This window comes from Lactuca virosa, chromosome 3 (assembly GCF_052849685.1).
Source record: "Lactuca virosa cultivar CGN04683 chromosome 3, Lactuca_virosa_CGN04683_v6, whole genome shotgun sequence".
Taxonomy (NCBI): domain Eukaryota; kingdom Viridiplantae; phylum Streptophyta; class Magnoliopsida; order Asterales; family Asteraceae; genus Lactuca; species Lactuca virosa.
The window spans coordinates 210,008,023-210,080,111 of NC_136428.1; the positions used below are offsets into that span (position 1 = coordinate 210,008,023).

Here is a 72,089-nt window from a genome sequence, read left to right on the forward strand (position 1 = left end):
ATCAACTCCCGGAGTTTGTGAGAAACCCTTTGCAACCAGTCGTGCCTTATAAGTGTGTACATTACCATCCATGTCGGTCTTCTTCTTGAAGATCCATTTGCACCCTACAGTTTTACAACCTGGTACATTCTCAACCAAGTTCCAAACTTGATTGTCATACATGGACTGTATCTCGCCGTCCATTGCCTCTTTCCACTTGGCTGACTCAGGGCCTGCCATGGCTTCCGCGTAACTGTTAGGTTCATCCAGACCTATCAGTGTCTCATCACTGATAAGTGTATCACCTTCCGCAGTAATATGGAATCCATAGTAATGCTCAGGTGCATTCCTAACCCTTGTGGAACGCCTCAGAGGTACAGACTTGTCAATTGGCTCAACAGGAGTTTCCTCCTCAAGTTGAGTGCTAGGGTTTGAAGTTCCTTCACCACTTGACTCTTGAATTTCTTCAAGGTCAACTTGCCTCCGACTGTCTCCTTGGCTTATGAACTCTCTCTCTCGAAAGAAAGCCCTCCTAGCTACAAAGACCACATTCTCACTAGGTCTGTAGAAGAGGTAACCAAAGGATTTCTGTGGGTAGCCGATGAAAATACACCTCTCACTTCGAGGTTCGAGCTTATCATGAGTCTCGCGTCTCACGAAAGCCTCGCAACCCCAAATCTTAATGTGGTCTAGTTTGGGTACTTTGCCAGTCCACATCTCATGAGGAGTTTTGGCAACTTTCTTTGTGGGAACTAGATTAAGGATATGGGCGGCAGTCTCTAAGGCATACCCCCAAAATGAGATTGGTAGCGAAGCTCGACTCATCATGGAACGAACCATATCCAACAAGGTTCGATTACGCCTCTCAGCTACACCATTCAACTGCGGTGTCCTGGGAGGTGTCAATTGTGAGACAATCCCACATTCCCTAAGATAGTCGAGGAACTCTGAACTAAGATACTCACCACCTCGATCGGATCGAAGCATCTTAATGTTCCTGCCCAATTGATTCTCGACTTCCTGTTTAAACTCTTTAAACCTCTCAAAAGTCTCTGACTTATGCTTGATTAAGTAGACATATCCATATCTACTTTAATCATCAGTAAAAGTCAAATAATAACGATTAGCATCCCTTGTGGCATGTTTGAAGGGCCCACACACATCCGTGTGTATAAGATCCAACAAACCTTCACCCCTCTCACAAGAACCTGTGAAGGGTGACTTTGTCATTTTTCCAAGTAAGCATGATTCGCAACTATCATCTGACCTTAGGTCAAATGACTCCAATACTCCATCCTTTTGGAGTTGGCCTATGCGTTTCTTGCTTATATGTCCAAGACGACAATGTCATAATGATGCTTTATCCAAGTTATTATCATTAACAGAATCAATACACAATACATTATTTCCTAAGTTATCAACCACAGATACAGTTTCATACACACCATCACAAGGTAATGCTTTAAAATAAAGAACATTATTAAAGAAAGCATTAATCGAACCAACTTCATTATCAAATGAAAAGGTGAAACCTTGTTTATACAATGCATGAAAGGAAATAATATTTCTTGCCATTTCTGGCGAATAACAACATTTATTCAAATCTAAACTAAACCCACTACTTAGCGATAAAGTATAAACTCCAATCTTGGTGACAGGTAAAGCTTTCCTATTCCCCATGATTAAGTTTATTCTTCCATGCTCCACATTCTCACTTCTTCTTAGTCCCTGCAAATCAGAACAGATATGAATACCACAACCGGTATCAAGGACCCAAGAGTTAGAATGGGGTGAGTTATTAGATAAGATAGTGTAAATACCTGCATGGTTGGTTTTAACTTTCCCATCCTTCACATCTTGCTGGTACTTTCGGCAGTTCCGCTTCCAATGTGACTTTTCATGGCAATAGAAGCATTCAGCCTCTTTAGGGTCAGAAGAAGGAGTGACAAAACCTTTCTTGGTTCCACTTGAAGAAGAGCCATTAAGGGTCCTAGCCTTGGTACCCTTCGGAGAGCTCTTTCTCTTCTTCCCTCTACCTTTCCCGATTGCCAAAACCGGGGCGGAGTTTGGAGTAGGAGTGTTAACAACAGACTTACCCTTAAGACCTGTTTCTGCGGTCTTGAGGAGTCCCTGAAGTTTGCTGAGTGTGACCTCTTCCTTATTCATGTGATATGTCATGCGGAATTAATCATAGTACGATGGTAAGGAGTGCAAAATGATATCTATTGCAAGCTCCTCAGGGAAGTTCACATTAAGCTTCAGCAACCGATCCACATACCTTTGCATTTTCTGCATGTGGCTCGTGACGGATTCCCCGTCCTTCATCATGGTTGTTATGATAGAGCATATGATTTCATACCTCTCTTGTCGTGCACTTTGATGGTATCTTTCCATCAGATCTTGGTGCATTTCAAAAGGGTAGAAGTCCTCATAGGACTTTTGGAGTTCCGCTGTCATGGTGGCCAACATGATGCATGCCACTTTTGTAGCATCCCTTTCATGTGCCCGGAAGTCAGCGATCTCCTGGGGAGTTGCAGTGGTCTCATCAATCTCCTTAAGCTCCTGTTCAAGGACATATTCTTTGTCCTCGTAGCGGGTAATCATCCTGATGTTTCTGATCCATTCATTGAAGTTGGATCCATCAAAAGTGACTTTCCCACACAAGTTCATAAGGGTAAAGGAGCCATTAGGATTAGAGCCAGAAGCAGCATTGTTTGAAGACATCTGAAAGAAGAGAACAAGATTAGTTTAGATATTAAGAGAGTCCTTAATAAAACACCCAAATGTAATATTAAGGCTAGGATCCAATCACAATATATTATAACTTAGAAGAGGTATGCCGTAATCCAAGCTATAACATATTTGAAAGGTAGGTGAATGACGATTCACCAATTTCCACCATGAAAAACGAAATATAAACATTAGGTTTTTAATTGGTTCTTAGAAATTCCTAGATTCTTTTGAGATTCAATGAACTTTTCAAAGGCATGTTTCATTCTCGAGTGTGCCCTCCAAGTTTTGTGACTGGGATACCGAGGATCACAAAACGAGGTGTGAAGTAACCATGCAAATCACTTGGTACCCTCAAGGTTTATCACTCAATCGATGTGCCGGTAAACCACACACGCTCCACCGATGCTATGGTAAACCTTAAGTCACCCTTTACCTACCTTGTTAAGTCCAAGTTAGTGTGCCGGTTAACCACACACGCTCCACCAACGACTTAAACAAAGTGTAAAGTGTAATTTCATGGATTAGCACCTTATTCACATTTTCCAAAAGTAACTAAGATTGGGAATTTAATAAAAGCATTTAGTTACTTTATAATATTCGTCATACTTTTAATGAGAATTTATAAGTCCTTGTCTTACCCGTTTGGCTAACGACCCTCCACCGATCAAGGAAGCGGTGGGTGAGAGTAGACACCCATTAAGTTGCCATTTTATAGGCAACAACCTTATACCCCCCTTATAGACCGGCTTCGTGAATGAGGCGTACTAGCGGTAAGACGACTTGTTGTTATACATATATATATTATTAACTTATAATATTATAAAGTATAAGGGTTGAATTTTAACTTTTAAAATTATAAGGGTTGGAACTAAAGTTTTAATCAAGACTTTACATGTTCCAAAACTTGAGGGCAAGCTTTGTAAACTTCCAAAACTTTTCATTTCTTATAACTTATGAATTAATTGAGTAATAAAAATGAAGACTCTTCATTTTTATAACTCTTGTGTTCTTTTAATGGCTTTAATAAAAGTGAGACTTTTGGTTTTCCATAACTTGAGGACAAGTTATGGACTCCATTAAAACACATTATGATCATGAATTAAACTACCATGAAGGTTACAAACAATTCCTATGATTATCTAATCTTCATAAGATCAAGAACATGAATATGAACGCTTTCAAGAATCAAAAATTACACTTAAAAAAAACTTGTAATTTAACGATTTTTTTTTCAAGCTGTTTACACACAAAAAAAAAACAACAAACAAACCTAGGCTCCGATACCACTGATGGGTTTTGAGCATTCTAACACTTCCTAAGTGTACATGCAACCCTAATAACCTTGGATCTATGTTTGTCTAATTATCATGCAAAGTTGAATTCCAAGGTTATATTCCTATCTAGCATACATGGGGAACAAATTTTAACTTGCATGAAAGATAGAATAACTTACCTTGTTGTTGCTTATGATCCTTGAAACCTTGTGAGCCTAGCACCCCAAGTGTGATGCCTCAAATGCTTCACACAACACCAAATGCTTTTGGAATGACTTTAGAGAGAATACACACTTCTAAAATCGGCCTAGCCCTCTTGTTTCTTATGTGTAGCCTATTTTGGTGGAGAATGGGTTTCTTATATAAAGTTGACACATCTAGGGTTACACCATGTAAACCCTAATGTGTCATGACTCTTCATTTCCATGACCCATGGGTTTGTAACTCCCATGGAGCATCCATGGAGCATCCTATGGGTGGAACCCAACTTGATAATCCATGGAGCCTCTTAGCCCACTATATAAGATATGGAGGATTTACATAATCTACGCATATATTTAATTAGTTATCTTTTGATCACTTAATTAATTCTAAATTAATTCTTGATCAAACTAATTAAATAATTTTATTAATATATTAGAACTTATAATATATTAATAAACCATAAGTGTTATTTCTCTCATTTTAGTTTATCCAATTGCATGGTGCCATGCAACCCAAATGGACCATGCCGGGTCGGGTCAAGTACATACCAGAAATAGTTATCGACTTAGACACCTTATCCAACACATACTTGGTGTATGGCAAAGCTATTGTTTAAGAAAAACATAGTGTGCATGCTTGGAGCATGGGACAACTAGTGTTTTTAATTCAAGTATAAAGTTGATAAAACCGAAACAATGAATAATGAGTAATCAATATGGTGATAAATAAAAGTGTTTATTTATATTCATAGGATTTGATACCATATTTGATTCATTTATTCTTGTGTTTCACTTTGCATGTTTTGACTTCCAGAATAACTAAGTCGCTCTTCCTGAATGATTAAGTTATTCAAACCATCCACAGTCGGTCATATGTTGGAAATAGATATGAATCAAGACTGTCATGGGTTGGTTTGTAGAGCTCCAAGTTGGTGGACAAAGTGGTGCTACAACACTCATGAGTGCTCATAAGTTATGAGTATTGGATTCAACCCGCGCTTATTTGAATCACTTCATGGATTTTATCACGAGTGATCATGAGACGATAATATCTTATATTCTTCAAACCTAGAGATATGAGTTGTTACTATGAGTTGGTTATACATTGATTGCACGAAAACGCATTGGTAACTCGATGTTATAAAACGTGCCTTTGTGTATGATTCAACAAGTAGTAGAACAAGCCATATGAGTCGAAGTTTATCCATTCCTTTTACCTTCGGGATAAAAGTGATATCTGTGGGCCCCTCGATGATTTAAAGATGATACATGTGAGTGCTTGGCCAAGCCAGGACTGATTTGATTTGTTCAATCAGTCAATCATCATGAATCGGAAATCGGGAAACAACAAATGGACAGAGAGAATGATTGATAATCCATGTCTCAGTCCATATAATATCTAGAATGGAGGAATATATGATCCCTTATCTAATAGACAAGTCATTGACAAAGGTCAGAGTTCATCGACAAGGTCAGAGTTCGACAGAAGCTTTTGAGAGCTACGATTGCTGATCGGTTCCTGAAGTCATACGCAATAATAGTTTTACACTTATCCAAGTGGGAGACTGTTGGATTAATGTCTAAGTCCATAACTATAATTGGTAAGACTTGACCCGACCCGGCATGGTCCATTTGGGTTGCATGGCATCATGCATTTGGATAGACTATAATGAGAGAAATAACACTTAAGGTTGGTTAATATATTATAAGTTCTAATATATTAATAAGGTTATTTAATTAGTATTGATCAAGAGTTAATTTGGAATTAATTAAGTGATCAAAAGGAGACTAATTAAATATATGGGTTGATTGTGTAAATCATTCATTCTTATATATGTGGGCTTGTGATCCAAGATTCCTTATGTTGGACTAAGTCCATGGGGTGACCCATGGATACTCCATGGAGGTTAAAATCCATGGAGCATAAGGAATGGGTAAAGTTATGAGTTACATGGTGTAACCCTAATAGCCACCATATAAAAGAATCCCATGGCTCAAGAAATCGTGCACTAATGTGTGAATATGAGGGCTAGACGATTTCAAGGAGTGTTCCATTTCTCTCAAGTCATTCCATGTGCATTTGGTGTTGTGTGAACCATTTGAGGTGTCACACTTGTCGCACTAGGCACTCAAGCTTCATGGAGACAAGCTACATCAAACAAAGGTATGTATTCTATCCATTTGATTACCCAAGTATCAAGTATTGTATGCTAGATAGGGTAATACCTTGGAAAGTTCATAATTGCATGTATAATAGAGAAAACATAGATCCAAGGTATTTAGGGTTGCATGTACACTTAGGAGTGTTAGAATGCGCAAAACCCATCAATAAGTTGCTTTGCGATTTTGAATGGTGACTTGGAAACTGCGAGACAATACTTGGGACGAGTATGAGTAGGTGTGAATAGTAGTAGAGGCCTATACTACTGGAAGCACATGACTCACACTTGGATCAGGGAAAGTCACAAGGTTACCAAGAAGCTAGTAATCAATTCCGTTTTTGTTCGAGTATGTCATTACCTTCGTTTCGGTGATGACTAAGAAGATGATTTTCGTTAAGACCTTAATGGTCGTAAAGAATCGAGTCCCACTAAAATAGATATGCGAAGTGAGGTGATTGGTTCAGAGAACCATGTATCGTGTAGTGACGAAATTTTAGTCAGAGAATTTAAGAACGAGATGGTCAGACGGAGAGAAAAAAAATCCAAACAGTAGAAGATATGTTTTGTGCATATGTCTTGTAGTTGGTGCGCGTCAAGTGGAAATACCATCGAGGCCCAAATTATAATTAGGAAAATAAAAATGAGATAAGTGCGAAATATTCCCAGTCATTTTTATCGTTATGATTTCGGGGACGAAATCCTCAAAAGGAGGAGGTATTTGTAACATACACATTTTGAAATCGTGTTTTAAGAAAAATAATATTATGAAATATTATATAATTATGAGTATTGAGTTCTAACAGATAGTTTTTACTAGAAAAGAAGTAAAACTACGTTTAGAATCAATCGGAAAATAATGGAAGTCTTATGAGATTCCAATTAAAAGACAAATATTGAAATTTAACGAAAATATAAAATTTGAAATATGTAAAATTTTATTATTGAAAGTTGTAAAGAATCTCATTAGAAGCATTTAGGCGAAAACCTTATCGAAATCCGAGTTATAACGAAGAAGTTATGACTAATCAAAGATCCGCGACAAAACCGGCACGACGCCGAATGACGTAAAAAGTGAGTTTTTGATAAACTACTTTTTAGCCTGGGTGATCTAAACGAAAGTCGTAGTATTTGTTAAACCGAGAATTTTGATAAAAAGAACGCCCAAATCTGACTTCGTATGAGAAACTTATGATTTTTCTAAATTTCAGCTTAGCGGTAGACAGCTAAAAACTCGAATATTAGATCGAGTGATTTTTAGCCAACACAACCTAAACGAGAATCGAAGGTCTCGTCATTAGTAGTACAACGGTAAAAAGACAGACGAAAACAGATGTCGGATGAAGAAGTTATGAATTTTTAACGGATTTTCTTATCTCGGTCTGTTAAAAATAATTATATTAAAAATAAAGTCAAAATTAGCCGACGAAGTTTAAACGAAAGTTGTAGATCATATATTTTTCCTACGTGTGCATATAAAGAACGTCAAAAACGGAGCCCGTATGCGAAAGTTATGGATTTTAGAAGATTTGGGCTCATTTTCCGAGGAATCTCGCAAGGATAAGGCCGATTTCGGTGAATCAACAGCCACGTCTTGCGTTCTTCCCGGGTCCGAGCTCGGTCCAGTAGGCGTCCGACGCGTGTCGCGGTGACTCCTCACTTCCGAAGCCGTGGCGCATCCGAGGAGCGACGCGTGTGCAGCGTCGTCCGAGCCTCGCTCTCCCTGTCGCGTGTCCGACCTTCGCACCATCTGTCCTCCTTACCTCTCTCTTCGGATCCGAACCTCGGCCCTATAAAAGGGAGGCTGCGAGACCTCCCGGGTATTTTGAGAATTTTGGCACTTTTTCATCCTTACTCAATATTTTTAGTATTTCCACTTTCCCCGAAGCCCCGATATCACTTCTAACACCCGAAACACCCCCCGAAGTTCCCGAGAAGCCCGAAAAATTTATCTTTTCGGTTTTGAAGCCCAACCCTTCCAGAGCCCGATTTTCAATAAATCTCTCGGTTTTCAACGTAGGAAGTTATATTTAGAGCCGAAGTGCTGCCCAAATTACTATTTTAACCCCCGGTTATTTCACGGTGAGTTTAATATATAGGAACAATTGTGTGTTATGTGTTATATGTGCTATGTGCTTTTCAGTGTTATTATTCCGGGTTATTTTCCCGTGTTATTTTTATTTCCGCTATTTATGATAGCAAAGCTATAACTTTGACCATGTGATCAGTGAAAGGACTTAGATTCATGGTGGTACTGGTACGTAGCCTCTGGCCATGTAAAGCATGTCTCCGTAAGAGAATGACTTCTATTTTATGGCATTGGCAGATGGTTAGACAGGGCTATAAGCCTGAAATCTACCGAAATGTTTAAATCAGAAAGTGTATGTCTTCTGTGCCATTTGGGCCGAATCATTATTGATCGTATATCTTTGTATCAAATCATTGATTGATATGGAAAGTTTGTCACCTGATTCACATATGTCTTTGTTGTTTCTTGTTCCTCTTTGCTTCTGCCATATTGAAGTATATATATGGCATAACGTTATATTGTATCTATTATTGAACTCACTAAGCGTCATCGCTTACCCCTCTCAGTGTTTAACAATTCCAGGAGATAAGTAACCAGTATGGTTATATACTGTCGGAAGATGTAGAATAGTTTTTACTATTACTTTTGTATTTTTTTTTTATTTTTTTATTTTTATTTATTTTTTTGAATTAGAAGATCCTCGTAGCTAATATTTTCATTCCACCAATATTTTAATTGTCATCGTACAATGAGTGAGATGACAAACGGGCAACAAGCTGTGCCGCTAAGCCTTTTTGAATGGTAAAGCTAATCATTTTAAAACTACATCCGAAGATCAAGGGGAGATAACATTACTATGCATGATTCGTTGTACTCTTTTAAGAAGCTCTACCGCATCCGGTGCGAGGAAACCAAACGTATCAAATGCAAATGGTATGAACACGTGTTGATTTAAGTGAACTAAATTCCACGGGTTGGTATTTAGACTTAAACTGTCTAAAGTTCAATATATGAACAGAGTCATTTGTAAGTATATGGATACAAACCATAGGAAAGACTTAAGTGGGGTATTGGGTAGTGATAAACCCTAGTATTCTAAAATATTAAGTTACTTTAAAAATTTTCAGAGAATTAGTTTAAGTGAACTAGGAATTTTTGAGAATTTCTAGACTTAAACATAGATTGTTAAGGAACGATGATACGATGTGTATCTAGTATACTTTAGGTTGAATACCTAAATGGACAAGCACTAGAATATTAAGAGGAGATATGCCTTATATTCTAATATGTTCTAAATGATAAATGAATATAGCATGCCTTAGGTTGCTTATTTATATTGCTATTACTTGAGAAAGTTTAAGGTCTGTTGCCGACCATAGTATGGGAAAGGAAATTCTATGTATTCCAGATTTAAAATTTTCTATATTAGAATTGATATGAAACTTTTCGAAGTGATAAAGAGACTTATGATAGTTGACATCGATAAGTTTATAAATAAACGATCGCGAGATATCGTAAAATAATAAATATGAAGTGTTATCGTAAATAGTGTATTAATACCAATAGAGTGGTATTATACATTTAAAGTATGTTTGATATATAATAATATCTTTGGAAGAAAGATGTGCATTTGAAACATGTTTGGGCAAGATAAATGTGTTGGTACAAATCCATGAAGTTGTTCTACCGCTGTCCAGATCGAAGCAGTGATTGTTTATAGAGTCGGAAGAACCGAAGATGGTGATAAATACTTCGACAATATTGAAATTAATGTGGTACAAGATTTAGAAGAATTAAATGAAGATCAAAGGAAAGGCTAATGAAGTTTTCAGACTCAATAGGCCAAGACTTTGTGATATAGTGTGTAGTTCAAGTAGTAATCCTATACAGGATGTTCAGACTTAGTATTTAATAATACTGAGTGACTTCTATCACATCCTTATGGAAATTCCATTGTGAGTTAAGCCGACTTTAACATACATGATTAGGATGGTGAAATAGGTTATTTGGTTGTGAAAAGGCTGAGTGGCTTACTTGTTAGAGTAAGGTAGAGTACTTAGTTGAAGAAGATATACACTCATATTATTATATGAGAAGAGATGTTGTAGTTAGGAATGACAGAGAATCAAGTTGAAGCTAGTAGAACATGCTGAGATGCAGCTATAATGCAGATTTCCTAGGATGGATTCCTATGAAGTAGACTTAAAAGAAGACTTACTCATATACAGAAATGAACAAATGTGCATGGTGACTTGCATGAATTAGAAGATGAAGCAGATAGTTAAAGACCGTTTGTCTCCACGATACTAGAGTAAATTCTTGTATAGTGTGTCTTGCAAAGTAGACACTACCCGAGAAAGAATTTATATGAAGAATTGGAAGTAAAATTTCTATTGACTTATGAAAAAGTATTAGGATATACTAAATCGAGCATATGCATGAGAAGAATCTTAGAAGGCGAGTATAGGAAATCTAAGATATGTTTGATAGAAATGTGAAATCCCTAATTGAGTCTAGGAGAAATTGTCATAAGTACTTGTTTGAACACATTCATGTGTGATAAGTTGCTTTGTGATTTTGAATGGTGACTTGGAAACTGCGAGACAATACTTGGGACGAGTATGAGTAGGTGTGAATAGTAGTAGAGGCCTATACTACTGGAAGCACAAGACTCACACTTGGATCAGGGAAAGTCACAAGGTTACCAAGAAGCTAGTAATCAATTCCGTTTTTGTTCGAGTATGTCATTACCTTCGTTTCGGTGATGACTAAGAAGATGATTTTCGTTCAGACCTTAATGGTCGTAAAGAATCGAGTCCGACTAAAATAGATATGCGAAGTGAGGTGATTGGTTCAAAGAACCATGTCTCGTGTAGTGACGAAATTTTAGTAAGAGAATTTAAGAACGAGATGGTCAGACGGAGAGAAAAAAAATCCAAACAGTAGAAGATATGTTTTGTGCATATGTCTTGGAGTTGGTGCGCGTCAAGTAGAAACACCATCGAGGCCCAAATTATAATTAGGAAAATAAAAATGAGATAAGTGCGAAATATTCCCAGTCATTTTTATCGTTATGATTTCGGGGACGAAATCCTCAAAAGGAGGAGGTATTTGTAACATACACATTTTGAAATCGTGTTTTAAGAAAAATAATATTATGAAATATTATATAATTATGAGTATTGAGTTCTAACAGATAGTTTTTACTAGAAAAGAAGTAAAACTACGTTTAGAATCAATCGGAAAATAATGGAAGTCTTATGAGATTCCAATTAAAAGACAAATATCGAAATTTAACGAAAATATAAAATTTGAAATAAGTAAAATTTTATTATTGAAAGTTGTAAAGAATCTCATTAGAAGCATTTAGGCGAAAACCTTATCGAAATCCGAGTTATAACGAAGAAGTTATGACTAATCAAAGATCCGCGACAAAACTGGCACGGCGCCGAATGACGTAAAAAGTGAGTTTTTGATAAACTACTTTTTAGCCTGGGTGATCTAAACGAAAGTCGTAGTATTTGTTAAACCGAGAATTTTGATAAAAAGAACGCCCAAATCTGACTTCGTATGAGGAAGTTATGATTTTTCTAAATTTCAGCTTAGTGGTAGACAGCTAAAAACTCGAATTTTAGATCGAGTGATTTTTAGCCAACACAACCTAAACGAGAATCGAAGGTCTCGTCATTAGTAGTTCAACGGTAAAAAGACAGACGAAAACGGATGTAGGATGAAGTAGTTATGAATTTTTAACGGATTTTCATGCCCCGTCTGCTAAAAATAATAATATTAAAAATAAATTCAAAATTAGCCGACGAAGTCCAAACGAAAGTTGTAGAGCATAATTTTACCTACGCATGCATATAAAGAACGTCAAAAACGGAGTCAGTATGCGAAAGTTAGGGATTTTATAAGATTTGGGCTCATTTTCCGAGGAATCTCGCATGGATAAGGCCGATATCGGTGAATCAGCAGCCACGTGTCGCGTTCTTCCCGGGTCCGAACTCGGTCCAGTAGGCGTCCGACGCGTGTCGCAGTGACTCCTCGCTTCCGAAGCCGTGGCGCGTCCGAGGAGCGACGCGTGTGTAGCCTCGTCTGAGCCTCACTCTCCCTGCCGCGTGTCCGACCTTTGCACCATCTGTCCTCCAAAACCTCTCGCTTCGGATCCGAACCACGTCCCTATAAAAGGGAGGCTGCGAGACCTCCCGGGTATTTTGAGAATTTTGACACTTTTTCACCCTTAATCAATATTTTTAGTATTTCCACTTTCCCCGAAGCCTTGGTATCACTTCTAACACCCGAAACACGCCCCGAAGTTCCCGAGAAGCCCGGAAAATTTATATTTTCGGTTTTGAAGCCCAACCCTCGCAGAGCCCGGTTTTCAATAAATCTCCCAGTTTTCAACGAAGGAAGTTATATTTAGAGCCGAAGTGCTGCCCAAATTACTATTTTAACCCCCAGTTATTTCACGGTGAGTTTAATATATAGGAACAATTGTATGTTTTGTGTTATATGCGCTATGTGTGCTTTTCAGTGTTATTATTCCGGGTTATTTTCCCGTGTTATTTTTATTTCTGCTATTTATGATAGCAAAGCTATACCTTTGACCATGTGATCAGTGAAATGACTTAGATTCATGGTGGTACTGATACGTAGCCTCTGGCCATGTAGAGCATGTCTCCGTAAGAGAATGACTTTTATTCTATGGCATTGGCAGATGGTTAGACAGGGCTATAAGCCTGAAATCTACCGAAATGTTTAAATCAGAAAGTGTATGTCTTCTGTGCCATTTGGGCTGAAGTATTATTGATCGTATATCTTTGTATCAAATCATTGATTGATATGGAAAGTTTGTCACCTGATTCGCATATGCCTTTGTTGTTTCTTGTTCCTCTTTGCTTCTGCCATATTGAAGTATATATATGGCATAACGTTATATTGTATCTATTATTGAACTCACTAAGCGTCACCGCTTACGCCTCCCAGTGTTTAACAATTGCGGGAGATAAGTAACTAGTATGGTTATATACTGTCGGAAGATGTAGAATAGTTTTTACTATTACTTTTGTATTTCGGTTTATGTTTGTATAAAATTATAATATCGTGGGTAGTTATGTAAAATATTAAAACATAGTCGATTTGTATCCAATAGTTTGTAATCACTTTATCAATATAATATATTGTTTTTATGAATGTGGATGTAGCATGTTTCGGAGTAACAATTGTCAAGTATGAAAGTTTGGGACTTTCATAAATACGAAAGTTTAGAAAGGGGTTCTTTCACAGAACCATATCACGACCAATCCCCTTGACCGCGCCGTTGTCCCGTTATAAGATCACGATGGCTTCCTTGCCACCGCGCCACCGCCATACCTATATCGCGATGTGGTCCTACTGATGAACTACTTAATCCATTAACTGCTTAATCCGACAAGTCCAAGTCTCATACTTTCTAGAGGATCTTAATGCACTCCCATGTCTAATGCATGTCTCAGACCAATCTAGGTTAATGAGATCCTAATTTTAAGTATGGTACCTAAAGACCATGAAAGACCATATCCGTGTACCAAAAATACTTCTGGAATAAGGTGGAATGATAAAGTTGCAAATTTTATCACATCCAACAACACAACTTATGGGTTTTCTAGGTTATAATAAAACATAAAACAATGCAACATAGTACATAAAACAATTTATGGGCACATGCAACCGAGTGATATGGCTTTTTTCATTATAACAACATACTATCAAAACCAATCTAATATATCTATCTACAATCATAAATCAGATTAGTAAACTTACCTTTTAGTATAAACGATCATACTAACTCTTAGGTCTTCAAAAGCTCCATGGAAAGCAAACATCTAATAGTGTGAATGTCTCTAATGGTTCACACCCAATAAAGCTAGAACACTAGAAATCAAGAGGAGAGAGGAGGGATGATGAGAAATTCAGATTTCTCATTCTAAGAGGCTTATCCACAAAAATTTGATGCGAATGGGGATTATTTATAGCTAGTCGATGTCCAGGATAAGCCCTAATTTGAATAACTAAGTATTCGAATTTAATTTATTCAAGGAAGTTATCCTTATTAGTTATCATGAGGCTTCCCGAATATAATCTAGAGCTCCTTAAAAACCGTCCCTTTCTAGGAAGAATCTACAATTGCCTTCCTTGCTCAATTGTAAACAAAATTACAATTCAGCCAATGCACCTTTAATTAATGCCAATTAATATCGAATTAATTTCATATTTATTCTGATTAATATATAATTAATTCTTATTATTTCTAATTAATTTTTTTAATCATATAATAAATTAAAAGAAAATTTTATCTCTCTCCTAAATTCATGCCTAGTTATTTCTAGTTATTGTGGGTAACCGAAAAAGGACTCTACATTTATTCCATAAAGTTATGCCTATTTAGTTATGACCTTGGACACATATTTCAACAGTCTCTCACTTGGAGAAGTCATTAACTACAATTGAAAATATAGACTTCGAATAACCAATAAAGTGTGCCTTCCACAACCACTGCCGAACTCTAAAATAATCAAATTTTGGCCCTTAGATACGTAATAAACTATTCCTTCGTTCTACAAGATATAATATGGACATGAGACATGGATACAAATCAATCTCGTAGTCAAAGACTCTATTTCCCGATTTCCAATTTATGATGACTAAATTCAGACTACAAAGTGAACACTTCAATTTTGTCTAGACTAGGCCTAGTGCGTTAATGTCAACATCAAACCCCCAAGGGGTCCAAATATATTGCTTTTACTATTAAGGAAAAAAGAACGAATAAACTTCAACTATATAGTTATAACCTTTACTCATCATGCCATGAATGGAACTACAATTTATAACATCCATTTATGGTTGCGTTTCTGTAATACCTATGTATAACAAATTTGCAAACTATAACTTATGCTTCTCCGCTTGAAGAATAAAAGATATTATCCTCTTATCATTACTCGTGATAGAATCCATGAAGTAATCTCTAAGCGAGTGTGTTGTTCCAATATTTAAAATCTCATTTAAATACTCATGAGTATTATCAACAATCTCCATGCCATGCCCAATCACGATGTTCAATCTAGTAACACTCCATAAAAATCTTAATTCAGTATCGAATCCCAAAAGTATGAACAATTATCGAATTTCAAGTAAATTAATTACTCATGAATCTAAACACTAAAAAATGAAACACAATAATAAACCAATTGTCTATTGTATCACACTCTTGAATATAAATAAATCCTCCTTATTTAATCATTGTAACAATTCCAAATTTGTTGATTATATGAATGTTTCAGGTTATCGACTTAATAACTAAACACTTCATTAATTCTCGTGCCTACGCCCTTAGCATGCATATCACGTTTTCCTTTGGATAGTACTATTATGAACGAATCATTAGGCAGATACTCACTTCACAACTAGGTTTCCATCCTCAACTTTATCTTGGATGCAATAGAATTTTCTCAGTCTATGCATTGACCCTCTCTGATCCTAAGGATCATTAGTCATCACGACTGCACCTTCACATCATATTTCAGATAGCAATTTGTTACTCAAAACAACTCCAAGGTCAATTATGAAGTTTTCTATTCTGTGTACACTCCTTAGATACTTCACTTGAACTAATATAGTCTTACCTACATTATTGAGTCTACCAACATCTCCTACATGAAACCTTTCATGCTACCGTTTTGTTATTCAAGGCGAATATCCATTTAGACTATGACTCATAGTCATCTCTAAAATTCATATCACTATAACTCTTCTAAATCATTGTAATGCCCGAAAATTCGGGCTAGACATTTAATAAATAGTAAATATTCTTAGCAAAATATGTGGTTGTCGTAATGACCATCTCGTGGATATAAGGAACGCTTAAATCCGATTACCTACGAAGAAGTTATGCTTCTTCGAATTTTGACGATCAACTCGAAACAACTATGTGTGTCATAAAAAACGAATCAGAGTAAAGTAATCTAATCGAAAGTTGTAGTAATCGTAAAAGCGAGATCGTGTGTATAAAGAACGTCTAAATCTGACTTCATATGAGGAAGTTATGATTTTCGAAGTTTCAGTATAATAGTGTGCAACACAGAAATCAAAATTAAAACCGCCAAAATCTATGGAACTTGATAAAAGTCTACAACTCACTAGAACGCCCTTGTTGACAACTTCTATGAAGTTTCTTCGGAGTTAACCCATGTAATTTCCTGGTTTTCGCTAAAAATTTATGTAAGTTAAGTGACACATATTATGCTTTAAGTGTTACTTATATTTATATTCATAATCATTATTATGAAACTGTAAATAAGATCTAATCAGTGATTCTAGTCAAAATATTGATTGACCTACTTACGGGAATGATGTCTAGGATAGATTTGGGTTGGTGTTTAAAGTGGGATTTCCAAACAATAACTCTATATACCAAACAGACCTACCTCTGATATGATCTTACCTGGTTGTTCCTTACTTGATAGATCTTGATGTAGACATTACGATTGCTGAGGAATCTAGACTATCGTTATTATAGCCGCAAGGAAACATAAGACCAAGATTTAGTGATATATGTACCTAGGTCTTTAGAAAGGAAAAGAAAAGGTGTTAGGCGAAGCACCACTAAAATCAAAAGTCATCCACTTTTAACAAGTGAGTGCATAGTTACTTTCAACTTACACATAGATACAAGTATTCTAAATGCTTAAATGTTATGTGTGATGTGTTTAATATGTATGTACAACATGATGTGGTTATTAATTGATTAATTTATATATTTATCATACTTAAAATGTGGTTACGCAGTGAAGAGCTGTCTGAAATTATAAATTAGAGGTTGGGATAAGAAAGTATTAGTTAGTGAAAGACTCTGTGATATAATAATGAAAAGTTGTGACCATATTACTATCATATTGTTGTACCTAGTCATCTAGGGAGGTATTGGTTAGTAAAGGGATGTGCGAAATAATTAGCTGTAACCATAGTACTAACATACGTCTGTGCGCAACATCTACGGGAGTATAAGAGACGACCATTAACTATTCTAGGTAGTCAAGTGGAACACTGCCAGACTCATTACTTGTACGTGTTAATAGACTACATGTTTATTCGCTGTGCTGCATCCCCTACATGGTAACCTTCCTGAAACTTATTGCTAACAGAACTCCCAAAGAAGTATTGTCTACTTACTGTTTACATAGATCCTTTAGGATAGGTCCCTCAAGATCATTATTTTTGGATTAGGAAGTGAGGATAACGAGAATGGGTGATTGGGTTATTTTATTGTTGTGAAATAGATAAAAGATTATGATATTATGGATTGAAAACCCTATGTTCTCACCAGGCTCTCAAGCTTGACCCACTCAGTTTCTTTGTATCACAGTTAATGGTACAAAGATTCTAGAATATAGATGTCTAAATCTGCCGAGAGATTTAAGGAGTTTTAGGCTATTAAATAAATTTTTAAGGCCTATAAAGATTAGTTTATCCTTATGTTTTTGTATCACTTATGACATCACAAGCTTTCAACTATTAATGATAGTTGTTTCTTCGAGAATCCATTTATCATTTAATATTAATAATGTTGTGGGATAAATTTCAAACTAATAAATGAATACTTTATTTTAAATATGCATAAATAAAATGTTTTTAATTGGCCATGAAATTGGGGATGTCACAGTTGGTATCATAACATTAAATTAAGCGAACTAGGAACTTTGAGGATTTCTAAACTTAAACTTAGAATGCTAAAAGATGATCGTGAGGTGTGTGTCTATTTTATTTTAGGTTGTATACCTGAATTGCCACAATTACTAGAATACTTTAGGGTATGTGCCTTAATTTCTATTATGTGCTAAATGATTTATAGCATGCTTTAGGTTGCCTACCTAGATTGCTTTTTGCAAAGGATTTAAGGTCTGAAAATGATCTCTAGCCTAGCTGGTAGTGATGCACCCAGGTTTGATAATCCACATGGGCTAAAGGTTGTGTGTTCGAATTAGACCAACTACATAATTCCTTCATCTAGCCCCTTGTGTGGTGAAGTTCTCCCTGGGACCCCTATGGGTTCGAGTCTTCCCCTCTGGGATGACCTTGAACTCGAGACGTCTCTTGGAATATGGAAGCATGTCTTCCATTAATATAACCGCCGGTTCCCAAAAAAAAAGATTTAAGGTCTATTGTTGACAATGATTTAGGAAACTATATGTGTTCAAGATTCTAAAAATATATTTAATGTATTATAACTGACATATAAAGTTTCGAAGTGAGGGGAGGATTATGTGTCTAAACTGATCACAATAGCAGGAATTCAAGCTATGATTTGGGAAATAAGAGTTGAGAAGATGGAGGAAACTAGACAAATGTTCCAAGGGAATATGAGAGAAGTCACTGCACCGATTGTTGAACCATTATTGAATGAAGGTCATTTCGAAGAGGGTAGCTATAGTAAGACTTTCGACCAAGCTGAACTGCAAAGGATTAGAAGGTACATCCTTAATGAGGTGATTTAAAAAACAAGGATGCAAGTACAAGGAATTCATGGCTTCTAAACCACCAAGTATTTATGGAAGCCACCAACACCAGTGGAAGTTATGGACTAGATATTTGTGATGTAATTTGATAATTATGACTACAGCGACCGACAGAAGACCATCTTAGCGGTCGGAAAACTAAAGACTATCATGTTGACCTGGTGGAAGTTGTTGGCTAATTCCATGCCAAAAAGAGAAGCAAGGAAGATTTAATTGGAGAACTTTCTTGCGTAGTTGAAAATGCAATACTGCTAAAAACTAGATCTCTTGGAAGTAACAAATAAATTCCAGAGTCTAAGAAAAAAGAAAGATGAATGTCAGCGAGTATGTTGCAGCTTTTACTCAGAAGATGAGGCTAGTTCCTAACTTGGTTCCTATCGAACTTGCCAAAGTAAAAAGGTTTGCTATTGGACTATCAACAAATTTTGGTTCGACGGTGAAGCTAGCAACCACCCTGAAAGCAACCATTTGGGTGGTTAGGAATGTGGAGTCCCAGATAAGGGACAAGGGTCTGGAGAGAGCTTGAACTGGAGAGAAAAGGAAGTTTGAAGGAGCTTCAAGGTAAGATAAGAAGAGTAGATTCTCGAATTTTAGCCCTAATGGCAAAAAGTCTCAGGGTAAGAATGAGGCGAAGTGGTGTCAAAAATGTAGTAGGAAGCATCTTGGGCAATGCAAAGAAGAAGTGACATGCTACAAGTATGGAAGGACTGGTCACAACTTTGATGAATATAGGTACAATGACAGGGTATGCTTTGAGTATAGAGTAGAAGGGCGTAACATGAAGGGATGGATAAAGAGAAAAAGAGTTGCAAGGATAGAAACACAACCAAAACCAAAAGCCTGATCATTCCAGATGATACTTGAGGTGGCAGAAGATGAAGTAGATGTCGTTCTAGTATACCAAGAGTAGGAAGCTCCTTATCCAGAGTTAAAGATATGAAGTAGTCATCCCATATAGATAGTATTATGTTATGTAACCCGATGAAAGAGGAATGGAATATGGTGAACTTGAATTGTATTGTAATCGTTTTTTAGAAGTTGTACAAATCCCTAATTATGTTATTCTATTCAATGTGTTAAGTTGCCCCCATGGACTTATCGAGTCCCCCATGGACTTGGCGAGTCCACTGTCCAGACAGCAATATTTTTCGATTTTTCAACAGTTTGCATCAAGTATTCAAGAAAACAAGCCTAGGCTCTGATACCACTGTTGGGTTTTGAGCATTCTAACACTCCTATGGTGTACATGCAACCCTATAAACCTTGGATCTATGTTTTATCTAAAATACATGCAAATAAGAATTTCCAAGGTTTACATCCTAACTAGGATGGCATGGGGAACTTGAATCATAAAATTACTAGTAGAATGACATACCTTTTAGTGGTGGTTGATTGTTTGGAGTTTGAGAGCCTAGCACCAATAGTGTGGATGCCTCAAATGGAAATCACAAATCACCACAAACTTTGGAAAACTCTTGAGAGAATAATGCACACTCTTGAAATCGACCACCACTCTTGTTCACACACAACTAGTGTCAAATCAAGTGCCAAAGACTCCTTTATATAGTGTGGAGGATTAGGGTTACATCCATGTAAACCCTAATACCCATGAATCTTCCTTTCCAAGGATCCATGGGTTAAAAACTCCATGGACCATCCATGGACTCCCATGCAAGCCTAGCCCATACTCAATAAGCATTAGCCCACACTAAATAAATACAAGAGCCCGTATTTAATTAGTCACCTTTTGATCACTAAATTAATTCTCAATTAATTTAAGATCAATACTAATTAAATAATATGATTTCATATTAATATATTATACCTTGTAATATATTAATAAATCATAAACATAATATTCTCAAAAAATTATCCATACAAATTGTTTGGGTAAACTGCAACCCAAATGGACCATGTCGGGTCGGGTCAAGTGCATCTCAAATATTGTCATGGACTTAGACACCTTATCCAACAGTCTCCCACTTGGATAAGTCTAATAACTTTATTTGCAAATATGACTTCAGGAACCAACCGACAATCTTAGCTCTGAAAACTCTGTTGAACTATGAAGCGCCATTTTAGATAAGTGATCATATAATCCTCTGTTCTCAAGATATCAGCCGGACAAATACATGGAACAATGTCGGACTTATTATCCAGCAGTTTGTTTCCCGATTTACGATTTGTTTGACATAGAACTAAATTGAACACATCAATTAGGTTTTGACCGGGCCTGGTACATAGGTAAAAACAAAATCATCGAGGGGCCCAGATTTCACTTATAATCCTCCAAAGACTAAAAGGAACAGATAAACTTCGATTCATATACTTGTTCTACTACTTGTTGAATTATACACAAAGGCACGTTTTATAACATCAAGTTACTGATGCGTTTTCGTGCAATCAATGTACAACCAACTCATAGGTAACAACTCATATCTCTAGGTTTGAAGACTTATATGATATTACCGTCTCACGATCACTCGAGATTAATTCCGTCAAGTGATACAAGTGAGCGTGGGTTTAATCCAATACTCAGAACTTATGATCACTCATGAATGTTGTAGCAACCATTGCTATGTCTAAACACCTTTAGTCATCTACAAGCCCAATTCATGACAGTCTTGATTCATACCTACTTCCAACATATGACTGACTGTGGAGAGTTGAAATAACTTAGTCATTCGGAAAGAATAACCTAGTTATTTTGGAAGTCAAAACATGCAAAGTGAAACACAAGAATAAATGAATCCAATATGGTCTCAGCACTTATGAATATAAATAAAACACCTTTTATTCATCACCATATTGATTACACATTATTATGTTTCAATTTATCAACTTAACACTTGAATTAAAAACAATAGTTGTCCCATGCTCCAAGCATGTACACTAGGTTTTCTAAACAATAATCATGCCATACTCCAAGTATGCAAACTATGTTTGTCTATGATCCTTACTTTGTGAAGTAGATCAATTGAACATGATTCCAATGATGCTCATTTCATAATCCCAAATCCTTACCGTAAATGTAAGTATATCAAGTTCTTGTCATTTACTGTAATTTGTTAGATTTTAAACTCATATGCATTGATCCTCTTGCAATGACTATGCACAAAAGTCACAAAGACCTGGCAACAGACATTACAAAGTATTCCAGTGGAGATCAATTCCATGGAAGCGAAGTCGCACGTTCAAAGTACATTCCTTTGAATATCCTTCTTGCATAAAAGTTTCTAACTTTCTCATAGATTCTTAAAATCCAACTCCCAATATGGAAAACATTTCCATATTCCCATTTTGACTATCACTTCTGAACAAGAGCTACCTTTTTTCAGAATATGTCAATATGGTCCTTTCCAAAATTTAACATCATACTTCCAATTGTCCATGAGAAACCAATCTTAGGTAAACCTCAGATTGTTCTCGACAATTGCTTAATCATTTCAGTCATATCCGGTTCTATTCCTTTTTCCCTCTTAATGCTCTAGGCATTTTCAAAAATTTAGAACGGATAAATATTATAGCACATGTGATCGATCCTATACCCGAAGCATATGGGACACGATTCATGATGTCTCACATAAAGACATGATACTAGATCAGTCTTTTGCTACAATATTTTATATTTGCCATGTTTTCTCAAAATCGACTATGAAGAGGGATGCCGTAATCATAATCGAATTTTGAGAATGCAATATATATATATATATATATATATATATATATATATATATATATATATATATATATATATATATATATATATATATAATTCCCTTATGTTGAACCATTCCAACATAAAACTCATATATATATCCTTGACTAAAGATGATTGAAATCTCAATCTAAACTTTTAGGATTGAAATGAAGTATAATGTCATCTCCCTTAATTATAGCAAAACAACCTTTCCCAAGCGAACCTTTTGTTTTCTATAATTAAAAATACTTATCACAATCGATTATGCTCCCACTAGCATAATAATTATTTAGCATAACAATTATGCTCCGACTAGCTTTGACATATACTCAGAAATCGACTTCTAGAAATCAATACTTTATTGACTTTCATCACCAAAGTCCAGACTTCTGATACGAGATGCTTTGACAAAAATTTATCTAAGCTTCTCAGACTCATACATCTTTCCTTAGATAGCTCACATGTGTCTAAACAATTATGAAGAGGGATGCCATAATCATAATGTTTAGACCTTTTTGCCATTTCTTACAAGTCCATGTTAGTGTGCCGGTTAACCACACACGCTCCACTAACGACTTTGAGAATGCAAATATCACAATTGCTATCTACTTAAAATCTACTTAGTGAAAGCGTTCCCTCACCATCATTTTCATGAATTGGAAAGAAACATTATGACACTTAAATTTTATGGTGTATGTGTTCCTATCCATGTGAATTTGTCAAAACCATAATCACAAGACAAGGTTAGTGACAAGCTCAAAATCATATGGATTGAACTTGTTCAATCTTGATTTCTTTCCTCTTGGTAGCCCAAGGGCCCACCATTTCTTCCAAGGTGTTATGCATACAATTGAGAACTCACAGAACTCACATAGATAGTCAACTTTATCGGAATAGGCACAGAAACAAGAATTATGTCAACACGATAGATTACAAACCTCAAGTCGTGTGCTAGCGATAAACTATAGGTTTTATCCTTGATTAGCTCTTGAAACTTTCAAGACTTTTAAGACTCCCACTGTCCTCTTGACATATAAGTTTCTCTTTGTCAAGAACCATTCCTTGACAAACAAACAAATATTCAAGAGTTAGTGCGGATTCTTATCAAGATAAACACTTCACACAATTGGTCTCAGTTGGTCTTTGTTTTATCTAAGACAACACAACTTACCAATTTCAAATGTTCAAGAGTAGAAAACATTTTACTCTACATTTGATAAGTGTTTTGAACCCTTCTTTATGTCACTCAAGGTTACCATCTTGGAGTATAACTCCAAGAATTGTTTTGGAATGGAGTATGATTCATCTTCTTGATTTTAATCATTCCAACAATTCATGAATCCTCTTCTTAGCCATACAAGATGTCCTTAGAGAATCAAATTGTGATATGGTTCCATGATCATTAAGATGATCATAAAACATGATACTAAAGTACTCTCCCATCTTTTCAGATTTGAGAAACTTTTATCTTTCTGCCTAATTTGATTCTTCCCATTCGCCCTGCCATACATTGAAACTTTTCCAATGTTTCAGAATTGTACTTAAACGTGTAGGTACAACCATATTTACTAAACTTTAGTAAATCATGACGAATAGTCTTATCGATCTTTGTGGTGGACTTTGACCTGCACACTCCCAGTGTGCCCGATCCTTTAGTCTTTCACCTGACTCACATATACATGTGGTCAGGGAATTAGTCTTAATTTTCAAAAAATAAAAATTCTCATTCATCATGCAATACAACCTGCATGATTCCAAGTTTCGGTCCAATTGAAACTTGGGTGATGAGAATCTTTCCTTATTTGGTAAATTTAGACACTACCACAGATGAATGAATCAAGTTCATTATTGCTAGAAACATACAAACATTAACTTTCCATAAATGCTATTGCAAGGAGATATAAAATAAAGTAAAACAAATTTTTTTATATATTTATAAAACGCGGAAAAACGTTTTCCTTACAATGCCACTTTAAATGGAAACTATGCTATTACATATTTCCTAGCAATCTATCATAACTCCTAAGTAGCAGCTCAAGAATCCGATCTTCGAACCATGCGATTGAAATCAATCTTCGCGATCAGATTCAACATACTCTTCTTTTAAGCTTCCTTCCCTTTGCTTGATCCTGCCATACATCAAAATGTATTTAGAATCTTCAAATAGCAGCTTAAGAGAGTTAGATAGTGGACTTACCTGAAGCAGAGTCAAACTTTTGACTTGACCTTCTCTTAGATCTTTCAGGTAGTTAGGGCAGCTTCGCAACCAATGCCCCTTCCTTTGGCAATAGAACCAAATGGACCCTTTGGGAATGGTACACTGCACTATCTCAGACTTAGCGTTTCTCTTTACTATTTGGTCAACCGAGTTGACTATGGCCGATCCCTTTCCATTGGGAAGAAAAATCTTTTCTTGATATCCAATGTTACCAATTGTCAATGTCCATGGTAGTTTGGGAAGTTGATCTACTAATCAAATTTGCTTTACCAGAGCTCCAAATAATTGCTGATTCAGCAGCACCAAGCAAATAGATAAGATCATTAGGGTCATGTCATAGTGTGTTACATAGTAGTCCCAAAGGAACTCACTGTGTGACTTAGAAAGTGATTGAACAACCAACGTTCTCAAGACTTTGACACCCAACTCTCCTAACTTCTCAATATGTGAGCACACATAAACCTTGCTTGCCAATAGGGCTTGAGTGACTTTGAACTATTCAAGAACTTGTGGGTTAGGGAGAATAATTGGAGGAGGTGGAGGAAGAGAAATATGATTTCCACGGAACATCATCTTCATTAGGAAAGCTTGTTTCAAGAGATTTGGGAAGATCATAATTGTCTGAATCAGACACCTTTTGGGAGATATTCAAGATAGTTGATTTAAAATCCTTAATATAACACCCAATATGAAATATTAAGGCTAGGACCCAACACAATATTTTATAACTTGGAAGAGGGATGCCGTAATCCAAGTTATAGAATATTTGAAGGTAGGCGAATGACGATTCACCAATTTCCACCATGAAAAACGAAATAATTTATTAGGTTTTAATTGGATTTGAAACTCCTAGATCTTTTGAGATTAATTGAACTTTTCAATGGCATGTTTCAATCTTGATTGTGCCCTCTCAAATTTTGTGACTGGGATGCTGAGGATCACAAAACAAGGTGTGAATAACCATGCAAATTCACTTGGTACCCTTAATATTATCACCTAATCAATGTGCCAGTTAACCACAAACGCTCCACCGATCTATTATAAGAATTAAGTCACCCTTTTCCATCTATACTAGTACAAGTTAGTGTGCCGGTTAACCACACACGCTCCACCAACGACTTGGTAAGGTACAAAGTGTAAATTTCATGGGTTAGCACCAAATTCACATTTTCCTAAAGTAACTAAGATTGAGATTTATAAAAGGTTTAGTTACTTTATATTCATCATTATACTTTTAATGAGAATTATAGTGCTTGTCCTACCCGTTCGGCTAACGACCCTCCACTAGTCAAGGAAGCGGTGGGTGGGAGTGGACACCCATTAAGCTGCAATTTTATAGGTAACAACCTTATACCCCTTATAAACCGACTTCGTGAATGAGGCCTACTAACGGTAAGACTGACTTGCGCTTATACATATATATATATATATATATATATATATATATATATATATATATATATATATATATATATTATTATTATTATTAACTTATAATACTATAAAGTATAAGGGTTAAATTTTAACTTTTAAAACTCTAAGGGTTGGAACTAAAGTGTGTGTGAGACTTTACAAATTCCAAAACTTGAGGGAAAGTTTTGAACAATTCATGAACTTTTGGATTTTCATAACTTATGAGTTTAATTAGGGTTTAAAAAAAACTTTTAATGAAGAGACTCTTGGACATCCATAACTTGAGGACAAGTTATGGAGTCAATAAAACTATTTATGATGAAAAAGACTCTTCAACTTGTGTAACGTATGGTTTTTAATGGGCTTTAAAAGAAAAAACTTTTGGTAATCCATAACTTGAGGACAAATTATGGATTCCATTAAAACACATCTAGATCAAGAATTAACTAACAAACAATTTGCAAATAATTCCTATGATCTAACAAAACTCATAAGTTCATGGACAAGTTAAGAATCATATGAACACATACAAAACTTCAAATTTTGATAATAGCCTTTGAAATTGGATTAGCATAATCATTACAATATCAAAAACAGGTTTTATAAGTCCAAAACAGTTTAGTGTAATGATTCTAATCCAATTCCAGCTTAAAAACTCGAAAAACTGCACTCTGTGCCTCCTACTCGTCGAGTGCATGAACCTACTCGACGAGTAGGATGAAGATATGTTTGGATCACCGAGTCCCCCCATGGACTCGGCGAGTCCACTGTCTAGACACCTTTTGATCACTAAATTAATTCTCAATTAATTTAAGATCAATACTAATTAAATAATATGATTTCATATTAATATATTATACATTATAATATATTAATAAATCATAAACATACTATTCTCAAAAGATTATCCGTACAAATTGTTTGGGTGAAGTGCAACCCAAATGGACCATGCCGGGTCGGGTCAAGTGCATCTCAAATATTGTTATGGACTTAAAAACCTTATCCAACATATACTGCCTGAAGCACATGACTCACACTTTGATAAGGTGGACTCACAAGGTTACTAAGGCATTAGTAGTTGACTTTTTCGTGTCTCTATCCGTCGTTACCGTTGTTTTAGTGATGACTAAGAAAATGAATGTTATTCCGACCTTAGTAGTCATATAAAATCGAGCCCGATTAAAATAAATCTGTGAAGTAAGTTACTCGGTTCAGAGAACTATGTTCGATGTAGTATCTGACGTTAGTCAAAAGATTGAAGGAAAATATAATCAAAGCGATCAAAATATTAAAGTTTTCGTTAAGGTTGAGCAACCAGTAGCTAGAAATGCTACCCGCTATGATGTGATTGTACCACATTACAACATGAAGGAAGGTGTCTTTCATGTTAGAGTCTGACTCACAAGGGACTGAGTCTAGTCATTACATCATGCGATGGAAGGTCATTAGAGCGTGACCATTTGGTTTGTATGATAGCCAATGTAAATACCTTTTCATGGGTTGATTCTATTGGAAAAGAAGAATGAGTCTCTGATAAAGGTCGAGTTTGTAACAAAAAAGTTAGGATAGAAGGTCCAAAAATGAATGAAGATCATGTGCAAGTTTGAGCACAACGAGCAGCTAAGAAGTCCAAGAGTTTGATATTCATTCGGGAAGACATATGACTTACGGTTATTGCTTAGGGTGGGAAAGGTCACTCACAAGATCATTAGCCAACCCTATTTTGCTGACGATTCCGGGCCATAATCATCCTATGGGAGACATAATTGTAACGCCCGCCAATTTAAGCTAGACATTTAATATATAGTAAATAATCTTAGATAAAGATGTAGTAGTATTAATGACCACCTCCTGAATATAAGGAACACTTAAATTCGAATACGTACGAAGAAGTTACGCTTCTTCGAAGTTTCACGATCAACCTGACATAGCTACGTGTGTTATAAAAAATGAATTGGAGATAGGTTACTTATTATCGTAATTAATCCAAATGAAAGTTTTAGTACTCGTAAAAGCGACAGCATGCATATAAAGAACACCTAAATCTGACTTCGTATGAGGAAGTTATAATTTTTTGAATTTTCAGTATAAAAGTGTGCGACACAGAAATCGAAATTAAAATTGGTTGATTTTTAGGCAAATCAATGTAAATGAGATTTTAAGATCTCATAAATATGAACCCGTCGATATAAAGACAGTCGAGAGCGAAGTTCGTATGAATGAGTTATGATTTCCGCACAAACTTTAGTAGTCTAATTTTTATTAAAATATGAATTTAAAATGGAGTGAGAACTAGTTGTTGGGATCTAAAGGAAATTTGTAGAGCTCGTCGGGTGGATTCAAATGATATAAAGAACATCGTAAACGGAGCTCGTATGCTAAAGTTATGACCATCCAAAGATTTTAGAAAATTAACTGTTGTGATGATGTGGCACCACGAGGAGGCGCCACATAGCATTGTCGGGGCCGAATCTTCCCCGAGACAAGGTGATGTGACAAAACTAGATGTGGACGAACGAGGTGACAACACATGGAAAATGGCAGGATGAACCACGTCAGCTAAGAGGTGTGGCGCGCCTATAGATATATGTGGCGCTCTTGCTTATATATATATATATATATATATATATATATATATATATATATATATATATATATATATATATATATATATATATATATCAGTAGTTTTGCACTCATTTCCTCACGCCTTCACAATCCTTTCCTTTGGATTTCTTCTGAATTCTTTGGTCCCAATTTCCTTCGATTTTAAGAGTGATTAGTGGGGCTCTGGATCATCGGATAATCCAACAAATAAAGGCTTTCGATTCAGAGTTCTTCCCAAACAATTTCCCGATTTTTGCTAAAAATTTATGTAAGTTAAGGGCCACATACTATGCTTTAAGTGTATCTTATATTTATATTCATAGTCGGTATTATGAATCTACAAATAAGATTTATCAATGATTCAAGTCAAAATACTGATTGATCTACTTACAAGAGTGATCTCTAGGCTAGATTTAGTGAGGTGTTTAAAGTGGTATTTCGAAATAGTATATTCTGTATACCAAATGAACACTACCTCTAATATGATCTTACCTGGTTGCTCCTTTCTTGATAGATCTTGATGTAGACATTAGGATTGCTGAGGAATTTAGACTATCGTTATTATAGCCGCAAGGACACATAATACTAAGACTTAGTGATAATTGTACCTAGGTTTTTTAAAAGGAAAAGACATGGTGTTAGGCGAAGCGCTGCAAAATCACCAGTCATCCACTTGTAACAAGTGGGTGCATAGTTACTTTCAACTTACACAAAAGTATTCTAAATCCTTAAATAAATTGTATGTTGTGTTTAATATATATGTGCTACATTATATGGTTATTACTTGATTGAGCTGTATATTTATCATACATAAAATGTGATTGGGTAGTGAAGGGTTGTGTAAAATAATAAATTAGACATTGTGATAGGAAATTATTAGTTACTGAAAGGTTCTGTGAGATAATAATGAAAAGTTATGACCATAGTACTATCGTACTATTATGCCTAGTCATATAGGGATGTATTGGTTAGTGAAAGGTTGTGAAACATAATTATTTGTGACCATAGTACTATTGTACTGCTATGCCAATCATCTAGGGGAGTATAGATGATAATCATCGACTATTCTAGGTAGTCAGGTGGAACACTGGCACACTCATTACTTGTAGGTGTTAATGAACTACGCGTTCATTTGATGTGCTCCATCCCCTACATGGTTTCCTTATTGACACTTATTGCTAACGGAACCCCCAAAGCAGTATTTTCTACTCACTGTTCATAAAGATCCTTTAGGATAGGTCCGTCGATGTCATTATTTTAGGATCAAAAAGTAAGGATAACGGGAATGGTTGATTAGGTTATTTGATTTCTTTGAAATATATAAAATATTATACTATTATGGGTTGAAAATCCTATGCGCTCACTAGGCTCCCAAGCCTGACCCACTCAATTTCTTTGTATTACAGGTAATGGTACGAAGGTTCAAGACTATGGATGGATGAATCTGCTGAGATATTTAAGGAGTTTTAGGATATTAAATAAATTGATGTAAGGTCTTTAAAGACTAGTTTATTCTTATGTTTCAGTATTAGTTATCACATCCCAAGCTTTTGAATATTAATGATAATCGTTTCTTTAGAAATGCTTTTGATATTGATATTATTTCACATTAATAATGTTTTGGGATGAATTCCGCACTAATAAAAGAATATTCTGTTTTAAATAAGCATAAAGAAAGAGTTTTTAATTGGCCGTGAAATTGGGGATGTAAAAACCATGTTCTATACTTTCTACAAGCAACCAATCCTTGGTATCTCGTAAATACCTTAAAATGTTCTTGACCTTTGCTTAGTGATTCAGTCACTTAAATTTTTTATACTCTCTCATTATACTCAAGGCATCTGAGACATTAGAACCAACACAAGTCATATCATATATGATCGATCATATATCCAAAGCATATGGAACTCGACTCATCCTATCATTTTTATGACTAGAACAAAGGTTTGAGATTCACTCAACTCTTAACTATGACGCATATGAACAATCCATTTCTTAGAATTTTCCATGTTGAAAAGTTTCAACACATTATCCATATATGTGTTTTGATTGCGTCCTACTAAACATTTTGATTTGTACTTTTATATCTAAATACTAGGTATCAATGTCGCGTCCCCATGTCCATCATGGAAAAACAATTCCCAAGCTTTTTGACGTTGCAACTTAGGGACAATTTTCCTTATGAGTAGTATTGTCTTCAACATTTAATGCCAGGAAGGCAACGACACTCCCACTATCTTGACATGTGCTCAAGACTTATCAGGACTTCTAGAAAGACAACACTATTCAAATCTTCTCATAGAAGTTCATATTCCTTGCCATGTCATGCTTGTCTATATCTGCAAATAGACTTCTCAAGCTTACATACCTTATTTGGATACTTTGTATGTTAAAATCCTTTCAGGATGTGTCATACGCCCTTCAAAAGTTTCATGTTAAGGAAAGTCATTTAAACATCCATTTTACCATATATTATAATCAAAGAAGACAACAATGGTAGTAATTATCCAAATAGACCTTTTCTCAGCTCTTGGTAAGAATGTTTCCTGATAATCAATTTCTTGAGTCTAATCGAAACTGATATGTGCATAATTAACTACATATTTAATGCATATTTCTAACACTTTTTGCTACAATTATGCTTAATATGGAACAAAATATACTTAATATGCAAATTGTGTTTTGTAGTTGCGAAGACTTGCTCGGGATAAAAAGGAAGCATACGAGGAGCTGGAAGCAGAAAACGGGAGCTAAAACAAAAGAAGAAACGAAAATGTCTAAAGACCATGTCCTGGTGCCTTAACCGTGACGTGGTGATTAGAAGAATTGTGACCCTTATACTGACGTGGAAGATACGAGATTAATTCGAAGACCACATCATGGTGGCGGTCAACTACTACGTGGTGGTCAGGTTTCCTCAGTTATAAAAACCTGGACATTAGGTCGAAATTGGAGGCATACATTCAGTTCTATGAGGTTAAATACGACTAATAAACCATAGGAAATCCAAAGGAAGTCGAAATTCAAGTGAAGCTCAAGGATTAAAGAAGATTTAGAAGATATTTAACATTGATCTAGTTGGTTTGCTTATTAAATGTATGTCTAGCTTATTTTACTTAGATCTCATGTGTTTTTCTGCTACAATGAGAGCCTAATTACCTTTTACTCCTGTTTGGTGAAAATGAGCTTGATACTTATGTGTTAATTTCGATATTGGATGATTATTATTTATTTTATATAAATAAACCCTAACATGTTTTAGTTCTAGTTTATATTGCTTATAAATCACATTTTGTGTGTTAAATGATCACATTATTTGCATGGATCTATCTCCTACTTGTTTATGATCATTAGATAATTAGAGTTAGGATTAATCATATCTTAGTTTAATTAATTAAAGCTAGTAACTTTAATTGTGTTAGAGAGCGTAATTACTAGTAATTTGTGCTTGGTTGCTTGAATTTATCATAGGAGAGTAACTCATATCATTCATAATCCAAATGTGTTATTATCAATTTGGTGTTTAACTTGTGCATGATCATTACTTTGTCATTCATAAATTGGTAGGCCTTGATATTTGATCATAATCGCTAGATAATTGTTAATCTGTACAATCTATCCATAAGAAATCAACCTTAGGAGAAAATGAAATCGGATCTAGGCAGAAGTATTCTTTTAGTTCTTGAAGTTTAGTTGTTTTCATTGCGTGCTTGTTTGCTAGTTGATAGAAAGTTTTTCTGATCTTGAAAAATCACTAAAAAACCCCCATTCATAGATTGTCTAATAATTTAATTAGGAGGACTTAATTTAATTAACTGAATTCCGTTCCCTGGGATCGACACTTGACTTACCTGAGCTATGATATAAGCTGACAAGGTACACTGCCTATAGGTGCATGGATAGTAAATGTTTTTTGGTTATAAATTTAAAACTAAGTAGGTAACTTGCATGCATCAAGTTTTTTGCTGCCGTTGCCAGGGAACGACTTATTTGATTTATATTTAAATTGTTTATAATTATCCGTTCCTTTTTGTGGGTAAAAACCACAAAAAGTTACTTTGGTTGCATTTTTTTAAAGTTGTTTTTCTTTCTGGGATGCAACCACATCGTGGTTATATCCACCACGTCGTGGTCTCGCTTCAGTTAAGTTTCAGTTTATTGATTTTTATTCTTTTTACACGTTTTTGTTTAGTTTTTGTTTTGTTTAAGTGATTTATGACCCGAGGATCTAAAACTCCAGTTTTTCCTCTACTAGAAGATCCAAAATCCGCTTTTCACAAGAAGAAAGATAAAAAGGGCGAATCGAGCAAAACTTTCAAATCAGAAAAATTCAAGCTTTACGAAAATACACCTGATAAGAAGGGGCTTGGATAGGAACCATAAATATCTACTAAATAGAGTTCAGACGAGGAAGAGGTAAAGAGAAAGGTTGACGAGATGGCAGACATTACGGGGATGACGATGGGAGACTACAGGAAGAGGATACGTGAAGAACATGGACCAAGTCTAGTCCCACCCGAGATACCAACTAAGAGAAGTTTTGAGCTCAAAGGACAAATTCTATCAATGCTCAAGGGCATACCGTTCTCCAGAAGAATATGAAGCTGCTTTCAAGCACACTGATGAGGTCAAAGACATTGCCAACTAATTTCATGTCCCTAATGTGCCAAGGGAATCCGGTTTACTAAGGTTGCTTCCGGTCACATTTACCGATGAAGCAAAGGTGTGGCTGAAATCTCTTGCACCCGGATCCATCACTAAATGGGATACTCTTCGTGATGATTTCATTGAGCAATTTAGTTTACCTTTGAAGATCTCAAAGCTCAAAAAAAAGATTGCTAACTTTCAACAAGAAGTGGAAGAGTCATTGTATGAAGCTTGGGAGAGATAGAAGGGCTTGCTAAGAAGTTTCCATCAACATGATTTAAATGTTCAACAAGAAGTTTCCATCTTCTATGATTGAGTGAATGTAACTACTAGACAACTTCTTGACTGACAAGGGCCTATGACGAAGAAGGAGTCGACGAATATAAAAGAATTAATTGACGAATTTCCAAAGCACTCACGAGAGTACCACAATCCACGAGATGATGCTACAAGAGGAAAAGGAGATGGAGGCAACGAGAACTTGGCTGCAACAATAGCTAAGATAGATTCTATGAATATGCGAATGACAAAGTTAGATCAATATGTTAATGCCATAAGAGTTGGTAGTGATAATTGTAGTGATCCACACTTGACCAAGGATTGTGATTTGGATAAAAATGGGAATAAGAAGGCGCTAGTGTTCTACTCAAGTGGTGACTAGTATGATGAAGATTTGAGAATGCCTAAGAAGTGGTTACCATATGAAGAGTACAAGAAACAAAAAGATGAAAAGTATAGACAAATCAGAAGAGGTTTCTATCAAAAAGAGCAACCACCACCCAAAAAGAAGATGTATTTCGAGTCGGTACTTCATAGATTCATGGAAGCATCTGAGAAGAGGAATGACACTACTGATGCCAATGTGAGAAATCATCAAGTATCCATCAAAAATATAGAGACTCGACTTGGGCAACTGACCATACTTGTCAATGAAAAGATACCACTCAAAAACCAAGACCCAAGTTCACAACCTCATGTCATGGTGATCTACACCAAAGAAGAGGTTCATTCTGAGCCAATAATGACCAATGAAGCAGCTACAAGACAACCTAAGTTGTGTGTGGAAAAAGAAAATCTTGGAGCCAAAAGATCAAAAAGTAAATTGCTCCCTGATGCTTCACCACGTCGTGGTGATATGACCACACCGTGGTCGCGGGCTGAAGAATATTTTTCTCCTCTTCATTCATTTCAGCCACCATTACCATTCCCATCCCGAGCAATCAAACATTATCTGGAGCCCGAACAAAGGAATTTCCCATGGATTTCGAGCCCATCTGTTTCAGATCTTTTTGGAACTATCCCACCTGTTTCATGTGCCCAACCAAAACTTCCTACCCCACCTATTCCTCCTGTTCCGAACCATTCATTTGAAGAAAATCCGGATCTCGATTCAGCTGATTTCGAACTTCATTTCCAACAAGAATTTGCACTTCTATCTATGAAGTACAAACGTCCCTTAAATCCTACTCAAAAACCTTTTCAAAATCGATTTCAAGCTCCTCATCAAAGCAATCCTCAACCCTTCCCTAAACCTTCAGAAAATCGACCGACATACCTGTTGGATTAGGTGTCTAAGCCCATAACTATATTTGGTAGGTACTTGATTTAATTATGAGCATGGTCCTTTTGGGTTCCCTTCACTCATGCAACTTGATGGGATTACTAGTGGAGAGAGAGATTAGGATTTATTATATGAATAATAAATCGATACTCAGAATGATTTTATTAATATATTATAAGATTAATATATTATTTGGAAATCATATTATTAATTAGTAATTAATCCGAAATTAAGTTGATATTAATTTTGGGATTAAAGCAACTAAATAATAATGGAGGGACTAGTTTTGCAAATCATTGATAGTTGCAAAACTTGACTGATGGACTCCATAGAGTGGAGTGGACGAAATCCTATAGGGAGGCCCTATAGATTTCGTCCAAGGGCTCTAAAGAGGGGGTCCATGGTCTGCTTAAGCCTTAAGTAAGGAATTAGGGTTTCACCTGAAAACCCTAGCAGCCACAACTATATATAGAACCCCTCCATAAGGAATTTCGGCCTAAGCTTTATGAAACCCTAGAGTAGCCGATTTTCACCTCTCTCTAAGTCATTCTTTGCATTGGGTGTTTGTGACTCCATTAGAGGTGCAACGCTTGGGGCACTATGCTTTCAAAGGTCAAGGATTATTCTTGTTATTACATTATAAAAAGTGAGGTAAACTTCTAACCCTTTTATACATATGAATTTCGAAATTGCGTATGCTAGATCTAGGGTTTTGCTTTGGATAATTGATTTGCATGTATAACTTGAGAAAAAACCTAGATCCAAAGCAATTAGCGTTGCATGTGCACCATAGGAATGTTGTAATGCTCAAAACCCATTAGTGGTATCAGAGCCTAGGGTGTTTTTCAGTTATATGATGCGATAATAATGTTTTCAAAGCTGGAAGAAATTTTCGATTTTGGTTTCTACCTGATGAACACGACGTGTTCATAGTTGAACACAACGTGTTGGACTTCACGACATGGCATGGCCTGTCACGACGTGGTATCGGGTCTGTTGGCAGATTTTTCGGATTTTAGCCTAAATTAGATTTGGATAATTACCATAATTTGTTTTTACTGATTAAATTCGAATTTTGTAATATGGTAATGGATATCCTCATCTAATTAAAGGATAATTGTCAAATTTTAAGATAATTACAAGATTATGTGATAAATTAATTATTTGTAAAATTGGATTTGTATTTTCTTACCAAATAAATTGGATTAAGTCAAATTTATGACAATGATAAAATTATATGATTAATTTAATTGTTTTAAATTTGATCTAGAAGTTTTGAAAAGTCTCAAAATTTTCCCTCAAGTTTTGGAATTTAAAATTTAATTAAAAAAGTTTAAGTTTTGAAATATTAAATTCTAAAACCCTAGTGTTTTTAATAGTTTGAAAATACACCCTAATGGATTTCATTAATTAATTGATTAAGTGTTTTAATTAAAATACAATTAATAAATCCATAGATAGGTTTGAATTTAACTAGATTAAAAGATTAAACCACTTAGTATTTTAAATGTATAAAATACACCCTTATACTATATAAGATTAAAAGTTTAATTATATATATATATATATATATATATATATATATATATATATATATATATATATATATATATATATATATATATATAAGTAAAAGGTCATTTTTACCGTTAGTAGCCTCATTCATGAAGCTGGTCTATAAGGGGTGTTTAGGGAAGCGACTTGTTAAATGACCGCCATTGGGTATCCACTCTTACCCACCACACTCTTGACCAGTGGAGGGTCGTTATCCGAACGAGTTTGTTAGGACACAAACTCTCATTAACAAGTATAATGAAATACAAAGTAACTGAATTTTTTATAAAGTCCCAATTTTAGTTACTTAGGAAAAATGTGAATTTGGTGCTAGTCCATGAAATTGCACATTGCACCTTGTTGGTCGTTAGTGGAGTGTGTGTGGTTAACTGGCACACTAATATGGGACTAATGAAAGATGGCAACGGGTAGCTCGTAAATTATCATAGATCGATGCAGCGTGTGTGGTTAACCGACACATTGATTAGGTGCTAAATGACATCGAGAGTACCAAGCTAATTTGCATGGTTATTCACACCTTGTTTGTGATCCTCGGTATCCCAGTCACAAACTTGAAGGGCATAATCGAGATTAAACATGCCATTGAAAAGTTGAATGAATCTCAAAAGATCTAGGAATTTCATCTAAAACCTAATTCGTTTAAAATTTTGTTTTCGTGGTGGAATTGGTAAATCATCATTTGCCTACCTTCAAATAATTTGCAATTGGATTACGGCATCCCTCTTCCGAATTGTGAATTATTATGTTGGGTCCTAGCCTTAATATTAAATTTCGGTGTTATCGTAAGGATTAAATCAACAAAACTTGAATTTCTCCCTTTTGTAGATGTCTAGTTCTGATAACTATGGTCTTCCTCATTCCTTTGGAAAAGGCTTTCCTCATGAAGATGATATTCCACGTGTCGATCAAGGTGAAAGATCAATCCCTTCTTCGTGCATTGGTGGAACCAGAAATCATGCTTCTCTTCCTCCACCTCCTCTAGTAATTCTCCCTGCCCCACGTTTTCGTCAATTTGAAAAGTTCAAGATTACTCAAGCCCTATTGGCATGCAAACATAAAGATGGAAACTCGGTATGTGCACATGTTCTAAACATGAAGTCGCACCTTGACAGACTTGGAATGTTAGGTGTCGTTTTCCCGAGGGAGTTGGTTGTTGACTTGGTTCTTCAGTCACTTCCCGAGTCATATGGTCAGTTTGTTAAAGACTACTATATGACATATCATGACGTGAACCTTATTGATCTGACATATTTTCTAATTGTTGCTGAATCAGCAATGATTTGGCGCACTGGTAAAGCAAAATTGATTGGAAGATCTACCTCCCAAATTTCCATGGACGTAGGCGATGACAATGATAGTCCAGAAATGATTTCTTCTCCTAAGGGAGAGAAATTGGCCATATTTGAAAAGTTTTATCGTAAGAGAAAGGCAAATTCTGAGATAGTCCCATGCGTCATTCCCAAAGAGTCCAGATATTTCTATTGCTAAGAGAAGGGGCATTGGAAGCGAAGATGCCATACCTACCTAAAAGATCGCAAGGACAGTAAAGTCAAATTGTATGACTCTACTTCAGGTACATCCACTATCTAACTCTCTTAAGTTCCTATTTATTGATTCCTAATACATGATATGATAAGATTGCATTTTGATTTTTGTAGGGTCGAATATAAGGAAGGAAGCTTAAAAGAAGAGTAATTTGAGTCTCATCGTGAAGAGATGGATTTTAATCACATGGTTTGATGATCGGATTTTTGAGCTGCTACTTAGAGTTATGATAGATTGCTTAGGAATATTTGGAAACATAGTTTTCATTTGTATTTGTGTTGTAAGGACAAGTTTTTCCGTAATTTTTTTAAATAAAGTAAATTTTGATTTAATATTATTTTACGTTTCCTTGCAATGGCATTTATGAAAATTGGTGTTTATATTTCTATTGTTAGCAATATTGAGAATGGATTTGATTCTTAGTTATATCGATTGTGGTAGTGTCATAATTTACCAAATGAGGAAAGATTCTCATTGCCCAAGTTTAATTGGACAAAAACTTGGAATCATGCAATAATGAATTGTGTGATGTATGAGAATCTAGATCTATGGGAAATTAAGGCTAATTCCTTTTTCACATGTATATGTGATTCAAGTGAAAGACTAAAAGATCTAGTACACATTGATGTGGATTGGTCAGATCCGCCACAAAGGATGATAAAGTCTATTCGTCATGACTTACTATTTGTTTAGTAAATACGGTTATACTTACAAGATTAAGTGTAATTCTAATAACTTGAAAAGTTTCAAAGTATAGCAGAACGAATAAGAAGAATCAATTAGGCGGAAAGATAAAAGTTTCTCCAATCTGAAAGGAAAGGAGAGTACTTTAGTATCATGTTTTATGATCATCCTAATGATTATAGAACCATGTCAAAATTGATCCTCTGAAGACACCTTAGTGCATTTGTATGGCCAAGAAGAGGTATCGAGAATTATTGAAATGGTTAAATAAAGAAGATGAGTCATACTTCGTTCCAAGATCAAGTTTTGGAGTCATACTCTAGAAAGTACCTTGAGTGACATGTTCTAAGTAGGTTTACAACACCTCATGAAATGTGGAGTAGAAATGTTTCTTACTCTTGCACATTTGAAATCGGTAGTTGTGATGTTTTGGCTAAAAAAAAGACTGACTAAGACTAATTACATGAAGTGTTATCTTGATAGGAACCTGCACCAACTCTTGAATATTTTTTGTCAAGGAATGTTTCTTGACAGAGAATCTTATATGCCAAGAGGTCAGTGGGAGTCTTAATTGTCTTGAATAGTTTCAGGAGCTAATCAAGAATAAACCTTTTAGTAATCACTAGCACACAACCTGAGGTTGATAACCTATCGTGTTGACATATTCTTGTTTCTATGCCCATTCCAATTAAGTTGACTATGTATGTGGGTTCTGTGAGTTCTCATTTGATTGCATAAGGTAAAGCACCTTGATAAGTGAAAGTACATTGATCAGTGAGGGTGAGTTGGTCAATAACTTGGAAGCAATGGTAGGCCCTTGTACTCCCAGATGGCAAGAAATTAAGAATAAGCAGGTTCAGTCCATATGAGTTTGAAATTGTCATAGACCCTGTCTTGTGATAGTGGTTCGAAATGACAAGTTCACATGGATAGGAGCACATACACCATAAAATCTAAGTGGAAAGAGGTTTCTATCTACATCATGAAAATGATTGTGAGGAAACGCTTTCACTAGTAGATTTTAAAGGATTAGAGTTGGCAGTTGTGATGATTGCGTTCTCAAATTCGAGTATGATTACGACATTCCTTTTCATAGTTCGAATTGTGAGAAATGACAAATAGTCTGAACATTCAGGACTTATCGCTATAAGCTCTGAAAAGGTTTAGACGCACACATAAGCTATCTATTGAAGGGTGTATGCGCTTGAGAAGTCCAGGAAAAGAGTTATCGAAACACCACGTATCAGAAATCTAAACTTTGGTAAGAAATTCAATAGGTATTGGTTTCTAGAAGTCCAGTTGATTTCTGAGTACATGTCAAAGCTAGTGGGAGCATAATTGTTATGCTGGTAAGAACATAATTGCTATGCTATTGGGAGCATGATTATTATGTAAGGTGTTGCAAGTTAGCAATGCTATTTATAGGAACCAAAGTTCTAAATTTGCAAAGTTGCAGAATTTGGAAATTGTTTCGCTATCGTAAGACTTAAGGGAGAGAGCACTAATATTTCATTTCGAATCTAATATCTTAGATTGAAATTTTAATGGAACTTAGTCATGAGAATATATGAATGTCATGTTGAAATGTTTCAACATGGGAAATTCTATATATGGAAATATTTTAGCAAGAGACTGGTCAAGTATCATGTCTTTATGTAAGACATTATGAATCGTATCCCATATGCTTCGAGTATTGGATCGATTACATGTGCTATAATATTCACATGTTCTGGTTTTTCCAAATGCCTAGCGCATTTAGAGGGAAAAAGGGACCGGAACCGAATATGACTAAAGTTGTTAAACGACTGTCAAGGAAAATCCAAGGTTTGTCAAGGATTGCTTGCTTGGGACAGTTGGAAGTATAGTAATGTGGGGACCATATTGATATAATTCTGAATAGATAGGATTCTGTTTAGAATGGATAGTCATATGACAATTACGGAAATGTTTCTATAATGGGAGTTGGATATGAAGAATCTATGTGTAAGTTAGAAACTTTAATGCAAGAAGGATGTTCAAAGGAATATACTTTGAATGTGAGACTTCATATCCAGGGAATTGTCTTGTAACAATCTCCAATGGAATGCTTTGTAATATCGTTGACCAAGTCTCTGTGACTTTGGAGCCTCGACATTACAAAAGGATCATCGAATAAAAGGTTAGACTTTAACACATTCTATTAGTGGAAATAATTTTGTATTCTTACACTTGTAAGGATTAGGAAATTGTGAAATGAGCATCATTGGAAATGAATACAATTGATCTATTTCACAAAAGAAGGACCATAGATAAACATAGTGTGCATGCTTGGAGCATGGGATGACTATTGTTTTAATTTAAGTATTTAGTTGATAGATAGAAACATTATACAATGAATAAGGTCTGATTAATATGGTAATTAAATAATAAGTGTTTTATTTATATTCAAAAATATTGAGACCATATTGAATAGGGATGAGCGTGGAACGGAACCGGTACCGACCCGTACCGTTCCTAATTTCCCGAAAACCCAATTTGGTCGAAACTCAATCCCGAGTACCGAACCGAATTAACATCACCGGTACTGGTACCGGTTTTTGGTACTAGTACCGGTACCAGTGGTATCGATTCCCGAATTTCATGTATTTGGAGTACCAAGTACCGTCCCATATTTTTACATTCGGTACGGTTCGGTACCGGTTCCGGTACGGTACCGGTACAGGATCGGGATTTGGGAAAAACTGCTCATCCCTAATATTGAATTCGCTTATTCTTGTGTTTCACTTCACATGTTTTACTTCCTGAATAATAAGATTATTCAAACATCCACAGTCAATCATACTGTTAGGAGTAAAATCCTTAATGATCGATTAGATTCAAGAACAGGTAAATCAAGAAGACAATGAAGATTCAAGAATGTCGAATGATTAAATGTCACGCCTCAGAAGAACTCGATAAGGAATTGCAACTGTAGAGGCGTGATTAGGGTTACAACGTGATAATCAAAGTTAACTAAAATATGATGCATGCATGCATCTTAAATACTCTAACCCTAGAATTAATAACGAGTGGACAGGCCCAACTTGATAATACAAAAGACTAAGTAAAAAGCCCAATGACGCAACATCTAATATCCAACAATCTCCCCCTTTGCGTCAATTGAGGCACGAAACCATTAGCCTTGGATTCGCTTCTGCACTTCATACACCTTCCGAATGATGGCAAAAATTGCCTGATGAAACTTAGTGTACCACAAGACCATATCTAAGAAGCACTTGAGGTCATCCTTGCTGTTACCTTTTAACTTGCCCACCAGGTCCAAAATATACTCAAGGAAGGATGTGGTATAAAGATGCTTATCAGAAAGAAAGAAGCACCCTTTGCGAAAGTTTGCTCCAGTTCGTTCCCTAGCAGAATAAACCACGAACCATTCTCCACTATAAAATTTTCCCAACTTCAACTTTTCAAAATCTTTAGGAGTTTCTTTGCGAACAACAGAAGGTTTCTTTCGCAGCACAACAACAACCTCAACATCCATCTCCCCAATCTCCTGAATATATGACTCTATCATTTGCTTGAGATGAGTCATGATAGGTTCATATTTTTCTTTGTCCTTCAACAACATGTTGTAAAGAAAAAACCAGTCATTGGGGTTAAGGCATGGTAAGTCTGCGAGAGTGAACTCGTAGCACTGGCTGGTTGAACCTCTTGCAACTTTGAACTTTACGTTCGAAAAGCTATCGGTCTCGATCGACCCTATAACTTTCACAGCGGTAATTTTACTCAATGACCAGTTTTCGTATTGTGGCTTCATATGCTTCAGATAAAATGAGAATAGCATATGATCAGCCCCGCTGTCTGTGAATGGAGCGTTCACCACTTTTACAAAAGAACGGAACCTGAAGGATTTTGGAGTTATTGGCAAATCCAGTTGCGAGTCTCGTGTGTTCTAAAGATCAAACGAAACTACTGGCTCTAACCAATACTGGCTTGGAAGATCAACAACATCACGCTGGATTCACTTCAAGGTCCATTTGGGGAACAAGATCTTTTTGCTCTGAAGAGTAGCCTGTGCTTATTTCTCAACCCTTTCCTTTTCTTCAGCCTCACGGATGATTCGCTGGTGCTCACCCAGTTCAGCTTCACGAACTTTTCGCCTTTTAAGTTCTTCTTCATCAGGTAGTTCTTCTTCTTCATTATCAAGAATGGGCTCCTCACTAAACAACTTTTCCTTGCCCTTGGGTTCTTTCTTGACAACGGGCTTGACAGGAGCTTTGGGTTCTTCTTTTCGTGATCCACCAGCCACACCTTCACCCTCTTGTTTCGGATGAAAGGATTGATCAAAAACACCTTGAAGGCGGTGAAGCATTGCAAAAACTGGCCTTAACTTTTCTGCCAGATGCTTACGCACTGTGATGGTGATCACAGAGTCCCTGGTCTCAATGATATCCGAGAGCATGCCGGGTAACATCAGTTATACAGCTTCGCATGACGACCCTCTCAGATAACAGATCATTGACCTGTTTCTCTGAAGCTTCCAGTTTGGCACGTAACACCTTTGCTTCTTCATAATTGAGTGCGAGAGAGTCCTTGATGTTACTCTCCTTTATCAGTTCGTCTTTAAGCTGTGAAATCTGAGAGGAGATAGTGGCTTGAAATGTTTCATGGTCAGTTTTCAGACCAGTGCGAATCTCTTGCAGTTTTGTCTTCTCAGTTTTGAAGAGAGAGCCTAGACTCTTCAACGCTTCATTGGCTGACGTGGTGCTGGCGTTGAAAGTGGTTTGAAAGGTCTCCATGAAAGCAGTAGTTTCATCAATTAGTTTATCGACTTTTTCGGTCGTGGACTTGCAAACCGCAGCAAAATCAGCAACAGCCTTGTTCATCTTGTCAGCATTGGCTGTATGCTCCTTCGAGATTCGTTCAAAGAGTGAATTTATCGTGGCTTTAGCATATGCATCAGAAGAGGAAGCCTTGACAGAGAGAATTAATTTGTCAATATTTTCATGAAGGGACTGAAGTTGCCCTTTCGTAACCTGCACCTCATCTCAACTCTCAGTCCGGATCTGAAAAGGACTGTAAGTAAACCCCCCAAGATCTTTGTCTTCATCGTCACCAAATACCATTTCTGGGTCACCTCGGTATCAGATACATTGACTGAAACCTGAAGTGTGAGCCCTCGTATCAGATACGTTGACTGAAACAAAAGGTGGGGTAGAGGTAGTTGGAGGTACTGTTGAATCAGTGAACAGTGGGATGGTGAGAGGAATACTGGTTTGTTGTTGTGATGACACTGGTGGAGGGTATGGGGCAATGGTAATTGCGATGGAGGTGTTTTTGGGTGAAGGAGGTGGAGAAGGAATAGAATCATTAAAAGTTTGAGTTACCTCAGGATTGGATGTCTCGTCTGTATTGTGAATGATTTCATCTTTTTTACGAGCTGTATCATCCTCCTCGTGGCGAATATCTGACGGAGTGTCAGACTCCGAACCTTCGCTTTCACTGGGTGTAGGAGCCTTTCGCTTGCGAGCCGGCTGCTTTTGCCTTTTGGGAGCAGCAGTAGAAGTTGTTGTTTGTGCTTTTCCTTTGGAAGGAGGTTTCGTAGTGACAGATGGTCCTTCCTTGTCAGTATATTTCTTCTCTCCCTTCTTCGAACCTTTTTGCCCCCCCTTTTTGGCTTTATCCGCCTCAGCAAGGGTAGCTTGCATTTCGTCTATTAATTCACGAGGCCCAGATGGAGTCAACTTCCTGTATCCTTCCAAGATCTTGCTAAAAGGAGGCACATCTCTAAACATAGCTTCTGGGATTGAGCCAATGAAGGAAAACTTGGAAGAATCTGAAACGATAATTCATGTAGTGTGAAAAGTAGAGATTGAGGCCATCAAGGTGTTTTGCATCACCAGGATCTGGTGCTTCTCAATGGAACGATTGACGATGAGAGTCTAGAAACGTGCATAAGAAATCTCACTGTGACGTGTGGTGGAGAGAGTTCTCTGAACAACTTGAGCCCATAGAACCGAGCCATAGTCGATGTTTGAACTAGTGTAGAGAACGTAGAGAGTGGCCATGAAAAGTTTGCTAGCACAGACTGATCCGGTGACCCTTTCAGAGAACCCCTTAAACTGTAGGATGAAGAGCCCATTCCACTGTGGAGGCAAATTGGCTTTTCTAAACTTCGAGATGGCAGTTAGGGTTTCTTTGTAACCCATTTGGTAGAACATCTCGAGAAGAGCGGCACTAGTTACCGACTCTGGGTTGATCATATCATCAGATTGAGGGAGTTGAAGGAGAGAACAAAATCGAGATTTTGTGATTGAGGTCTTGCGGTCGTGGATCTCGAACATGATTCTTTGTTCTTCCTTGATGTAGTTTGCTGATGAGTAAGCCTTAGACAGTAGTGAGAGAGGAACGTTCTCCATTCTTGAAAGAGTCATTGTGAGAGGAGAATACTTGAGGCACTCGATCATGGGTAGCATAAAGCTATCATACTTGACTGGATCAAGATCAATCGCTAGGTTTTGATGTTGTTTGATAGCCAGAAGAGAGGAATGTGCTGTTTGATCTTGAGCAGAGAAGTTTTCAGATCAATCCGCCATTGATGAAGCTTTGAGGAAGAAGATGAATAGTACTGCTTTGATCGCCGGAGAGTTTGAGAGTATTTTGAGAATGGTAATGAAGAATGAGTCGTCAAAACCTTTTTATACTGTTTGATTTGTGAGAGAAATCCGGAGAGAGAAAGCATTGGTTACTGAAACGTCACCTAAAAAAGCACGATTTGACAACTGTAAATGTCAGTTCCTTACGTCATGCGGCGATAAAGTAGTTGTCAATTCAAATTCACGTGCCCATTTGAATTCTTGTCAATAGAAAATGTCGCGTCAGCTTTGCCCTTTCGTAGTTGAGAGAGATTACATTCGTCTTGCTTGGAAATGAACATCATTGATTAAACTGCGAACCTGAAACAAACATAAGTACCACAAACCAGACTTTTTGAAAATCACAAGGATCTTTGTGCAAGAGTGTCAAAGATAAAGAAATAAAACACTGTTATGTGGGATATTGTGATGTCTCAATAAAGACATAAAACTGTGGATCCCAGGCAAATACCTCTTCCTTCAAAGTAAAGAGAGACTAAGAAGTGTCTGGGTGGTTTCTCGTTCAAATACGATCAACTGTTTGATAAGAAACATTGAAAGGCATCTTTTAATAAGGCTTAACGGGTGGCTATTTCTCCAACCAAACAACCAACTTGATATAAGTGCGAATGATGGATGAAGTACTCGTGTGACCAGTATAGTCAGTTGAACGAGTAGGATTGGAATTATTTAGGTGACAAGATTAAACTTTGAAATCTGGAAAAAAAATAAAACTGGATGTTATGGGTAGAAGTAACTTGGAATGAGAACACTTCATAAAGATCTTCCAAAAGAAAAAAGATTCCTTGGTACAGACCAGGAAAGTGTCTTTCGTTAATTCCATGGTGAAAATCTAGAACTTTTAATTGTTCGCCGTCAATTCATGTAAGGGTGTTGGATTTTGGGTTTCACTCAGTTCGTGGTGAACGAAGCTAAGATCATTAACACAAAAGTTGTGCAACCATAAACCTCAGTGGTATAGCTGAGTGTCTCAAGGGTTACATTTATGAGTGCGAAGTCAATGGAAAAGTGTGAAGGTGGTTCCAGAAAAGTGAATGTACCTCTGCTATACGAAAGTGACTAAGCAGATAACTCTTATCTCAAAGTGAGAAGAGTAAGGTAGCTCATGACGAATGTGAATTTAACAGCTTGGTTGAGAAGAAACGAATGGTAGATTAGATTCATTAAGGCTTCACATGGAGTCAATCGAGGCTTTGGACAACATACAACAGCATGCTTCTAGGGTAACTTAGCTAATACATAGATAATGAATGTTATACCTGCCCTATCACACAAATTTGTGCCTCCATGATCTTCTTAAGATATTTTTGGTATTTTTGAAATTTGTGAAAATAAAAGAAATAAAAATAAACATAAACAAAATATTTTTGTATTTTGAATTTTTTTTGAAAAAGAAATAAAAATAGAAAATATTAAAAGACAAAACAAGGATAAGAAGTAATATTCATAAAGTACAAAAGGATATTTGAAAATCTGAACCACCAATGAACTACAGACTGCGAACTACTGCGAGCGTTCGCACCGATTCACAGTGACAAAGTAGACAGTGAATGAACAGTGGACTACGAACTACTGCGAACGTTCGCACGAATTCACAAGATAATCATTATGTATGCGAAAGTGCTTTTGGAACAGATTCAGCTTCCATCATTCCAAGGCCTTGAAGAATTCTATTGAAGGTTGTTTCAGGTAAGGCCTTTGTGAATATGTCAGCCAATTGATCAGCGGATGTCAAGAAATGAATTTCAACGTTACCGTCTTCTACATGATCCTTGATGAAATGATACCTCAGTGCTATGTGTTTCGTCTTTGAGTGTTGCACTGGGTTGTGACAAATGCAAATAGCACTTTCAGAGTCACAATATAGTGGGATTTGTTTCGTGATTAAGCCGTAGTCACGAATCTAACTTGGAATCTAGATGACTTGAGATGTACATGAAGCAGCAGCTATATATTCAGCTTCAGCTGTTGACAAGGACACACACGTTTGCTTCTTGGATTGCCAACTGACAAGTTTGCCATCGAGAAATTGACATCCTCCAGTTGTGCTTTTTTCTATCTAATCCACATCCTCCAAGATCAGCATCCGAAAACACTTGAACGAAGAAGCCTGATTTCGCAGGGTACCATATGCCAAGAGACGAGGTTCGTTTCAAGTATCTAAAGATATTCTTGACAGCCACCATATGAGGTTCGCGTGGATTTGCTTGGAACCTAGCACAATAAAAAACAGAAAACATAATGTCCGGTCTACTAGTTGTTAGATACATTAATGATCCTATCATTTGACGATAAAGAGTCATATCAGCAGCTGGTTTTTCCAGAGATGGTGTCAGTTTCGTTCCGAATCCCATTGGAACCTTCGCTTTGGAGTCTTCCACCATGCCAAACTTAGCCAGTAAGGTCTTCATATATGCTTCCTGATTTATGAAAACTCCTTCTGGTCCCTGTCTTATATTCAATCCAAGGAAAAAGTTAATTGGACCCATGGAACTCATCTGAAATTTAGTTTCCATCAACTTTCGGAATTCAGCTGTTAATCTAGGATTCGTAGAGCCGAAGATGATATCATCAACATAAATTTGGACGATCATTAAGTGGTCACCCTCTTTCTTGCGAAAGAAGGTTGGGTCAACCGAACCTTGTTTAAATTTAGACATTTTAAGAAAACGAGTGAGAGTTTCATACCAGGCTCTCCGAGCTTGCTTCAGACCAAAGACTGCCTTATCCAAGATGTAGCAATGATTGGGATACCTGTCATTAATGAACCCATGTGGTTGTTCCACATATACAGTTTCTTATAATTCTCCGTTTAAGAATGCACACTTAACATCCATCTAAAACACCTCAAAGTTCTTGTGTGCTGCGTATGCAAGGAAAATGCGAACAGATTCAAACCTTGCCACATGTACGAAGGTTTCTTCGTAGTCAATGGCTTCTTCCTGACAATATCCCTTAACCACGAGTCTTTCCTTCTTTCTTATAATGTGCCCTTCTTTATCCATTTTGTTGCAAAACACCCATTTTAAACCTACAACCGATGCATCTGGTGGAGTTGGAATTAGCCTCCAAACTTTGTTTCGTTCAAACTCATTGAGTTCGTCTTGCATCGCTTGCACCCAATCATAATGATCAAGAGCAGTATTAACGGTTTTGGGTTCTACCTAGGAAACGATTGAGTTAAACATACAATATTCTACTTGAGCGAATAATGCAGTTTGTTTTGCTTTTTGTTGAGACCTCGTAAGGACTCCTGCAGAAGATTCACCGATTACTTGGGTTTTGGGGTGATCTCTGGTCCATTTGGCCACTGGAGGATAGTTTGGATCATGAGAGGGATCCAATTCAGCGTTTACTTCTTCAAATTCTGATTGAACGTCTGAATCGTCATTCGTATCCTTATTCTCCCCCTCAAATGATGAGTGGTCCTCTTCTTCTGGAATTGAAGTATCGCCTGATAATGGCGGTTCGAGAGACACTGTAGGAGGTGAGTCATTTTTATCAGAGGGTGGGTCAGCCGAAAGACACGAAGTGTAACCCTTCCCCTGTGATGGAATGTTTGAATCTTGTGGATTTGGTTGCCCCCCCTGAGGACGTGCATTGGGGTTAGAATTCTCCCGCTGGAAAGGAGTGCTCGTATCTTGAGGCATGTTCCTAGATGATGGCTTATTGTGCATGTCTTTCGCAACGTCATCAATTATCTTTTTTAATTCATCCACTTTGTTGTCAGCGGCTTTTGCTTCGGATGTGACAGCCTTTTCTGGTTCATCAAAAAGTACCATGAATTCTTCATACAGATTGGAGATTGGAACTGTGGATGGACTTGGCTTAGGAAAGATTTCCTCCGATTGATTCTCTTTCGACTGAATCCTCTTCAATTAGCTGTCATAGAACGTAACATAATAGGTTTCTTCCATCTTCTTTGAGCGTTTGTTGAGAACCCTATATGCCTTGGAGGTCACCGAATATCCCATAAATATTCCCTCGTCAGCTTTCATATCGAATTTGTTTCGCTGTTCCTTGGAATTGAAAATGAAACACCTGGAACCAAATACATGGAAAAACTTAACATTAGGTTTGCGATTATTTAAGATTTCATAAGGAGTAACAGAGAATCGCTTATTCAAAATAGATCTGTTTTGAGTGAAACAAGCAGTTGCAATTGCATCCGCCCATAATTATAGATGCAGACATGCGAACATGAGCATGGTTCGTGTAGCTTCGCACAAGGAGCGGTTTCGTCTTTCAACTACACCATTCTGTTGTGGAGTGTAAGGAGCATAAAAGTTGTGTGAGACTCCCTTCTCAGCAAGAAATTCTTCTAACGCTTGGTTTTTGAATTATAGCCCATTGTCACTGCGAACATTGCGAACCAGCTTTCGCAGTTGAAGCTTTATTTGCTTTATAAAATTCTTGAGTTTCGGAGTAGCTTCATATTTTACCACTGACACTTTCGATTGTAGAAGGTCTACAAAGGTCGATGTGTAGAAGTTCTAAAGGTTCGATGATTTTCGTGTTTACAAGAGTTGGATGACTTTTTCTGCTTTGCTTCCCTATTTCACAGGCTGCACACAAATGAACCTTATCAAACTTCAAGAGAGGAAGCCCTCGCACATGATCACCAAGAACAAACTTGTTGATGTCTTTGAAGTTGAGGTGCAAAAGTCTTCTATGCCATAGCCAACTATCATCAGAGTGAGCTTTCGTAAGCAAGCATATGGCAGGCTTCCCCCGTATCGATTTCAGATTCAAAGGATACATTTCTCCTTTTCGCTCCGACTTTAAGAGAACTGCATTCATTTTCTTTTCAATTATTTCAGATCCTTCATCATCAAAGGATACTTTCAAACCTGTCCCTACAACCAATTGTCAAACACTAATTAGGTTGTTTTGTAAGCATTCCATGTATGCCACCTTACGAATTGAAAAATCTCCGTTCATTATCATCCAATAGCCTTTGATCTTTCCAAACGAATTGTTTCCATACTTTACGTTTCCACCACTTTGAGAGATCAAAACTCTCGTAGTTCCTCCTTCCTCCCAGTCATGTGACGCGAACAACCACTATCAATGTACCATTCGGTGTCAAACTGCTCGTCACGAATAACCTGCAAAATTAAGCATATTTAGGAACCCAAAGTTGCTTTGGTCCTTGTGAGCCTTTTACAAAACGAGGAAAAATAATTGCAAGATCAACCATATAAGTTTGTTTGATTAAAGTGGTTTCATATTTATTACTTATGGTGAACACTCTTACTTTATTATGTTCATTTTAATCTCTTTTGAATCAGATAGTTTTCGTTTGTTTTTGGTTTGATTCTTGACAAATTTTTTCTTAACTTTCTTTGGGTTAGAAGTCAATTTCTTGGTTTGAGCGTCAGAATCCGAGACAAACTTTCCCTTTCCCTTGACATCTTTGAGCGAAGCCTTCTTGGGTTGAGAAGGATGAGATTTTGGTTTCTCATTGGGCTTCTCTAAAAAACAGGTTTTTGGTGCAAAGTTCCTAGTTGATTTATGTGGATTGCAGGAGTGACAGTGCGAACATTGACTAGGATTCACGTGCAAACGAGCTTTCACATTCTGATTGGAAGATTTTTCTCTGCGAACATAGTTGGAATTTTAGGATTGCCAAAATTGCTTCCTTTCATTGATATTTCTCTGGTATCTCTGATTTCTTTGACGTTTTTGCTCTGCAAGTTTCTCAGTGGACTTATGAACATTCGCCTTGGGTTTCGCTTGCAGTAGATTCTTTCTCAACTGACTGAAGTTCGTTTGGACTTTCCTTTGTTCCACTTGAACTTCCTTTCTCATAACCTGAACGATTGTTCAGCGGTTCAGCCACATATCTTCCTTTCACTCTCCATGAGGTTCGTTCAGACAGACCCTTCATTTCGTCTGCATTGTCGATAGGAGCGGACCAGCAGAACTCATCACAACCATCTTTGTTGTCTTCGTTGACAATGGACGTTAGTTCAACGGTTTAGTTTTTTTCAAGTCCTTTAGTGGCAAAGACTTGATTAGGGACTGTTTGCACTTTGGGAAAAACTGTTGCTTTGGCTTTTAAAATTTTCAGGTTTGTTTTGAGAGATACGTGCGAACTCAACTGAGTTTTCAGAAATCAAAGGTTTCGCAGTTTCATTTTCGTTTTTAACAAACTCTGAGAAATCTACCTCATCCTCTACAGAGATTTCGCTCATATCACTGTCCTCATCGAATTCTGATGTGATTTCAACATTTATCTTATTTTCTGAACTCAATTTGGTACTCAATGAATCGAATTTCTGTATAGTATCAGATTTGATTAGCTTTTTATCGTTTTCGTCCAAAAGCTGTTTTAACATATATTTGTGGTCTTTGGACTTAATGTATGATTCAATTCGTTCAAGTCCCACTCTGTAAGCATCAGAAGTCTCATTAGACGAGACAATAGATTCACATTTATAACAGTCGGCCGTCTTCCTTTAATTCGAGGAATGGTAGGATCATCTTGTGAATTTTCTTACCAATCTCACAATCAAAGTGCAACTGAGTAATGTTAAAGTAAAGCCTTTTAGCAATCAAACAAAAAATGTTACGTTGTTTTAAAAGCATCGGATTGTCTCGTTGCAAGTAAATGAACTAATCGCTAGACTTAGACAAATCCGACTCAATCTTCTCAATCCACATTCGCCTCTTATCGCTTTTCGATGAAACCCTGCTGATTTGATCAGTTAGGTTAGAGTTTCTCAAACGAGTTCTTTTTAGACTATCGCTAATGTTTGAAAAGGTGAATTTTAGATCATTTAATTCAGTTTCGTATCTAGACACAAGTATATTGAGTGATTCGAGAATTAGGTTTACCTTATTAATCAGCTTTTCACATTTGTTGATTTGTTCAGGAACTAGCCTTGCAGTGAAACAGCTATCCTCCTTCCTTTCACTCCAGGTGGCATTCTCCTGCGTCTGTGACCCTCCACTCGTCACCATCAAGCATCTTCCCGTAAACTGCGAACTCTCCTCTTTCGCAACGAATGCCCTGCCATGTGTGGGCTTGCGAACCTCTTCGTCTTCCGAGTCAGTTGACCAGACTTCAACTCCTCCAAACTCATTCTCAGCCATATTTTCCTGCACAATCAAAGCAGGCATAGAGTTATCATTACCCTTTTTCTTCTTGATCTCCTCCATCTTTCGCTTGTGGTAGGACTCATCATATTCCTCTTCTCTTTTCTCATTTAGCCTTCTTAGCATGTAATCCTTGGCCAGATGATTTTTACCATGACAATAGTTGCAATCATAGCCAGAGTCTCCCATTAGCTTTTTCTCCTTCTTTTCTTCCTCTTTTTGAGAAGCGCTTTTGTTCTCCTCTTTCACCTTTTTAGAGTTGTAGCTGCCCTGCCAGTTTTGGTTCTTGTTTGATGGAAATTTCTTTCTTCGCTTGGGATTTGAGACCATTAAAGCATACTCCTCGCTTGTGAGATCACATTCACAGTGATCAGACTCAGGTTCTTCCTATGCAACAGTCTTGCCCTTTGTGACAAGAGCTAGAGACCCCATACTAGAAACAACTTTCGCTTCTTTCGACACTTCACTTTCATATGCCTTAAGAATCCCAGTAAGCTTAACTAAAGTGTAACTTTTGGACTGTTCGTGTGCTTTGACGGTAGAAACCACTTCCATCCACTCAGATCTAAGACCATTCATGAAAGTAACCTTTTGCTCGATCAACTTGCGTCCAATACCATTCTTCATCATCTTCCTAAGAAGATGATTGTAGCGATTGAATCTCTGGCTCATATTTTCTTATGGCTTCTGTGCAAAAGCACCAAACTCCGAAAAGCAGGAGTGTTTGAGTAGAGTTCTCAAGATCTGCATCAAAGGAGTAAAGTTCTTTGAGCCTATCCCAGATGGCTTTCGCAGTATCACATGAACTGACAAGACGAAAAGTGTCCACTTGCAAAGTGAATCTAATGATCCTCATTGCTTTGATGTTGCTGATTAGTTTATATTTCTCGTCTTGGGGAACAATCTTCACATCAAGAAGCAGCTGGTTGTATTCCTTCTGAGTTTTTATGGTTCTTTTGGTCTCTTTGTGGACAAAAGAACCTAGAGTAATGGCTTCCCATATCAAATAACCATTGTCGTCTAAGCCGAGAACATAATCTTCAAAGTGGAGCGCCCAAACTTCATATTCATGAGGGAAGAGAATCAGGATTCTTCTTGTTGATCCGATACTGCTTCAGATATTAATGGAGTTGATGTTGGAATCGTCTTGTTGCATGTGAGGTTTTCTTTAATACTTGTCAAGAATCAGACGTGTAAACTTAGATTGTTTGTAGGTTAATTTGAAGATCACTTCAAACCGTGAATGTGAAAATGAAGTCGACTGAACTAGATCTTATATTAACGAAAACCCTAAAACTCTATAAACAGAAGAGATGCATATAGATTACACAGTCTCCTGCTCTGATACCAATTGTTAGGATTAAAATGCTTAATGATCGATTAGATTCAATAATAGGTAAATCAAGAACACAATGAAGATTCAAGAATGTAGAATGATTAAATGTCACGCCTCAGAAGAACTCGATAAGGAATTGCTGTTGTTGAGGCGTGATTAGGGTTACAACGTGATAATCAAAGTTAACTAAAATACGATGCATGCATGCATCTTAAATACTCTAACCCTAGAATTAATAACGAGTGGACAGGCCTAACTCGATAATAAAAAAGACTAAGTAAAAATCCCAATGACGCAACATCTAATATGCAACACATACTTTGGAAGTAAGTAATGAGGTAAGACTGTCATGAATCCGAGTGTAGATTGTCTAAGTGTTTAGACATAGCAAATGTTTGTTGCAGTGTTCGTGAGTAATCTTGAAATAAGAATTTGAGTATTGTATTAAACCCACGCTCATTTGAATCACTTCATGGATATTATCACGAGTAATTGTGAGACGATAATATGTTATACAAATCGGTTGTGCATTGATAATACGTAAATGCATTAGTAACTTGATGTTGTAAAACGTATTGTTGTATGTGATTTGATGAGTAAATAGTACAAGCATATGAGTCGAAGTTTATCCGTTCCTTTTATCCTAGATGGGATAAAAGCAATATCTGTGGGCCCCTCGGTGATTTAGTGATGACACCCTAAGCGCTTGGCCAAGCCTGGACTAAGTTGATGTGTTCAATTGTAGTCTGAGTCAGTCGTCATAAATCGAAAGTCGCGAAACAAACCTTGGACAGAGAGAATGATTATAAATCCATGTCTCATGTCCATACGATATTTTGTAGAACAGAGGAAAATTTGATCCCTTATCTAAAGGACGCGTTGCTGATAAGATCAGCGTTCGACAATGGTTTTTGAAAGCTACGATTGTTGATCAGATTCTGAAGTCATACTTCTAATAATAGTTATTAGACTTATCCAAGTGGGAGACTATTGGATTAGGTGTCTAAACCCATAAATAGATTTGGTATGTACTTGATTTGATTATGATCATGGTCCTTTTGGGTTGCCTTCACTCATGCAACTTGATGGGATTACTAGTAGAGAAAGAGAGTAGGATTTATTATATGAATAATAAATTGGTACTCGGAATGATTTTATTAATCTATTATAAGATTAATATATTATTTGGAAATCATATTATTAATTCGTAATTAATCAGAAATTAAGTTGATATTAATTTTGGGATTAAAGGAACTAATTAATAATGGAGGGACTGGTTTTGCAAATCATAGATTGTTTAAGCCTTAAGCAAGGAATTAGGGTTTCCACCTGAAAACCCTAGCAGCCACAACTATATATAGAACCCCCTCCATAAGGAATTTCGGCCTAAGCTTTATGAAATCCTAGAGTAGCCGATTTTCACCTCTCTCCAAAGTCATTCTTTGCATTGGGTGTTTGTGACTCCATTAGAGGTGCAACGCTTGGGGCACTAAGCTTTCAAAGGTCAAGGATTATTCTTGTTATTACAATATAACAAGTGAGGTAAACTTCTAACCCTTTTATGCATATGAATTTCGAAATTGTGTATGCTAGATCTAGGGTTTTTCTTTGGATATATGATTTGAATGTATAACTTGAGTAAAAACCTAGATCCAAAGCAATTAGGGTTGCATGTGCACCATAGGAATGTTGTAATAGTGAAAACCCATAAATACCGACCCAACATCCCAAATCACTCCTCGGAACCCTAGGAAGTTACGAAATCAGTCAAACCTAAGATTGTTTGTCATAAATTTGGTCTCGGCAACGAATACGCAAAATATTGTTTTGCTGAAACTTCTCCAAAATCGAAGTTAAAAGACTCTGCCTACTATTCTCGTAGAGCACAAGAAGTTGCTGAAAGTGAAAAGGCGTTTGTTACCACGGTTTCAAGAAATGTTGATGGGTACTGGTCTTCTGGTGACGAGGGTGAAGAAAAATTTGGAAGGAATATGTGTCTTATGGTAAGACAAACGATTGAGTGTGATGAAGGCTACTGGTCTTCAGGTTTAGAAGAAGACGATGACGATGCTGGGCAAAGTTTTTGCTACATGGCAACAAACGATCCACCTCGCAGAAGCATCATCCAGCTGGTAAAATCCATGATCACTGACAGTAATTTTGATTTATCTGTTTGTGAACCCTATCTAACTCAGATTCAATCAAATATGATAGTTATTTATAGAGCCTATGAGTCTTCCATAGAAGTTAGTAAGAAGTTGGATAGTGAATTGACTCGTCTTAGATAACGCTTTGAAGACCACAAGCTTAAGATAGAATCACTAGAGAGAAAAATTGTAATGACTAAGGATGAATGTATCATTTTGAAAGACAAATGTGAAATCACTTTTTGTGAAAGGAAACGAACAGATAACACATAATTTTCGTCACCCATGGTCCAAAGCACCAGGTCTCAGAAGCGATTTTCTAAAGCCTGTTGCTCGTCCCTTAAAGAAACTTCAAAACCTTACATTTATGGAAGACATTCTGAACCACAGTTATTCGGATACCCCTGTCTCACCTTTGTCGTCCCTTCCTAAGACTTCAGACAAGTTTCAATCTATGATTCCTGAGTTCAAAACTATCGGTCTTCAGAATCTTTTCCTGACACCGGTTGTACTAGAGTTCAGCTTCCGAACTCTGGTCCACCGAACAATTGTGTTATTGAGGAAATTACTCTGGAGATAAATGGACATGACTCTGAAAAATCCTACATTGTTTGGGCGACATTTGATAGTGATGTTGATGAGGAAATTTAGTGTGACAACTCATCCGACTCTTGTATCTCTAACTCTGATGTGATTTCAAATCGACTTTAGTGTTGGTTAAGCCAAGTTTCAACAATCCAACAACTGGACAAACTTCCAAGTCATCATCTGACTCTTGGAAGAAACCTTGGCTGAACAAGAAAGATATTGTTCATTCAAAGACTGAAGCTAGGAATTCCCTTAAGAAAGAAACTAGGTCTAGGCAAGCCTCTAGATTCCTTGAGAAACCTGAGAGGAAAATCTCTCAAAAAGTCAGTCCAGTTACTAGGAATCACAATGCCTTCATGTCTGCTAAGATCCTTAATAGGCCATCTATTCCTGCTAGTTAGGATGTTCAGAAGAAATCTGTTAATGGTTGTATAGAAAAGGTCACTGTTGAGGCTCATTTTGTGAAAGCTGACTCTCCTCGGACAATTTCTTCTTCTGTGTTTGTTGCTAAATCGGATGGCATGATTTTCAAACCAAAAAAATTCCAAAAACTAATGTGCCTTCGAATGCAGCAAAAAAATGACAAGTTTCTAGGAACACTGTTGTTCAGAAACCTCCCAAAGACTCTGAACAAAAGTTTGAATGGAAAGTGAAAAAGTCTGAAAACACAATTGTAACATCAGTGAAGACAGTCATTCCTACAGCATCTAAAAAATTTGTTCCTCCAAGAAAAGCAGTATCCAAACAACCATTGTATGAATACGAATTTTGGATAAATGAAAATACCTTGACATTCTGCTTCTTTCCAAAAGAGTCTCGGAAAAAGCCTTCCGAAATTCCAATTGCTCAGAAATCTCAAAACAAGTCCAAAGCCCATGCGAAAGTCCCTAAATCTAACTCGGAGCCTTAAAACTCCAAATCTCACTGATTTTGCAGGCATTTGCTTGTCCCAAAACTCACATCGTATGAACCCATGAATGGTCGCAAGCCAAGTATCTCGTTCTTACACGTTTTTGGCTATCGATGCTTAATCAAAAGCAACCATGGTAAACTCACCAAGTTTCACCGAAAAGACGATGAAGCCACCTTTTTGGGATACTCAAAGAAGTCCAAAGCTTACAGAGTTCTGAATCGTAGAAATCATGTACTTTGTAGTTGTAATGAAATCAAGTATGAATAATGAGATCAAAGTAAAGTATGAATGATGAACACAAGATCTAAATAAAGTCTGTTTGGCTCGATCATGCTTTCAAGAGTACATAGAGTTCTTAGACAAAAATCACGAAAGTTCTTATCTATCTCTAGTACACATCCCTATTTATAAGAAACATGAAAGCACACAAAAAATATAAGGGGCGTTACATCAAAGCTTCGAAAGTAAAGATGCCCTTATAATAACATTACTAACTATCGAAACTTTCTAAGACATTCGACACCTCACAACACTATTCGACATCTAAATTCTCCCCCTTTGTGAGAAGTGTCGAGTCTATGATGATAGCATTGTAGCAGCTTGATGAATAACTCTTCGAACTTCAGCATACCAATTGATTACCTTTCTAATTTCACCTTTTTCCTTTTCATTGTTCTTGACACAGCTGTTCATTCAAATCATTAGATTTGTGTAATGAGAAGTAGGATATCTCTCAACATCACATACCTGAAACAGAAATTTTGTGTTGTTGCCCTTCTTGTTTTTGCCAACAAACAAAATTCCTAGTGGTTTCAAGTAAATCTCTCCATCTTCATAATCTTTCAAGCTAGATTTACTTTTTAGCAAGGATTGAGGAACTGTGATCTGTTTATCCAATGCTAAAGCTAACTCAACATCTGTTAATGCCAAAGCACCATAGTATTCATCAATAAACACTTTTAAGTGAGAAAACCCCATCATAAAATCTTCTTTGTTCGTAACTTGCAACTTCGAAACGTCAACACTCTTCATTATCTTCGCAACAATCATCAGATCATACTGATTCATCAAAGGGAAGTCTGCAACCGAGAAGTCGAATATAACATTGTTGGCTCGGACTGGATGATATCGATAATTTTGTAACATACCCTAAAATAGAACATCTTTGGATACATTAAGAACCCGAACTATCTTGACTAAAGACCATATCTCCTCCTCCTTTTTTTTCCAAGAACTTCATGAAATCGAAACTTCATGTGTTTGAATTCAATCTTGTCTTTGTATTGATCTGCAATCTTAAACTGCTCATCCAAGAACATCATTTTATTGATTGGGAAATCCAACTGATTGAAGTTAGTGTTCTCCGTATCATAGGTTTTCTTCGGTACTTTATAAAAATCATCCATCTCCCCAGAAACAACCAAAGCTTCGATATACTCATAATGATAAAGCTTTGCAGGATCACCTTTGTTGAGACCAGGAGGATCATTTGCTCTTTGACAAAGAATACTCTGGATTTGCTTCTATTTCTCCATCTATTGTTCAGAAGCAGCTTTCTTCTCCTCTTTCTAAAGTTCAACACTTACACCTTTTCCTTTCCCTTTATCTGCTTCAGTAGGGTTGGATTTCGAAGAACTTGAATGTCCACCAGCAGATCCAATCATAATACCCTAGGTTATTGGCCTTGTTGTTGTTGTTGTTGTTGTTGTTATAGTGGATGTTTTTTGTAAAGAAGTCGGAATTTGAGTAGTTAAAACTTTTCCAACTACTTTTACATCACCACCTATATTGCCAGCCCCGCCTTCGCCTTTACTAATGCCAACATTCCTCCTTTCCCCCCCTTGCACCCCTGTGACAATAGGCGGGGCATCCGTTGGCATAAAGTTTGCAAACTTCGCAATTGGAGCCAATTCTTTGAGAATAGTTGACTCGAACAAGCGAAATTTCTGATTGAAGAAATCAGGAGTAAGTAATGAAGATGAAGAAGATCCAGATTTTGTCACTTGATCTTTTAACTCACCCAACAACTTTGAAACATTTTCAAAACTTGTAACATCTGCTTCAGCCTTCTTGTCAAGTTTTGGAGCCATAAAGTTATACTAATAAACCATTTTCGTAACTGCCTCAGCAATTATATCAACCTTCGTGAGAAGAGAAGAATAATTGTGAGTCAAGTCCTTAATCTCCTTTTCCATATCAACCCTTAACTCTTCAATTTTTCATTTTACATCTTCTCGAACTGTCTTGACATCTTGAATAAAAAGAACATGTCATTCTTTCGCAAGTGTTTTCTATTCATGAAGGCCACCATTAAACTTTTATGATTGAGTTTGGACCCGTAACTCATTGCACTTGTCCATCTGATCAAGTTTGTCTTGAATACGATGCTCTTGAGCTTTTAGCATCACATCTACCTCTATACCTGAAACTGAATTTGTATCCCCTCCATCTGCTTGTAATTGGAGCAAAGAATTAAGCTTCCTATTCAGAATCTTAAACTTCTTCCCAGACATCAGCATGTGATTAGGTATATTTTCTTCTTCAGAATTAAACTCTATATCCGCGAACGAACCCATGAACTCACCATCATCAGGTTCCTCATCATTAACTGTTTTTGTGCCTTCTGTATATTGGGATGGGAACAAGGAAGTAATTAGTTGTTGCATGATATTTTCGAAAGTAGGTGAGTGAGTTGATGTAGGTATTTCGAATGAAGTAGGAATAAGATATAGTGGTAAAGAAATTGTGGTATCAATAATAGTGGTTTCGAAAGTTGAAGAAACAATAATAGAAGGATTACCTTGGGCTTCTTTGTTCGATACTCCATCACCCTTATTGACATTTGCATCCATATCATATATGTTCGCAGTGATGTCTAAAGTGCATACCTTCTCAAAAGTTGATTCGGTATTCGACACTCCGAGTGGTGTGACAATTGTCTGCTCAGGAGTAGAATTCATCGGTTGTTCACCGTGATTGATGGTTATGTCGACTATAGAAGCTTTCACATTGCCATCAGGATTTCCAGTCGCCTCAGGATCCGACTTGACTGGAGAACCCCTCATAGGTGAAGAATTACCCGTATTATCACCTCTGAATGGAGATTCAGGAACTACTTCCTCATCCATTGAGACTTCATTTAGAATTAACTTCCTTTGTTTCTTCTGCTTTTTTGAAATTATTTTGGCCATGTCTTCGGCATGCCTTTTCCTTCAACCCTGGAGATGCAGGTATTGGAATTTCGCGAAAAATAACCCCTTTCGATTAACTTGAGATTTGAAAGAAAATGATGGTGAAAAACTTTTCGATGTTTCAGGTGAATGACGTGGTTTATGAGCCATTTTCTTCAATCTTTTCAACACACATGTCTGCGTAGGAACCACCTCTTTCAAAGATATTGTAGTTTCTTCAACAACATGCTTGAGATTTTTCTTCGATGGTTTTTCTCCTTTACCAGCTTTCTTAGGATTCTTAGCTACTTTTTTAACTGATACATGACTAGGTTTTGAAGGACTAGCCTGATCATCCTTCTTCGATGCTCTGCGTTTCTTCGAAGGTCCTTCTGTAGATTTTTCTAATAACACTCCAGTCTTAATTGATGGATTGATTGTCTGCAAATAATCAAATAGAATGGGGTTTGCTGGATCAACTTTTCGAAGCATCGCATCTGGGATACGAGCAATAGTTGGAAATACATCAATATTACCTTCAACGGTTTTGGGTTATTATAAATTAAAATCTAGCTGTATCTTCGTTTTCAGGAACCATAATGCCTTCCTTCTCATAGGCAAATTGTAGAATTATGCTCCAGTAGTGAGCACACAAAATCCCATCGTCAACATTTGTATTCCCGATGCTTTTCACAAATTCATCCCACATATAAGTTGCATAGTCCACTTGTAAATCATAGTAAATACCAGCCACCATAACATAAACCTCCAATCGAGCTTTATCCAACCCCACAGTTCTACCCGTCAAACATCGAAGGTAAATGCCAAACAAGAAGTTCCATAGACAAGGAAAGCTAGACTTCTTAAATTCACTGATCTTGGTCAGTGTAGGTTGATAACCCATCTCGTTGAACATATGAATAACTTGAGCATTTGTTACCTTGTAGAAAGGTTCAGCATTGGGGATATTCAGAATCTGAGCAAATAGTTTCTTCGATAACCTGAACTTCTTTTCATTCTTTATTTGAAACGTCACAATCTTCATAGTCTTGCTGTAAGTGGCCATAGAACCAGCAAGTGACAACGAAGATAGCGGTACAGAAAAAGAACTAAACATTGCCATGGACAACACTGAATTTTGAAAAGCAACAATTAACATCTTCAATCCCTCTGGATAAGCATCAACATCACCTTGCACTTGGTAGTGAGTTCTTTGAATCTTCATGATGGGTTGAGAAGAAACGTCTTCAGTGGTATGAGAATAAACATTCGTAGCCGCCATGGTTAGGGTTTTGAAATCTTGAAAAAGATCAGAGAGAAAAGGGCACAAATCTTTTGAGAAAAATATGTGAGCGTGAAATTGGAATAGAATCCCCCAAATCCTTTTTTATATGTATACCCAATTTGAATTTGAAGCGGTTTACACATTAAATGCTAAGCCACGTGTCACCAAGAAATGCGGACCTGATGCCGTAAAGATAGCCACGTCTGAAAAAGTGATGATCACTTTTCCTTGAAATCCGCGTAGGAACTAGAACGTCACATCCATCAGTCTGTTTGATAGTACCAAAAGGATAAGAACCGTCAGAAACCTTCGGCATGGAGGTTGAGCTCTTTCACTTTTGGGTTGAAAAGCGAAATCATGTGCCAGACTTTCGAAATCATCAGCCTGAGTTGGTTTTACTCAGAACCTCAAGGATTTTGTGAGTGCAAAGTGTGCCAAAGAAAAAGATAAGAAACAAAATAAGAAAATTTTGGTTCTGTGATGTCAAAAATATTTCGACACAAATGCAGTTAGATCCCAGGCAAAGATCGCTTCGTTATTCATCAAGAGAGATGACTAACAGCTTGTGTGGTTTCCCGTGAATTACAATCGAATACTTATAGATAAGTATGGAAGGGCATCTTTTTATAAAGCTTCACGGGTTGGTTAACATTTCGTTACACATCACAACTGAACATAAGTGTGAGAAATTGTAACCGAAATTACCTGTTTGACCATTGTAGTCAGGGACAAGTATGGTTTTGAAAAATTTATCAACTAAATCAGATTGATACTCACACTGAAATCATATTCCATAAAAACAAAAATATTCCTGGATCTTGTTGGGTAAAAAATGTCGTGGTTTTCGAACATTTTATCAAGACCACACAAAAAGAAAGAATATGATTTGGAGTATCGAAAAGTGGTACTGAAACAAAAATTTCGTTAAAATCTGGAACAAAGTTCCCCGTCAATTCCTTTAATGTTTCAAAAAATTGGGTTGCACTTTCATCACGGTCTCATGAATCCAGATCATAAACACAGAATGTTGACATACCTATAACCTGGTTGGTTTTGACCAGAGATGTTTTGGGTATGTCTCTTTGTGTGTAATCGTGAAAGAACTTTAGGATAAAAAAGAGTGGTTCTAGAATCGAAAGTATCTCTGCTATGATTGGACCAAGCAGTTAACTCTTAACTCATATGAGAAGAGTAAGGTAGCTCAGAAACTAATGTGAATATAGTCTGATTGGGTAGGTAATCTCGTAATGAGTAATCCATTAAGGCTTCAAAACACATTGAGTTATGGAGGCTTTGGCGACATGCTGCAGCATGCTTCTAGGGACATCTTAACTAATCCATATTTTCGAAACTATACCTTTCCCTCAAGAAGCAAGCATGAACCAACAAAAATCTTCGTTGTAAGCTACACAAGAAAAATTTAACAAAACAAAAATATTTTTGGATTTTTTATTTTTGAAAGAAAATTACAAAAATAAGAAAATCTTTTTGATATTTTTGAATTTCAAAGAGAAAAGACAAAAATGAAAAATCTTTTTATTGTTTTTTTTTAAAGAAAAATAGCAAAAACAAATTTTTTTTACCTTATTAGCGAAAATAAGACAATGACAAAAGTAACGAAGATTTTTTTCAAAACATTTTGCAAGATGTCGAAAGCGAAGCATGTCGAAGCGTTAACTATGAACAGTAACCTCTGAATATTGAATAGTAACCGCTGAATCGACATCTTTCTACCACTTTTGACTTTTCATTCTAAGGAACTTTGTCCAGGAACTGAATTCGCATCGATTATTCCTAGGCCATTCAGAATTCTTACGAAAGAGTTTTCATCTAATGGTTTTGTAAAGATATCAGCAAGCTGATCAGTTTGTCTTTACAAAATGAACTTCAATGTTGCCTTCTTCCACATGATCCTTAATAAAGTGATAGCGAAGAGTTATGTGTTTTGTTTTCGAATGTCGCACAGGATTGTGACAAATGCGTATGGCACTTTGTGAATCATAATACAACGAAATTTTCTTCATGTTGATTGCATAATCATGCAGTTGACTTTGTATCCATACGATTTGAGAAGTGCAAGCTGCAGCAGCAACATATTCTGCTTCTGCTGTGGAAATCGAAGCACATGTTTGTTTCTTTGACTGCCAGCTTACAAGCTTCCCATCCAGAAGTTGACATCCGCCAATTATGCTTTTCGATCAAGTTGACATCCACCAAGATCAGCATCTAAAAATGCTTGAATAAAAAAACCATGTTTTCGAAGGATACCACAATCCTAACGAAAGTGTGCCTTTGAGATAGCGAAAAATATTCTTCACTGCAGTAAGATAAGGTTCTCTAGGATTGGTACCTGGCACAATTGCATACAAAAAACATAATATCAGGTCAACTAGCTGTGAGGTATAGTAACGAACCTATCATGCTTCGATACAATGTGAGATCAACAGCTAGTTTATCCAAAGATGGACTTAGTCTTGTTCCAACTACCATTGGTACTCGTAGCTTTGACTTATTCGTCATTCAGAACTTATCAAGCAGATTTATAATATACTTCTCTTGATTGATGAAAATTCCTTCTCTGCTTTGACAAATATTTAATCCTTGAAATTGCTTATCTTCCCCATCATGCTCATCTCAAACTGAGTTTTCATTATATTTTCAAATTCAATTGACAATTGAGGATCAGTCGAACCAAAAATAATATCATCGACATAAATTTGAACAAGCATTAGATGATTCCCAACTTTCTTTCGAAAGAGAGTGGGATCAACAGATCATTGTTTAGATTTCGAAGATTTTAAGAAATTAGTAAGAGTGGCAAACCAGGCACGTCGATCTTGTTTAAGACCATATGTCTTACATATAGCAATGATCAGGGTATTGATAATTTACAAAACCTGGTGGTTGTTCAACATAAACCGTTTCTTCGAGAACTCCATTTAGAAAAGCACACTTTACATCCATTTAATAAACATCAAAGTCCTTATGTGCTGCATAGGCTAAAAATATTCGAACAGCCTCGAGTCTCACGACAGGGGCAAAGGTGTCTTCATAATCAATCCCTTCTTGTTGCGAATATCCTTTTACAACTAGCCTAGCCTTATTTCGAATAATGTTCCCTTCCTTATCAGTTTTATTTTTAAAGATCCATTTTAAGCCTATCACTGACACATCTTTTGGTTTTGGAATTAGATGCCAAACTTTATTTCTTTCGAATTCAGCCAACTCAGATTGCATAGAAACAATCCAATCAGGATCTTCCATATCAATCTTGACTATTTTTGGTTCAATTTTCCAAATAAAGACATTAAACATAGAAAATTATTGGTGTACATTAAGTACCTCATTTTTTAACACGAAGTTGAGCTCTAGTTAAAACTCCATCTTGAGGATTGCCAAGAATTTGTTCTTTTGGGTGAGTTCGCGGCACTTATACATTAGAGGAAATGCAGGATCAAAGTCCAAAGGTGCATCTTCGAAATTCAGTTTCAGATCCTTCACCTGCATTTGACAAATTATCATTAATATCATGAAATTCATCATTTTGATCATTCAAAACGTTTGTATTTATTGCATCTTGCTCCCCCTCGACAATTGGATTATTATCAGGATGCTCCCCCTCGACATCAACACTCATTCTTTCTCTCTCCCCCTCGAAAGTATGCTCCCCCTTCAACTTGAGCAGACGAATTCAAGTGAAGTTGTAATAAAATCAAGTATGAATAACGAGATCAGAGTAAAGTATGAATGATGAACATGAGATCTAAATAAAGTCTGTTTGGCTCGATTATGCTTTCAAGAGTATAGAGAGTTCCTACACAAAAATCACGAAAGTTCTTATCTATCTCTAGTACACATCCCTATTTATAGGAAACATGAAAGCACACAAAAACTATAAGGGACATTACATCAAAGCTTCGAAACTAAATATGCCCTTATAATAAAATTAGAAACTATTGAAACTTTCTAAGACATTCGACACCTCACAACACTATTCGACATCTACATACTTGAAGAAAGATTTGATGTCACTTTTGCTGATAACTTTATTCGGAATTCAGACCCTTCTTATTTTACAACTCATATCATGGAGTCTAATGCTCCACCTCCTGGGTGTCTGAATTCTCAAATTATTGATGAAGTTGATTTTGAATTCTTGTTCGGACCAATACAAACTGATCTCGATTTGGAATCTCGATCAAGACCGTCCTCATCGAATGAAGCTCTGATTTCTCAAAAGGTCTTTGGTTCGACCCCCAACCTTTCCTCCTTTTGATTCTGATCCATTTCAAACTTCTCAAGTTGAGGGGAAGAATAGTTATCCAACCCTCGAATCAAATGTTGATGGATTTCAAGATGCAGCAGATCAATTCATTGAATTTGATCCCATTCTGAACAACAACGAAGACGATGCTAACATCTTTGACTTTCTGAACAATGACGATGTTTAAATATCTGGTTTTGAAGTTCAGGGGGAGCATAATCCTTAAATTCAAACTGTTCGGGGGGAGCAACATAACCCCATTGTTGATATCGGATCGTCCGCTGCACAAGACCTTCCGAGTTTGCATATCTGGACAAAGGATCATCCTCCAAATCAAGTCATTAGAAATCTCAATGTTGGTGTTCAAACTCGCTCTGCTACCAACATTCAAAATGAGTGTCTCTTCTCGGCTTTCATATCAACGGTTGAACCAAAATCCATCAAGGAGGCTTTAGAACATTTTGATTGGATTACAGCTATGCAAGAAAAGCTAGCAGAATTTGACAGAAATCAAGTATGGACTCTTGTACCTCCTCCTCAGGATCACCCTATTGTTGGTACAAGATGGGTCTTCCGAAGCAAACTTGACGATGCCAGAGTTATAATCAGAAACAAACGGAGATTGGTGGCGAAAGGATTTACTCAGATTAAAGGACTCGACTATGACGAGACCTTTTCTCCTGTTGCTCTTCTTGAAGCCATCTGAATCTTTCTCGCTTATGCTATACATAAAGGCTTTAAGGTTTACCAAATGGATGTCAAAAGTGCCTTTCTCAATGGTGAACTTGAAACCAAAGTGTATCTTTAACAGTCACCTGGATTTGTAAATCTTTCATATCCAAACTATTGCTATAAACTTCAAAAAGCTGTTTATGGCCTCAAGCAAGCTCCACGCGCGTCGTACGAGACCCTCACTGAGTTTTTGAAGCGTTCTCGTTTTCAAAGAGGAATTCTTGTTCCTACACTATTCTGAAGATCGAATGTAAACCATCTCATTTTAGTTCAAATATGTGTTGACGACATCATCTTTGGATGAACGAATTCAATGATGGTTGTTGATGTAACGCCCTGTTCCGAATCATTTCCTAATTTGGGGCAGTAAGGTCCTAAATCTGAGGATCCAAACCAGTGATCAAACAAATAGCAATCAATCACACTAAGAACAGAGTAAAAGAAAGATTAAAACAAGCATGCACATGTTTATATCGCAAAAACGTCTAGTACACCTTGGATACACACACTAGGCCGTGAACAGACTGACCAACTCGCTAACCCCGACATAAGATTGACAGACCCCTATATATAGCAACAAGCCAAACGCAAATGGGGTTCACGACCGTGAACACCCTTACAACCGCAAACACTAACACAAAAGAGCTACAAACACCCTGAATTTACCAAGACACATATACTCTATGAATGACTAGCCCAAACCACATAGATGTGACCATTCAATCTCCCCCTTGGTTTGTGGCTATCATTGACTCAGTCCTTCTCAATGATAATGTGACAACCCGAAATTTCTAGCTTGTATAAACGTTCAAATCTATCAATGTTAGATTCGCACTGTTTAGGGTCTATTCTGAGTATTCTGAGACTAGTGCATCAAAGGAATCAGTATTTGGAAGTGTCAGTTTAAGTTCTAAACTACCTAGCAACCGTAAACCTCCTTAAGAAGGAGTTTACGGTCGAGACCTTGAGTTTACGGTTAGGGTAACCGTAAACTCCCTCCCTATATATATAATGGTTGATCGTTTTGATCATTTCTTTCCTTTACAAGCCAAAAATCTCGAAAACTCCCTCAAGTATCAAAGTATTTTGCTTCCAATTCTCGAAAATGTAAGTGATTCCTTCCCTTTGCGAGTTAGTCCTTTTTTTATCCATCATTCACCATTGAATTCATACAAGGATTTCATCTTTTAAGTCTAGATCTTCGAGATCCTCAAGAACATCAACAACACCTTAGCGTTTTGGACCGAAAACACACTCCTTTGCCTCCAAATCGTGAGTACCTTCCTCCTATACTTGTATCTAGTTAGGATTCTTGTTTATGGACTTGAAATCATCACTTTATCCAAGAACAAGGTGTTTACGGTCTAAGAGTATCTCCTTAGACCGTAAACTCTAATGAAAGGTGCATTAGAGACCGTAAAGCCTTCCTAAGGCTAAGCATGGTCCCTAGAATCTGATGCATTTGAATGAAGCCCTTGAAAACCATCATTGTGAAAAGATTTGATGAGTTTACGGTTGGATCTCCTTAGACCGTGAACTCCATGACCGTAAGGTCATTAGACCATGAACTCCATGACCGTAAGGTCATTAGACCGTGAACTCCATGACCGTAAGGTCATTAGACCATGAACACTTGGACCGTAAACCATAGGACTGTGAACACATAGGACCGTAAACCATCTTGACCGTAAACACTTATGGTCATGCCTTTTGGACCGTAAACTCTATAGGGGGGCCATACACCCTAGTTATGCAATCATATGTGATTGTATCCCTTAAATCTTATAATTTCCTAGTCTATAAGGGTGTTACACTTCTTAATTAGTTGTTTAGACACTAATTACATACACATATATATGCCATTATATCTCATTTAGGACCCGTTGTGTCTTGGGAGTTCATTCGTGGAACTTCTCATCCTTACGTGTGTATTCGTTTGAATCACCCACATCAGGTGAGTTCATACCCCGTACTGACTCTTTTAACTGTTTTAAATGCTTTAAGGGGGGAATACAAGTTGAACACAATGATAATTGTGTAAATGTTTGTTATATATACATCTTTCAAAAGATTGTTTATGTCTTTTATAAGTGATCAAAACATTTCAAAAACTCTTTTAAAGTTATGTTACTCCATAGTTTAACAAAACTCTGTTTTTAAAGTACAAGCATAACTTAGTAGGTAAATGAGTCTTTTCAATAACAGTTCAAGTAAAACATTATTAAACTATAATAGGTATAGTTTAGAGATTCAGTTCATACTAGATACAATACACAATAACATAACGAACATACTATATGACAAACAGAACATACTATATGAGAAACAGAACATACTATATGAGAAACAGAACGAACATATTAAGTTGCTATAGCATGGAACTACTACAGGATCTAATTATACTAATGAATCACTAACTTATTGTTCTAAACAAAAGGTGATAGTTATATTGGGTATACGTGATCATAAAACTTTAATGTTAATTACTCGGTGTAGGAACTGGTTTGCTAAAAAGTCGCGTTTGGTTCCCTTAATCTCTAGACAAGGAGAGCGTATAGTATTGGTACTAGCCTTCACATTATGACCAGTATAAAACAAACATGTTTTAAGGTCATCAGTACGTCAGTATGTCATTTTAAACGACAACTGTGTACTTATATTTCCCATAGCTTTCATAAAGTGGCAGTACCACTTGAAAGTTAATGTAAACTATTTTCGAGTCAAGATAGTTGTAAACTACGGAAAACTTACATTTTTACAAACGACAAATAAAACAGTCGAGTCTAGTACATTCAGTAGAAAGGGACCATAATGCCAACCTTATGATTCTTTAATGTATACATCAAAGGATATATATATCAATAGGATCCGACAGGTAATAAGATGTGTGCTCTCCGCTTCATTTCCTGTTCCTTGTTTGGTTGTGGGCTTGGAACGGATTCACCCAATCTATTATCTATTCGATTCTAGATATATAAATGTTCAGTATACATTAAGTCATCATAAGGGTACCAGGTATGGGTCAAGTCATAGTACACAAAGTCAATGCACAGTTTTCTAGTACAAAACATACTTTCCAAATCAGAACTTTTGGTATACAAAACTAGAAACTTACCAGTTAAGGGTTTAATCCATTTTATTAAACCAGTATAAACCTAAAGGACCTTAGGTGATCAAGTCTATAATACCTTAGTTTATACATCATGGTTATATGTCATTAATACCCAATAGGTAGTTGGATGTGTGCTTTCCGCCTTACTTCCTGTTCCTTGTTTGGTTGTGGGCTTAGGGTAGATTCACCCAATTAACTATCTATTCGATATTAGATCATATATAGCAGTATAAACTAAGTGAGTATAGAAGTAATCACTGTGGTCACCATTTTATTATAAGGAATAAGGGTTTTCTTAAATAATCTTTTCATTAAATATAAAGGAACCATTACAATTAACTCCATGAGTAACAAGTGAATACGCCGGGGTTATATACAACAATGATCTAACAAACAATGGGATGTGTGCTATCCGCCTTACTTCCTGTTCCTTGTTTGGTTGTGGGCTTAGGGCAGATGCGCACAGTCGATTGTTTGTTTACTCTGAGTTTTATATAACTTGTATCCATTTAGTACTCATAGAAAGGATTGTAGAATCATTTTTACGTATCTTTCATCAAAGTAGGAAATATAGGATTTTCTAAGAGGAACATGCAAACTTTTCTAAACAGAACTTACAACTTACTACATTTTTCAACTACATTTTCAACAACATTTTACAACAACTTTCTACAACTTACTTACCTCACTAAAATCTTATGAACTCACCAGCTTAATTGCTGATCAACTCTTTCAAATAACTTGTATTCTCAGGAGCCTAGTAGACAGGTACTCGTGCTGGGAATTCAGAAGATGGAGCATAGTAGCTTCAAGTATTGTTTTGTTATTTGATTTTGTATTCTATGTTTTGTGAACACACACATTGTAAACACTTTCTTTCTAATGAAATGGTTGTTCATTACTTTGCTTACTATTATGCATGTCTTGTGATACTAAACATGACGTCCTCCACCCCCGAACGTTTCCGTCGTTCCGGTTTTGGGGTGTGACAGATTGGTATCAGAGCATTGTTTATAGTGAACTAAGTATATCAACCGATAAAAGATATACAACTATAAATATAATGGGGCTTAAGTGCTCTGGATAATGATATATGTTAAGAGTATAACGATAAGTTATAAAAATATACCTACTTGCTTATACATGTACATACTAGACCAAGTATCATAGGAAGAACAGAACTAAAGTATTTAAAGGTTGAACACTGTCGTCAAACCTGAACAGTTATGTAATCATAGCTAGGATCAATATAGTCTGATCAACTACATTTATTCGAGATGTGACCGACATGTGTTTGGGAGCGATGTGGTGTTGCAACAGTCTTAAAACTTACCTAAACACCAGTCAAGAGAATTCTAGATCAAGTACATTACATTAAAATACTATAGGAGTATTTCAGGCAATATATATAAACAACTTACATGATAACTTAAAAGACCCTTACGGATAGGTCTATAATCTTACAATGTATACTCCCAAGGTTTTATATAATTGAGATCTTATGGACTGAGAATTTGGGATCTACGCTTCACTACCCGTTCCTTATTTGGTTGTGGTTTTTGAGTAGGATCGCTTATTCAAAGGTCTATTTAATCTTGAATTATATACAACTTGTATACATTGTACAATTATAGCAGGACTCTGTAATGATCACCCCATAAAGTTGTTGGATTAGGTGTCTAAGCCGATAACTATTATTGGTATGTATTCGACCCGAGAGTAGCATGATCCATTTGGGTTGCATATCATCAGGACAATTTGTTAGGATGGACTTTTGAGAGAAGGTTATTTATGGTTTATTAATATATTATAAGTTATAATATATTAATATGAAATCATATGTTTTAATTAGTATTGATCAAGAATTATTTTGGAATTAATTTAGTGGTCAAAAGAGACTAATTAAATCTATGGGGACTAATTATGGTA

At 36.6% G+C, this 72,089-nt stretch overlaps 1 non-coding gene across 1 annotated transcript; it reads right to left on the reverse strand.

Moving 5' to 3' along the window:
* Window positions 1-33,687: 33,687 nt before the first annotated feature.
* LOC145168256 (small nucleolar RNA R71) lies at window positions 33,688-33,794 on the reverse strand. Its single transcript, XR_013741823.1, has one exon. It is a non-coding gene; the product is annotated as a small nucleolar RNA R71 (small nucleolar RNA).
* Between the last annotated feature and the right edge of the window lie 38,295 nt (window positions 33,795-72,089).